This window comes from Coregonus clupeaformis, chromosome 8, assembly GCF_020615455.1.
Source record: "Coregonus clupeaformis isolate EN_2021a chromosome 8, ASM2061545v1, whole genome shotgun sequence".
In the NCBI taxonomy this organism is placed as follows: domain Eukaryota; kingdom Metazoa; phylum Chordata; class Actinopteri; order Salmoniformes; family Salmonidae; genus Coregonus; species Coregonus clupeaformis.
Genome location: NC_059199.1, coordinates 35,595,181 through 35,656,128, shown reverse-complemented (window position 1 = coordinate 35,656,128; position 60,948 = coordinate 35,595,181). Strand labels below are relative to the sequence as shown.

General features: G+C 43.9%; 2 protein-coding genes across 2 annotated transcripts in view; both read right to left on the bottom strand.

Moving 5' to 3' along the window:
* Positions 1-11,660: 11,660 nt before the first annotated feature.
* On the bottom strand, positions 11,661-28,643 carry LOC121572929 (alpha-N-acetylgalactosaminide alpha-2,6-sialyltransferase 1-like). The gene is made up of 8 exons (XM_041884968.1): positions 28,490-28,643; positions 28,119-28,284; positions 17,985-18,144; positions 16,663-16,801; positions 15,890-15,993; positions 15,627-15,710; positions 12,499-12,598; positions 11,661-12,130 (listed from the first exon to the last, which is right to left on the bottom strand). Exons 1-8 carry the CDS (start codon positions 28,613-28,615, stop codon positions 11,918-11,920), a joined length of 1,092 nt encoding a protein of 363 aa, XP_041740902.1. The 5' UTR covers positions 28,616-28,643; the 3' UTR covers positions 11,661-11,917.
* A 31,774-nt stretch (positions 28,644-60,417) lies between these two features.
* The window catches only part of LOC121572930 (septin-8-B-like), an 821-nt gene continuing 290 nt past the window's right edge, over positions 60,418-60,948 (bottom strand). Inside the window, exons 2-3 of the mRNA XM_041884970.1 lie at positions 60,910-60,948; positions 60,418-60,793 (exon numbers count right to left, since the gene is read on the bottom strand). The exon at positions 60,910-60,948 is cut by the window's right edge and continues 58 nt beyond it. Coding sequence (XP_041740904.1) covers positions 60,660-60,793; positions 60,910-60,948 — 173 coding nt within the window. The 3' untranslated portion in view covers positions 60,418-60,659. The remainder of the gene's footprint in view (positions 60,794-60,909) is intronic.

Below are 60,948 nucleotides of genomic sequence, written 5' to 3'. Positions count from 1 at the left end.
ACCCTTGAATGAGTAGGTGTGTCCAAACCTTTGACTGGTAGTGTAAATTAATCACAATAATGATGATCATAACCCCAAAATTATGAATAAAGATCATATCCCCCAAAAATGCTAACTTCTCACATTACCAATAACAGGGGAGGTTAGCATTTTTTGGAGGGTATGATCTTTATTCATAGTGTTCCTCTTCACAGAAACATAGCGTTCCTCTCCAAGGAAATCTTAAGTAAAAGGTTATTTTATTTGGTTCTTTATAAGTTATTACAAGGTTCAATGTTCAATCAAGTTAAAAAGTCAAGATCAAATCAAAATAGGCTAATCAAATCAAATAGTCATCAAAAAGGAAGGAAAAAATGTATTCATCATCAACAAAGATTGAAAAAAACAAAGTTTTAGTGTCCTTTCACACTTTTTTTTGTTTGTTTTTCTTTTCACATGGTCTTCATTGTTTGAGTTTGGAGTCTTGGTCTCGTGAAGTGGTCGATGGTGAAATCTTAAATATTAAGTAAAAAGGCGAAATATTTATGCAATCTTTAGAGAAATCAGTGTACTGAAACCCAGCCAAGGACCGGGTTGGCAGCCCTAGGACTCCCAGTAGTTTCTAAAAAAAACTGTGATCTCAAACTGGGATATGCAGTATATACAGGGCAATATCAATCCACACAATATGGTTAGCCACTTATAGAAGAATACATTTTAGTGGAATGCTTGGTAGAATAAAACAGAATAGAACTTCACTAGTAGTTGAATGCATACCCGACGAATAGAATGACGGGACATTTGTGGAGGGCGTGAGAGAGCTCATTTTGCCCTGATTATGATGTCTTTGTGTCAACTGGAAAGGGCGGGTGAGGCTACGTTGTTCCATACTGTTGTGGTTTGATCAGTGGTCACCCACTGGGCACGACTTCAATTACACGTCTATTCCACATTGGTTCAGCATAACTTCAATGAAATGACATGGAAACAATGTTGATTCAACCAGTGTATGGCCAGTGGGCAGTGAGGGGATGATGGTGACTGTGTCTGTCTGTGACATACTTTCTGAGGGCTTTGAATGACCAGTTCTGGCTTCTGTATGTCTGGGGCTGTTGGGTGGTGATTACTTTTCTAAGGTTTTTGTGCTGTTTCGGGGGGGTCCCATGAGTAAGAGGTCCTATGGTCAAGGGTGCAGAGCCCTAGTGGTCTGATTCCCCCTCAGGAGACTGAAAAGATTTGGCATGGGTCCTCAGATCCTCAAAAAATTATACAGCTGCACCATCGAGAGCATCCTGACTGGTTGCATCACCGCCTGGTATGGCAACTGCTTGGCCTCCGACCGCAAGGCACTACAGAGGGTAGTGCGTACGGCCCAGTACATCACTGGGGCCAAGCTTCCTGCCATCCAGGACCTCTATACCAGGCGGTGTCAGAGGAAGGCCCTCAAAATTGTCAAAGACTCCAGCCACCCTAGTCATAGACTGTTCTCTCTGCTACCGCACGGCAAGCGGTACCGGAGTGCCAAGTCTAGGTCCAAAAGACTTCTCAACAGCTTCTACCCCCAAGCCATAAGACTCCTGAACAGCTAATCATGGCTACCCGGACTATTTGCACTGCCCCCCCACCCCATCCTTTTTACGCTGCTGCTACTCTGTTAATTATTTATGCATAGTCACTTTAACTCTACCCACATGTACATATTACTTCAACTACCTCAACTAGCCGGTGCCCCCGCACATTGACTCTGCACCGGTACCCCCCTGTATATATAGCCTCCCTACTGTTATTTTATTTTACTTCTGCTCATTTTTTCTCAACACTTTTTTTGTTGTTGTTTTATTTTTACTTTCTTTGTTAAAAATAAATGCACTGTTGGTTAAGGGCTGTAAGTAAGCATTTCACTATAATGTCTGCACCTGTTGTATTCGGCGCATGTGACCAATACAATTTGATTTGATTTGATTTGATCATGGTAGAGAAGTATAAACTGTTGAAGATGCTGGTCTTATTGTGCCTTTTCTGTGTGTTGGAGATGGTGTAGTTAAGGCCCTTTACTGTTACCATGAGTGGGATGTCGGGGATCCCCTTACTCCCCTTGTCTCGTGTCTTCCACATAGTCAGTCTTTTTACCCGCTCCAGGCCGCTGCCCCAAAGGAAGTGGAAGATGACCTGGTTGCTGCGTCTGGCTGTATGTGTACATGGTGGGAAAACCTTACCTATGTTGCCTTCAGAAAGTATTTATAACCCCTTGACTTATTCCACATTTTGTTGCATTACAGCCTGAATTCAAAATGGATTAAAACAAATAATAATCTCACCCATCTACTCACAATACTCCATAATGACAAAGTGAAAACATGTTTTTATAAATGTTTGCAAATGTATTGAAAATTAAATTCAAAAATATAAAATGTACTTAAGTATTCACATCCCTGAGTCACTAAATGTTAGAATCACCTTTGGCAGCGATTAAAGCTGTGTCTTTCTGGGTAAGTCTCGAAGAGTCATACTCAATCGATCAATAATATAATAATAATTTTAGCAAAACATTTTATCTTTAATTTACAATCTGTAAAAACTATGAGAATAGAAAGGTTCGGAATTTTTGTGAAACATCACAGCACAGTTGGAAAATATATGGCAAATAAAAATCTAAAATGGATGGTGTTAAGAGACAGATGGGAGGGGATGAGTGGAGCTGAAGGGTGGGACTAATAACAACAAGATAACTAATGTAAAATATACTGTGTCCGTGAAATGTATATAGCTTCAGAACTTTTGTGAAACAGCACAGTTAAAAATATATGGCAAATAGAAATCAAACTGGATGGTCTTCAGAAATAGATGGGATGGGTTGAGTGTAGTGGAAGGATAGTTGTAAAAACAGATTGTGTCCGTAAAATGTATATAGTACGTATAAGCTGGAAGTAGAAGCCCAAGTGTTGTTGTTCATTAGTTTACTCCAATTAGGGGAGGGGAGGTAGGGTTAGTGGAAAAGAATAAAGGAAAATATATTTTTTAAAGATGTATATATATAATATATACAGTACCAGTCAAAAGTTTGGACACACCTACTCATTCAAGGGTTTTTCTTTATTTTTACTATTTTCTACATTGTAGAATAATAATGAAGACATCAAAACTATGAAATAACACATATGGAATCATGTAGTAACCAAAAAAGTGTTAAACATATACAAATATATTTTATATTTAAGATTCTTCAAAGTAGCCACCCTTTGCCTTGATGATAGCTTTGCACATTCTTGGCATTCTCTCAACCAGCTTCATGAGGTAGTCACCTGGAATGCATTTCAATTAACAGGTGTGCCTTGTTAAAAGTTAATTTGTGGAATTTCTTTCCTTCTTAATGCGTTTGAGCCAATCAGTTGTGTTGTGACAAGGTAGGGGTGCTATACAGAAGATAACCCTATTTGGTGAAAGACCAGAACAGCTTGCCATTCACTGCTTGACTGAGAGACCTTACAGCTAATTTTATGTGTGAGGTGGAGCGATGAGGTAGTCATTCAAAAATCATGTTAAACACTATTATTGCACACAGAGTAAGTCCATGCAACTTATTTACGCTTGCCATAACAAAGGGGTTGAATACTTATTTGACTCAAGTCATTTCAGGTTTTCATTTTTAATTAATTTGTAAACATTTTGAAAAACATCATTCCACTTTGACATTATGGGGTATTGTGTGTAGGCCCGTGACAATAACATCTCTATTTAATACATTTTATTCGGTCTGTAACACAACAGAATGTGGAAAAGGTCAAAGGGTGTGAATAACTTCTGAAGTCACTTAGGCCATGATTGGGTAAATGATGGCTTTGATCACTAATCCCTTCCCTTCTTTAGTAAAGGGCAAAAGATTTATGCGATCTGAAGAGAAACAAGAGAGTACTAACTACTTGTTGACACAGCCAAGGACTAGGTTGGCAGCACTGGGATTCACAGCAATGGTTCCCAACACATTTCTGCAATTAAATATATATATATATATATATATATATATATATATATATATATATATATATATACACCTTTATTTAACCAGGTAAGCCAGTTGAGAACAAGTTCTCATTTACAACTGCGACCTGGCCAAGATAAAGCAAAGCAGTGCGATAAAAACAACAACAACACAGAGTTACACATGGGATAAACAAAACATACAGTCAATAACACAATAGAAAATCTATATACAGTGTGTGCTAATGTAGTAAGTTATGGAGGTAAGGCATTAAATAGGCCATAGTGCAAAATAATTACAATTTAGTATTAACACTGGAATGATAGATGTGCAGAAGATGATGTGCAAATAGAGATACTGGGGTGCAAATGAGCAAAATAAATAACAATATGGGGATGAGGTAGTTGGGTGGGCTAATTACAGATGGGCTGTGTACAGGTGCAGTGATCGGTAAGCTGCTCTGACAACTGATGCTTAAAGTTAGTGAGGGAGATAAGAGTCTCCAGCTTCAGAGATTTTTACAGTTCGTTCCAGTCATTGGCAGCAGATAACTGGATGGAATGGCGGCCAAAGGAGGTGTTAGCTTTGGGGATGACCAGTGAGATATACCTGCTGGAGCGCATACTACGGGTGGGTGTTGCTATGGTGACCAATGTGCTATGATAAGGTGGGGATTTGCCTAGCAGTGATTTATAGATGACCTGGAGCCAGTGGATTTGGCGACGAATATGTAGTGAGGGCCAGCCAACGAGAGCATACAGGTCACAATGGTGGGTAGTATATGGGGCTTTGGTGACAAAACGGATGGCACTGTGATAGACTACATCCAATTTGCTGAGTAGAGTGTTGGAAGTTATTTTGTAAATTACATCGCCGAAGTCAAGGATCGGTAGGATAGTCAGTTTTACGAGGGCATGTTTGGCAGCATGAGTGAAGGAGGCTTTGTTTTGCGAAATAGGAAGCCGATTCTAGATTTAACTTTGGATTGGAGATGTTTAATGTGAGACTGGAAGGAGAGTTTACAGTCTAACCAGACACCTAGGTATTTGTAGTTGTCCACATATTCTAAGTCAGACCCGCTGAATGTAGTGATTCTAGTCGGGCGGGCGGGTGCAAGCAGCGTTCGATTGAAGGGCATGCATTTAGTTTTACTAGCGTTTAAGAGCAGTTGGAGGCTACGGAAGGAGTGCTGTATGGCATTGAAGCTCGTTTGGAGGTTTGTTAACACAGTGTCCAATGAAGGGCCAGATGTATACAAAATGGTGTCGTCTACGTAGAGGTGGATCTGAGAGTCACCAGCAGCAAGAGCGACATCATTGATATACACAGAGAATAGAGTCGGCCTGAGAATTGAACCCTGTGGCACCCCCATAGAGACTGCCAGAGGTCCAGACAACAGGCCCTCCGATTTGACACATTGAACTCTATCTGAGAAGTAGTTGGTGAACCAGGCGAGGCAGTCATTTGAGAAACCAAGGCTATTTAGTCTGCCAATAAGAATGCTGTGATTGACGGAGTCGAAAGCCTTGGCCAGGTCGATGAAGATGGCTGTCTTTTATTGATCGCGGTTATAATATCGTTTAGGACCTTGAGCGTGGCTGAGGTGCACCCATGACCAGCTCAGAAACCAGATTGCATAGCGGAGAAGATACGGTGGGATTCGAAATGGTTGGTGATCTGTTTGTTAACTTGGCTTTCAAATACTTTCGAAAGGCAGGGCAGGATGGATATAGGTTGGATCTAGAGTGTCACCCCCTTTGAAGAGTTGGATGACCGCGGCAGCTTTCCAATCTCTGGGGATCTCAGACGATACGAAAGAGAGGTTGAACAGGCTGGTAATAGGGGTTGCGACAATTTCGGCGGCTAATTTTAGAAACGAAGGGTCCAGATTGTCTAGCCCAGCTGATTTGTAGGGGTCCAGATTTTGCAGCTCTTTCAGAACATCAGCTATCTGAATTTGGGTGAAGGAGAAGTCCAAAATAGTAAGAACAGTAGCCTATTATTGGTAATCCACAATTACTGTCTATAACTAAACGACAATACAATGGAAATAAAACAACAGCAAATTATGAACACTACTGTAAATCATATTAAAAATAAGTATGCAAACAGACAGTATTCTCGGGATGAATAGGACTGTAGTGCAATTCATCACACGGCCACGCGGTGGCCCTCTAATGTCATGGATGGGATACACGCCTGAACATCTAGAGCAACGCAGCGAGACAACATGCTCAATAAAGTGGGATGGCATTACTGTCTCAACTTTTATACTTTCACAGAACAAAATACACTGAGATGAAAACGCTGTGTGCCAACCAAGAAAGACAATAGCAGCTCTGAAGCAGCACACAAACACAGAAGCCTATAGTGGGCCCAGCAAATAGCAAGACATCACTTTCAGCAACTCAATGGCTCTATCGCTACTCATCAAGTGGTCAAAATGACGTCTTTCTTTAGGTAGACAAAGCTTATAAATGAAACTGCATGTTGGGTAAATCTACAATACAAAGTATTGCATGTAGTGTCCAAAGTCTGAAATTCCATGCATGATACATACAAAATACATACAATCAGTTTGTCTTTTTTTGTTTTGTTTTTGTTTCTGAGCGTTTGAAATGTGAGTCTTGGTGTGTAGTAGGTTGTGTTTGGCAGCTGCTGTGTCCAGGTCTGGTGAAGGTGTTGGTACCGTGGCTTGGTGGGAGTTGGCCTGGGAACCGGGTTGGTGCTCGATGGTGCTTGTGTTGGGGCTGGAGCTGGAAACCGTGCTGGTGCTGGTGTCGGGACTGGGAACCGTGCAGGTGCTGGGGCCAGGACTGGAAACCAGGGGTTGGTGCTGGGTCTGGTGCTGGGACAGGAAAACAGGAAACGGGAACCAGGAATAGGGAACTGGGGTTGGTAGTAAAAGGCGAAAGATTTATATCTCAAAAGAAACCAGCAAGTACTACCAATCAAAGGGTGCGAAAACGACTAGATTCGCAGCGCTGTCATTCTCGGTAACAGTTAAATATTGTTGTGCACAACAATATGGTGCAGTCACAGACACATAAATAAGTTATCCACCACCATGTTCATGTAACTTTATTTGTTAGTGCAGGGTTCCCCAACTGGCAGCCCGCGGGGGATTTTATTTGTCCCCCCCACAAGTTTTCCGAGCACATTTTTAAATTAAATTTGATTTATTTTTTATTGTTGGACATAAAATACTGTAAAAACACCAGCAAATCAGCTCCAAGTGATGTTCATTTTGGAACTCTGTTCCAAAGTATTCCAACATTTTATAGAGAGATATATGTGATCGTTTACAAACGTAAGCAAGGTTTGAAAGAATTATGTTTTAGTAAAATATATCTGTTTGGGCTTCTTGTGGTCAATTTGCAGTCTACAAATTAGTTGTAATTATGTTCTGGCCCCCTGACCATGTTCTGGCCCCCTGACCATCCACTCAAGAACACTAGGTAGATGATCCCTGTGTTAGTGTTTTTGGTGGAATTGTGGCAAATAATCAAATATCGGTTCCATATACACACACGAAGTATCCACTTCCTGAGTGTTTTCATTCATTGTGAAAAGCTGCTTCATTCCGCCGTTAAGATGTCTGGAATGGCACGATACAAATGATGAGTCGAAGAGCTGCTAAACGAATTTAAATGTTTCTTAAACTTTAGAAGAATAGTCTGGTTTTCGCCAAAACAGAGATCCGATTTGGGCAAATACACACGCACAGTTAAGACCTACAGCTCTTACATCACTCCGAGTACAAGCAACACCTTTTTCTTCATCAGCTTGAGAACGATTACTTTGCCAATGAGAAATGCACAATTTACAGTACAGTGCAATCATGGAGGAATGTATGGTGGTGTACTAGGAATAGGGTAGAAAAAGACACGGTATAATAATTCAGTAGTTTAGTCAGAGCATTGTAGCTAGATGACACTCCCGATATGGCTCTGACTGGCTGCAAGAGCAAGGGAACTGAACTATACAAAACAGAACGTTCATGCAGTCAGACACTACTGTTATTATACGAATAATCTATTTACATTTACATTATTTAGCAGACGCTCTTATCCAGAGCGACTTACAGTTAGTGCATACATTAATCATTTTTATTTGTTTTTTTATCTTAATTTTTTGTTTATTTATTTTTTCATACTGGCCCCCCGTGGGAATTGAACCCACAACCCTGGCATTGCAAACGCCATGCTCTACCAACTGTAGAGCATGGCTACCTCCCTGCCGGCCATTCCCTCCCCTACCCTGGGCCAATTGTGCACCGCCCCATTGGTCTCCCGGTTGCGGCCGGCTACAGCAGAGCCTGGATTCAAACCAGGATCTCTAGTGGCACAGCTAGCACTGCGATGCAGTGCCTTAGACCACTGCGCCACTCGGGAGGTGATACATTGCATAATCTATATACGTTATTATACATTACGTCATCTGTACACATGTATGCATAAACAAAAACGAAGTCCAGTAGATAAAATGACATTTAGGCACTTATAAAGAAACGTCTCGGCTGAAGGATAAGGTGGCAGGCTTTGGCACAGGCATTTACATTATTGCTATCTGATAAGATTTCACACAATTTCTTATTTTAATCTAGAACGTTAACATTTTCATTAAGGCTGGACAGTTGATGAAACAGATCATCCCTAATGTCGTTGTATAACCCACTGTAAAGCAAGGCATAAGCTTTTGTTTCAATGGATCCACCGTTACAAAAAGAACAGAGTGTTTGTGTATCAGAGGTTGTGCGTAGCTTCCTCTTTGAAGAGTTCGAAGAGTGATAAAAGTCTGAAGGGTCTCATCCTCTAAGGTCTAATATCCCATCAACCAGCCCCCATCCTCATCCACACACACCCCATCCTCCATCCTCCACCCCCATCCTCCAGTCTAGTCCATCGGCCAAGTCTAGTCCACTATCTGCTGCCAAGTTGACAATTAGCTAGGTTTTAAAGGCGTGATGTTCTTTGTTTATGTCTTCTGTGTTGCACTGTCTTGGAGGGGGGAGGGAAACAGCCAGTGTTTCCTATGGATACCTGCAGAAATCTCTCCCCTTCTCTTTCCCCTATCAATAGTTTGAAAGTATTCAAAAGTAGGCCTATTTAACATGTTTTTTTAAATGTTATCGATGAACTTGTTCCAATGCGTTTGTCAAGTTAAACTTTCAAATGTTTATATTTGATTCCTTTAGCAGACATTTAAGACACACTCATACTCTCAGATATAATCCCAGAAAGAATTAGGATGAGTGCAAATTAAATCAAATGAATCTTTATTTATTTCTGTGAACATATCTACACGCTAAAAAGAAGAAGAAAAAAACGAGGGTGAAAGAAAAAATTGAACATAGAATTTGAAGTAAAAAATGAAAGAACAATAAAACCATAAAAGGAACAAGACAATTTTTTAAGGAAATAAAAACATAAATAACTTGATTGTGAAAAACATTTGATCACAAAAGCAAACTGAAATAAAAAGTGTATTCCAATTAGGAGAATAAGACCACCTTCAAGTAAAACATTAATTAACAGTTTCTGTGAAGTAAAATCCTTGACCCATAAAAAGTATAAGTACCTTAAATCCCCGCGCTGTACTGACACAGAATACATCCATGGCATGATTTCCATCAAACTCATGATAAAAGGCACTTCATTTGCAAACTGACATCAAACCAACAACCTTTACAGTCATCATGATTATTCCCTCCACAAGTTTACAATCAGACCGAGAGCATATAAATGACACAACACAAGCAAAGTTACCACACAGGGTTACAAAGTTACCACACAGGGTTACAAAGTTACCACACAGGGTTACAAAGTTACCACACATGGTTACAAAGTTACCACACGGGGTTACAAAGTTACCACACAGGGTTACAAAGTTACCACACAGCGCTACAAAGTTACCACACAGGGTTACAAATTATTCTGGTTTTCTACAAGGGTTGCTGACCTGTAATTACCACAACCACAACCACATCCACCACTTCCACAGCAGCTGTCATGCTCCTTCCATCTATCTATTAATCCACCAATCCACGACACAGGAGAGAACATAATGTACATATGCAAATACATCAAACCTAGAATCCTTAGTTGCTACATCCATTTTTGGACTTAAAAATTTATCATATATACCCATTGATTCTTAAAGAAAATAACTTATAAATGCCTCACAAGCTTACTGTCATACCCCATCAGAACCTGAAATATAAACTTGTTTTACTCCAACAGAGATGGGCAGTATAGACCCATTTTCTAGCCACGTCATGAAAAGTTGTGTGCGCAGCAGAAAGGGGTTTGTTTACATTGAAGTCACATGCAACTTCAAATGCAGCTTGCGCAAGTTAACATACACATAATCAGATGGTTATCGTCTACAACATCGCAGATGTCATCGGAGGGTTGATTACCTAGCAAGTTAGCAAGCCAGTGAGGCAAGGTAAAATATCACAAATAAAACTAGATAAACCCCGAAGAATAATATACTTGTTGACCATAGCTACAGCCATCAATCTTGTGTTTTCATGATGTTCACATACTCACTGCAAAATTTGTCAAGGTACCGACATCAGCGTTTAGCTACCTACTACAGGGCTTTTAGCTGTGAGCGTGCGTGCGCACCACTCAAACATGACGTTTCCCATTGGGCACCTCATGTAATTTCAACGTGGATAATTGGATAATATTTGGTTGAGATGTTGATCAATGAGATTACAACCTATATTCACCCGCTCAAAAAGACACTATGCTTTCAACCATTTAAAAGCACAGCAATGTTCAAATGTGAATACAATGTCAGATATTTTGTTTATTTTATACAACATATTAATATGTTATCACTGTGCTTCATCTAATAGCACAACCAAATTACCTGGATTGCAGTTGAGATTATATCATTATGTGAGCCTCTGGCTTAATCGCATTCATTAATTTTTATTTTAGGTTGAGCTGGAAATGTGAATCCAAAATATCATTTGTTAACTTGTCGACAAGTTAATAGGCTATTTATTGTATTTCAAAAGTGCTATTGAATCATTTGATGGTCAACGCAACCAAATATCAACATTTGAAGGAGATGTATCTTCTGCTTGGATAGTTCCATCTGTGCCATTGACTTAGTCTGGCTTTAATGCCAGCTTGTCTAAAAATTAATCATTGATAATGGATGTTGGATTCACGTCTCCATCACATCCAAAAATCTAAGTTTAAGAATATAACTAAACAAATCAGACTTTATTTAAAGTGCATTTAAAGTTTGATTTGATTTATTTGAATTAAATACATTACTTTGCACCAATATTATAAGCTATTTGTCAACTAGCTCTCACAGTCTCAAGTCAGAATTAGACGTTCATCCATGTTTCTCAAACATCAAATTTCAAAGTTGTTGCAAACGTCAAATTTTGAAGTATTTAAGGTTAAGTTTAGACATTAAATCTAAATAGTAAAGGTTAGAGTTATGTTTAGGCATTAACTCTGAAATCTTAAGGTTAGGCATTAACTCCAAATGGTTAAGGTAAGGGTGAAGGTATGGGATAGGTTTAAAACAGAAATCTCAAAACAACTTTCTATCGCTGGATTCGAGCGTGCTACCTTTGGCACCATAGGCAGATACCTATCCGCCATCCCCGTCCACAACACCCTAGCAAAACTGAAACCTACTTGAAGGTAACAGCTCTCACTGTTGCCTCTAGTGGCCGGTTTCCACGTCATCAGACATGGATGGACGTCAAATACTGACTTGTATCACAGGTGACCTGGCTGTAATTGTAATATGACTGAAAAGCCACATGGCATGGGATGAATAATACATGCATTTTAATTAAATACATTACTTGGCACCCGTATTTTCTAATTTATTCTGATATAAATGCATTGGTCTTTACGTTATTTTGTAACAAGATGCATGTTGATGTATCTTTGCTCATCTCTGCAGACAGACAGGGTTTTATCGTTGTGTTGCCTTGCCTGTCTTTCTCTCTGGGTTCTCCTGTCTCTGGTAAAGCCTGATGATCTTGGTGTCATGTAGTTTCTTCCAAGTCTTGATCTCTAGGTTGTAATCGTGATTAGCGTAGAAGATTACTCTGGTTTTAGAGTGCCTCTCAGCATAGTAGTTGGGATATTTACTGTGGTCCTCAGTGATGAATCCATACGCATCCACCTGAGAGAGGGCAGAGGGAGAGATAGAGGATCTCAGATGCCACCATGTTCCCCTTACACTGCTGTGCACCACTTTAAACTAGATCCCCCAATTTCAATAAAGAGCATCATAAGGTCATCAAGTAATTCAATGGTGATCATCTTACTTTACATAGTCATGGTGCCAAGCCAGCTACTTAGAACAATGTAATCACATTCAGTGGATGCAGTGCGGTACAGCAATCGCTTCTAAGTTACTTCTGTAATGAAATTGCTTGTGTGTGTGTGTGTGTGTGTGTGTGTGTGTGTGTGTGTGTGTGTGTGTGTGTGTGTGTGTGTGTGTGTGTGTGTGTGTGTGTGTGTGTGTGTGTGCATGGAGTACAGACTAACCACGTCACAGGTGTGCAGGGCCAGGAAGAGTGTGAATGCTCCGTTAGTAGGTCTGCAAATAGCCCAATAAGAACCTTTCAGCGCCTGGGACCACATGAACCTACGGATGAGGAGCACACATACATACACAGTTTCATTTCAGAAGTAACATTGAAGTGAGTGCTGTCCTGCACTGCATGCACTATGTGATCACATGGTTCTACCTACAGTACCTTCAGAAAGTATTCACAACCCTTGATTTATTCCACATTTGTTGTGTTACAGCCTGAATTCAAAATGGATTAAAAGTATAACAATACACACTATACACCATGGTGAAAACATAATTTTAGAAATTGTAGCAAATGTATTGAAAATGAAATACAGAAATATCTAATTTGCATAAGTGTTCACACCCCTGAGTCAATACATGTTAGAATCACCTTTGGCAGCGATTACAGCTGTGAGTCTTTCTGGGTAAGTCTCTAAGAGCTTTGCATACCTGGATTGTTTAATATTTTCCCATCACTATTTTAAAAAAATGTCAAGCCCTGTCAAATTGGAGGTTGATCATTGCTAGACAACCATTTTAAAGTCGCATTGCGAGGCATTGGAAAGCCTCCCTGGTCTTTGTGGTTGAATATGTGTTTGAAATTCACTGCTCGATTGAGGGACCTTACAGATACAGTTGAAGTCGGAACTTTACATACACTTAGGTTGAGTCATTAAAACTCGTTTTTCAACCACTCCACAAATTTCTTGTTAATAAACTATAGTTTTGGCAAGTCGGTTAGGACATCTACTTTGTGCATGACACAAGTCATTTTTCCAACAATTGTTTACAGACAGATTATTTCACTTATAATTCACTGTATCACAATTCCAGTGGGTCAGAAGTACACTAAGTTGACAGTGCCTTTAAACAGCTTGAAAAATAACAGAAAATGATGTCATGGCTTTAGAAGCTTCTGACATCATTTGAGTCAATTGGAGGTGTACCTGTGGATGTATTTCAAGGCCAACCTTCAAACTCAGTGCCTCTTTGCTTGACATCATGGGAAAATCAAAAGAAATCAGCCAAGACCTCAGAACATTTTTTTTAGACCTCCACAAGTCTGGTTCATCCTTGGGAGCAATTACCAAACACCTGAAGGTACCACGTTCATCTGTACAAACAATAGTACGCAAGTATAAACACCATGGGACCACGCAGCCTTCATACTGCTCAGGAAGGAGACGCGTTCTGTCTCCTAGAGATTAGCGTACTTTGTTGCGAAAAGTGCAAATCAATCCCAGAACAACAGCAAAGGACCTTGTGAAGATGCTGGAGGCAACAGGTACAAAAGTACCTATATCCACAGTAAAACAAGTCCTATATCGACATAACCTGAAAGGCCGCTCAGCAAGGAAGAAGCCACTGCTCCAAAACCACCATAAAAAAGCCTGACAACGGTTTGCAACTGCACATGGGGACAAAGATCGTACTTTTTGGATAAATGTCCTCTGGTCTGATGAAACAAAAATATAACTGTTTGGCCATAAAGACCATCGTTTGGAGGAAAAGGGGGGACGTTTGCAAGCCGAAGAACACCATCCCAACCGTGAAGCACGGGGGTGCCAGCATCATGCTGTGGGGGTACTTTGCTGCAGGAGGGACTGGTGCACTTCACAAAATAGATGGCATCATGAGGAAGGAAAATTATGTGGATATATTGAAGCAAAATCTCAAGACATCAGTCAGGAAGTTAAAGCTTGGTCGCAAATGGGTCTTCCAAATGGACAAGCATACTTCCAAAGTTGTGGCAAAATGGCTCAAGGACAATAAAGTCAAGGTATTGGAGTGGCCATCACAAAGCCCTGACCTCAATCCTATTGAATATTTGTGGTCAGAACTGAAAAAGTGTGTGCGAGCAAGGAGGCCTACAAACCTGACTCAGTTACACCAGCTTTGTCAGGCGGAATGGTCCAAAATTCACCCAACTTATTGTGGGAAGCTTGTGGAAGGCTACCCGAAACGTTTGACCCAAGTTAAACAATTTAAAGGCAATGCTACCAAATGCTAATTGAGTGTATGTAAACTTCTGACCCACTGGGAGTGTGATGAAAGAAATAAAAGCTGAAATAAATCATTCTCTCTACTATTATTCTGACATTTCACATTCTTAAAGTAAAGTGGTGATCCTAACTGACCTAAACAGGGAATTTTTACTAGGATTAAATGTCAGGAATTGTTTAAAACTGAGTTTAAATGTATTTGGCTAAGGTGTATGTAAACTTCCGACTTCAACTGTAATTGTATGTGTGGAGTACAGAGAGGAGGTCATCATAAAAAAAAAAAAATGTTAAGCACTATTATGGCACACAGAGTCCATGCTACTTATTATGTGACTTGTAGAGCATTGTTACTCCTGAACTTATTTAGGCTTGCCATAACAAAGGGGTTGAATACTTATTGACTCAAGACATTTCAGCTTTTCATTTTTTATTAATTTTTAAACATTTTCGAAAAGCACAATTCCACTTTGACATTATAGGCTATTGTGTGTAGGCCAGTGACACAAAATCTCAATTTAATACATTTTAAATTCAGGGTGTAGCACAGCAAAATGTGGAGAAAGTCAAGGGGTGTGAATAGTTTCTGAAGGCACCGTAGCTGGCTTGGCGCCATGACTATACTAGTCATTTCTATGGGAACTGCCCCATGTTGTGTGTCTTCTTAAAAAGAATATATGCCATTTAGCAGACACTTTTATCCATAGCGATTTAGAGTAATGCGTGCATACAGTTTCACTTGGGTGGTCCCAGTGGGAATCAAATCCACAATCATGGGATTGCTGGCACCGTGCTTGACCACTGAGCCAGAAAGGACTACATTGAATATGCCACGAAGTAGGTGTCAATGCCTTAACCATATGTGTGTTGAAGGCCACTAGGACTAGTCTGGGTACTAGTCTGTTTAGCTACCATTTCACTCCTTGTACACCATGTCATTGCTAAACAATTCATGTTTGGAATGACAATTCCATATGGAGTTGGCAAGAGAGCTGAAACAGACTGGCACCCAGGCTACACTAGGGCCTCTTCCATCGTCAAGCAGTGCTAACCTTCTCTCCTTTCACACAGCAGTTATTGGACACTCTTTGTTATACCTGTTACGGGCGTATCTGAGGAAGTCAGGGTGAAGAACATAGAAGCGGTTCTCATCAAACTCTCCTGAGTATTGCATCCACGGCCTGCAGATAAGACAGCAGAGACAACACTGAGCAGTGAGCGTGTGTGTGTGTGTCAGAACTGGGTTAAAAAACTATTCAAAATCTAAATTACTTTAGCTGAGCTTGCCTGGCACAATGGACCAATAGAATAGTCGAGAGAGCAAAGAGTGTCAGTGTGTGAGACCACGTCACAGGCTTACCGTCTGTTCCTGTAGGGTCCATCAGAGACAGTTGTCCTCCCCAATAGACCATGTAACCACTGGAAATCCCTCTGTCCCTCTGGAATCAGCACATACTTTATACCCTGCACAGAACAGGCACACTCAGCACTGTGTATGCGCGTGTGTGTGCATGCCTGTGTGTGTGAGTGTAATTTCCATGTGAACAAAAGAGAAGAGCAGTCGCAGATAAAATCAATAAAAAATGAATCTGGTTTATTACAAGTTGCAACATTGAGACACTTACACCAGAGAAGCAGAGAAAATGTCTAACTGAAGGCCCTTATACCCTAATCAGCAGACAACTGTTCTGTAAACACCAGCCCGACAGGCTTGTAGGAAGTCAAAACAAAAGGAAGGGACTTTGTCATTTGCTACAGAACCACACAGTGTTCCACAGAATACAAACCAACAGTGAATGATCAGTATGTCCTTGGTCCTTGAACTTGGACCTCCAGTCTGGCGTCAATCGCTATCAACAGATATGAGAACAATCCACAACATTCAGCTTCAAGTCTAGTGACCATCAACCCGCACCCAGTGTCACAAACAGAACACTGGAAATCATGCGTAAAACAGAAAGGGAAAATATATAAATATGCTCAACATTGTGTTAAGCACTCTAAACTGAATATGAACTTTATTGATCTAAAATGTCTCTATTACAGTGAAAACACAATACCATCTCAGTAAGGAACCTTAAAAAGGTCACTGTGGTCTCATGTCAGTACAGCAGCAGGATTTTTGTTACCTACCTTGTCATGAGGCGCGCAGTTGTAGCCGTATTTCTTGAATATGAGAGGAGACTGGGTGATGGAGTGGGCGGTGTGAACGTAGACCGAAGTTCTGTTGCCTACATCGTCCTCGTAACCCTTGGTTACGGCACCATTCATCCTGACAGAGACAGGAACAGGGACAGAGACAGGCAAGGTTAGTCATCACTCATCAGGCAAATGTGGACCACCTCCATTACATTGACATGATCATGATAACTGATAGGTACGTTGCACACATAACAGTTATGTAGTTTATATTGTAACATGTCTAATCCGAATTGGCAACTTCTGACTGTGTCTGTATCATTCTAATGTGATTCAACCTACTAATCTACGTATGAGCTCATAGTCATTAATTCAGCCCTGTTTGAACTGGACTTTCCACAGGCTCCACAGGCCTAAATCCTGCAATAACCCCTACAAAGTCAGACCAGGTGAACCAGTGGAGCAGCCCAGCTACCATGGCGACCATTCTGCTCCTTAAAAGTTTACATCAGCCCTTTCATTCACCCACAATGCTTCAGGCTAAGCAAGCAGACGTTTGTAGCTGGTCAGTCCCCATCATCATCCCCACAAATCCCACAATGCACTTAAAAAGGTGTGTGTCTCGTCCCTGACACAAATGGACCCTGTCAGATAAAAAAAAAAAAGTGGCTCCAGGGCGGAGAGAGTGACAACGTCCAGATAGCAACAATGTAAACTAAACGCTTGAGATGTGTGTGTGTTATGTGTCTGTATGTGTTGCTGAATAAATCCCATTCCAATCATACTGTAACCACACCTTAATAAAACATTGTACAACAAATATATGATGTAGAGATCATACTGGAGGACTGTGTAGAAAATAAAGTTATATGGACTATCCTGTTGGTGTTATAGTAATTCACCCTGCTTGGACTAAAGCCCTACTGTGATAAACACCTCCAGTGCTTGCCAGGAGTATGGCCAGGAGTTAAACTCACAGCCCTTTTTATTCTCATGGGAGTCTATCTCCTGACTTCAAACACAAAGTCATTAACCAGAACCAAAAATAGTTTATAGCTGAAACTTTAATGTTTGTTTTAATTAGCTTAGCTTTTTATCCTCCCTGATTGGTGCATTTTGTTTCTATTGTACATTGCCCAATCATTGTAATGTGCTGATGCATGCAGTCACAGCAACACACACACTTGCCACACACACACACACTTGCCACACACACACACACACACACACACACACACACACACACACACACACACACACACACACACACACACACACACACACACACACACACACATCACAATTGTCTCACTGACCGGAACACGTAGTCGTGAGCATCTATCTCCTTGCCCATCCCAGAACCGTTGAGTATTCCTCCGGCTGCCACCACAGCACAGCGTATACACCCAGGGTTTCCCCGCGGCAAGAGCAGGGGCTCTCTGGGCTTGGGGATCAGATCCACCACTTCCTTTATCTCTGTAAACACACAGACACAGACATAGAAACAGACACACACACACACATACACACACACACACACACAACCTATGCATAAATTGTTTATTTATTTGGGATTCAATAAAGCACCACTTTGGAAATACTTTGTTACCACACCATTCACAATTTCTTATTAATAAAGAGCAAGTAGATCTAAATACCAGGAGAAACAGTAAATAAATGAAAATAAACTCTGACACTTTATGATGCATAGGCTGCAGTACAAATCTGGAAAAGGTTTAAGCCCGGTACAGATACAATAGCCGAGTCAAGACGAGACGGTTTTATGCAGTTTTAGAATGAAGTTTGCTTGATCTGAACGGTCTAGTTATAAAACGTCTCATGTCGCTTCTGGAGTTTCCAAGATTCATGGAATTAAAACACTCTGTAAAATATTCACTGCAGATCCAGTCAAACTGGTCCAGCATGCATTCAAGGCACTATGACATTGACCAGAAGGGCCTTTAGGGTAGAGATTCCAAATGTGTCAAACATTGCTCAAATAGTGGTACGTACTACAGCTAATTGTTAAAATGCGCAATTTTAATTTTAAAAGGTGCAATATGCAGAAATCGCTCCACCATTTCCTGGCTGCAAAAATTCTAATAGTTTGCCTAATTTCAGTTTATGTGACAAAACAAGCAAGTATAGTATAGAGAATCATTGTACCATCTAAACCGCTGTGAAATATATTTTCCATAAGCAAAAATATTGTATTTTCAGCTGTTTGAATATATTGTACAAAACCAGTAGTGGTGTGTGGGTAAAATCACTGGGGAAGCCAAGCCAGGAAAAAAATGCCATATTACAACCTATTTGTTGTGATAATTGCATTGTTTGCTTTATAACCTGTTAGTTCATATGCCTTGCGACCTTGATATATAGGTCTAAGGCCAAGACAATAAGAAGACACAGTGGCAGAATAAATTCAACCACACCTTTGTTTCATCACAAAACCAGAGAGCAACCTATGTCCGGTGAAGTCCACAAAGCACATTGCATGTAACAAACAGTTACAGTGAGGGAAAAAAGTATTTTATCCCCTGCTGATTTTGTACGTTTGCCCACTGACAAAGAAATGATCAGTCTATAATTTTAATGGTAGGTTTATTTGAACAGTGAGAGACAGAATAACAACAAAAAAATCCAGAAAAACGCATGTCAAAAAATGTTATAAATTGATTTGCATTTTAATGAAGGAAATAAGTATTTGACCCCCTCTCAAACAGAAAGATTTCTGGCTCCCAGGTGTCTTTTATACAGGTAACGAGCTGAGATTAGGAGCACACTCTTAAAGGGAGTGCTCCTAATCTCAGCTTGTTACCTGTATAAAAGACACCTGTCCACAGAAGCAATCAATCAATCAGATTCCAAACTCTCCACCATGGCCAAGACCAAAGAGCTCTCCAAGGATGTCAGGGACAAGATTGTAGACCTACACAAGGCTGGAATGGGCTACAAGACCATCGCCAAGCAGCTTGGTGAGAAGGTGACTCCAGTTGGTGCGATTATTCGCAAATGGAAGAAACACAAAATAACTGTCAATCTCCCTCGGCCTGGGGCTCCATGTAAGATCTCACCTCGTGGAGTTGCAATGATCATGAGAACGGTGAGGAATCAGCCCAGAACTACACGGGAGGATCTTGTCAATGATCTCAAGGCAGCTGGGACCATAGTCACCAAGAAAACAATTGGTAACACACTACGCCGTGAAGGACTGAAATCCTGCAGCGCCCGCAAGGTCCCCCTGCTCAATAAAGCACATATACAGGGCCGTCTGAAGTTTGCCAATGAACATCTGATTGATTCAGAGGAGAACTGGGTGAAAGTGTTGTGGTCAGATGAGACCAAAATCGAGCTCTTTGGCATCAACTCAACTCGCCGTGTTTGGAGGAGGAGGAATGCTGCCTATGACCCCAAGAACACCATCCCCACCGTCAAACATGGAGGTGGAAACATTATGCTTTGGGGGTGTTTTTCTGCTAAGGGGACAGGACAACTTCACCGCATCAAAGGGACGATGGAAGGGGCCATGTACCGTCAAATCTTGGGTGAGAACCTCCTTCCCTCAGCCAGGGCATTGAAAATGGGTCGTGGATGGATATTCCAGCATGACAATGACCCAAAACCTACGGAGCTGTGAGGGGAATGGCACCTCCTTACCTTCTGACTCTGATCAGTCCCTACACCCAAACGAGGGCATTGCATTCTTCCACCACTGGCCTGCTGGTCCCCCTACCTCTGGGGAAGCACAGTACCCGCTCAGCCCAGTCAAAACTGTTCGCTGCCCAGCCAAAAAAATAAAACTAAAAATAATAATAATAATAATAATAATAATAATAATAATAAGAAAGAAAGAAAGAAAGAAAGAAAGAAAGAAAGAAAGAAAGAAAGAAAGAAAGAAAGAAAGAAAGAAAGAAAGAAAGAAAGAAAGGATTAGGAAACATTTATAAATATAATCTACAAATTAAGATTAAAAAAATTAGAAAATATATATTTTTTTAATTGTAAAGTGGTTGTCCCACTGGCTATCATAAGGTGAATGCACCAATTTGTAAGTCGCTTTGGATAAGAGCGTCTGCTAAATGACGTAAATGTAAATGTAAAACACATGGCCAAGGCAACAAAGGAGTGGCTCAAGAAGAGGCACATTAAGGTCCTGCAGTGGCCTAGCCAGTCTCCAGACCTTAATCCCATAGAAAATGTGTGGAGGGAGCTGAAGGTTCGAGTTTCCAAACGTCAGCCTCGAAACCTTAATGACTTGGAGAAGATCTGCAAAGAGGAGTGGAACAAAATCCCTCCTGAGATGTGTGCAAACCTGGTGGCCAACTACAAGAAACGTCTGACCTCTGTGATTGCCAACAAGGGTTTTGCCACCAAGTACTAAGTAATGTTTTGCAGAGGGGTCAAATACTTATTTCCCTCATTAAAATGCAAATCAATTTATAAAATTTTTACATGCGTTTTTTATGATTTTTTTGTTGTTATTCTGTCTCTCACTGTTCAAATAAGCCTACCATTAAAATTATAGACTGATCATGTCTTTGTCAGTGGGCAAACGTACAAAATCATTAGGGGATCAAATACTTTTTTCCCTCACTGTAAATGACCTACTGCATGGTCAAGCAAGTTAATGTTTCCGACATTTTCGGACTACTAAACAACCATTGATTTAGAACCAAGTCGCAAAGAAAACAGGAGCTGCCTTTACTATTCCAGCACCCTTTCAACTTCAACATTTCATCATCATCAAATCACTTATGATTAGTCTAATACAGTGACAATTAAAAGATCCCCAAAACGATTTAGTCCTATCAACGTAAGCTAAATATGATGTGGTTGTCCATGGTTCTGATTTCTGTGTGTGTGTGTGTGTGTGTGCATTCGCGCAAGTTGAAAAAACATCTTGACTCACCCCTACTTATGGAGAAACGCCAATGCCATCCTCTTCTCTTTCATGTTGACGAAACGGTCTCTGACTCTGCCATACAGTACACGCTTTTATTTGTTGTTGTCGTTGGCTACCTGACTAAAATGCTTGCTCGCTAGCCTAACTTCCTTTCATGGGCAATGGTAGCTTGTTAACATTAGCTTTCTACATCTAGCTACATATTGAACTTCTATCCTCTCAGGCCAGAGCACAATGTATGAATTTATGGTTGGATCAGAATCGCCATTGTAATCATTTGGCCAGTACGGAGAATTAAGTAAAACCACAAATCCAAATCCCTATCTCCATCCATGGCTAATTTAGGAAAGGGCAATTTTAGATAGCTACAGCAGCTAGCCATTGGAGAACAGCAAGACAACGAGTTGCAACAATTCAAGTTGTTTCTGTCAATGACTATTGCTCTTGATGTGATGTGATAGAAGGGAAGCCAAATCCAAACTGGCTTCGCTTTACACTTTTTTTTGATGTGCCAGGACAATTCACAGTTGAGCTCACTCAGTTTACCTCAACGATGTTTGGCTATTATTTTATACTTTTTTATCAAAGGAGGCCAAATGCTCGCTGGCTTCGCTGGCAACAACGTCATACTGTTTTTGACCAGACAGCATCAGATAGATGGCCTACACAGAGACAGAGGGGCGCTGTTTCACTCACTTGGATGCTCTCTCCGATGAGATACATTCAGCCTCTTGCGAATTGAAGGGAAATTATGAAACACAGAGACGAAAGATAAATTATTTTATATATTTTTTCTTATTTTCTTGGCCACTTAGAACAGATCTACTGCTTCTTAGACTTGCTTTCAATGAGAATGACAGATTTATAACTCACAATTCTATGTGAATTTGGTGGGGTCACCTAAAAAGTTACATATTGCAGCTTTAAGCAAAAGGCTTCCTTTGGGCAATCAAATGCATATGCCAATTGCTTTCTCCCTTTTTGTCTTGCTTTTTCTTGATTTATGTCATGTTCCTGAGGCTGCACACCTAGGGCTGTGCCGGTTATTGTCATGCAAAAGACTGCCGGTCTCACGGTAATTTACCTTTAATTAATATAAACAAGTTTAGCATCGCCAGGCCTCCATGCATACAAGCACCTGATGCGAGCCTTTGGAACATCTACATTTAAAAAAGTCTAATAAATCTATTTAATATACACAACAATAAATCCATTATTTATTTTAGGCAGGTCTAAAGAAACATGATATGAAGAAAATGTATTTCAGAAGAACAGATTATGAGTTGGCCTGCTGTATGTTATCTGGCTATGTGCCATGCCATAGGCTGTAGGCTTGTTCATTTAGCAGACAATATATGCTTGTAAATCCCATGCCATTATTTTATATGATTTTATAGAAAGAAGAATATAATTGAACTTAGCTGAATAAAATATAAATAATATTTTTCCCATTCCGGAGCAAGTGTGCATATGTGGCTATGTTGAGCATAAAAGTGATTATTTGAAACAGGTCCTATGCTAGATTTAGAGTTATTTGGCAACTTTAGTTGTGAATGAGATACAAACCTTAAAATGTCTTAGAAATCAAAACATACAGTGGGGAGAACAAGTATTTGATACACTGCCGATTTTGCAGGTTTTCCTACTTACAAAGCATGTAGAGGTCTGTACTTTTTATCATAGGTACACTTCAACTGTGAGAGACGGAATCTAAAACAAAAATCCAAAAAATCACATTGTATGATTTTTAAGTATTTCATTTGCATTTTATTGCATGACATAAGTATTTGATCACCTACCAACCAGTAAGAATTCCGGCTCTCACAGACCTGTTCGTTTTTCTTTAAGAAGCCCTCCTGTTCTCCACTCATTACCTGTACTAACTGCACCTGTTTAAACTCGTTACCTGTATAAAAGACACCTGTCCACACACTCAATCAAACAGACTCCAACCTCTCCACAATGGCCAAGACCAGAGAGCTGTGTAAGGACATCAGGGATAAAATTGTAGACCTGCACAAGGCTGGGATGGGCTACAGGACAATAGGCAAGCAGCTTGGTGAGAAGGCAACAACTGTTGGCGCTATTATTAGAAAATGGAAGAAGTTCAAGATGACGGTCAATCACCCTCGGTCTGGGGCTCCATGCAAGATCTCACCTCGTGGGGCATCAATGATCATGAGGAAGGTGAGGGATCAGCCCAGAACTACACGGCAGGACCTGGTCAATGACCTGAAGAGAGCTGGGACCACAGTCTCAAAGAAAACCATTAGTAACACACTACGCCATCATGGATTAAAATCCTGCAGCGCACGCAAGGTCCCCCCTGCTCAAGCCAGCGCATGTCCAGGCCTGTCTGAAGTTTTCCAATGACCATCTGGATGATCCAGAGGAGGAATGGGAGAAGGTCATGTGGTCTGATGAGACAAAAATAGAGCTTTTTGGTCTAAACTCCACTCGCCGTGTTTGGAGGAAGAAGAAGGATGAGTACAACCCCAAGAACACCATCCCAACCGTGAAGCATGGAGGTGGAAACATCATTCTTTGGGGATGCTTTTCTGCAAAGGGGACAGGACGACTGCACCGTATTGAGGGGAGGATGGATGGGGCCATGTATCGCGAGATCTTGGCCAACAACCTCCTTCCCTCAGTAAGAGCATTGAAGATGGGTCGTGGCTGGGTCTTCCAGCATGACAACGACCCGAAACACACAGCCAGGGCAACTAAGGAGTGGCTCCGTAAGAAGCATCTCAAGGTCCTGGAGTGGCCTAGCCAGTCTCCAGACCTGAACCCAATAGAAAATCTTTGGAGGGAGCTGAAAGTCCGTATTGCCCAGCGACAGCCTCGAAACCTGAAGGATCTGGAGAAGGTCTGTATGGAGGAGTGGGCCAAAATCCCTGCTGCAGTGTGTGCAAACCTGGTCAAGACCTACAGGAAATGTATGATCTCTGTAATTGCAAACAAAGGTTTCTGTACCAAATATTAAGTTCTGCTTTTCTGATGTATCAAATACTTATGTCATGCAATAAAATGCAAATTAATTACTTAAAAGTCATACAATGTGATTTTCTGGATTTTTGTTTTAGATTCCATCTCTCACAGTTGAAGTGTACCTATGATAAAAATGACAGACCTCTACATGCTTTGTAAGTAGGAAAACCTGCAAAATCGGCAGTGTATCAAATACTTGTTCTCCCCACTGTATATGGGCTGCATGATGTAACTATAGGCTAATGAGGATTTGAGAATGTCGCAAAAAAAGCTTGCGCTCTGTTCCTTGCCTCAGGCTGCACACACTGTTCTCTCATCAAGTGATCATATTTTCACCCATCAGACTATTCTCAATTTAATCTTGTCTTTATTAATATGTAAAATGAGTTTTGATTTAGAATGGCCCATTATTAAATGGACAGGAACAGGGGCAGGGGAAAAAAGACATGTCATCCATATGCACTGGAGTAGCAAATGGAGGCACTTACTCACTGGTTTGTTTTTCACTAGTGCCCAGTAGGCTACTCCAGTTATTTCACTCCACACATCAATCACTGTTTGAGGAGCATGCAGCCTCTCGCTGCGTGACAGGGAATATTCCGCCAAAACTCTGTATGCCATGGGCTCTCCAACCCTGTTCCTGCAGCTACCCAGATTTGTATTTGAAGTCTGTTCCCGAACATCAATAGTAACATGTTTTCACAACTAAACATATTTAATTACACTGTTGACAGGCCCTCTCTTTGTGCAATCGAGAAAGGAATTAAGGAGAGCGGAGGAGATGGAAATGCAAGGTGGTGAGATATTTTGGCGCTAAAGGTAATGCCCTATTACTAGGCTATTAAAAATAAAATACAAATTCACTATAATTGTAGGCTAACTCTGTAAGCCGCCCTGCACAATCAATGAACGGACCAACAGCATCGCCTAGACAGAACGTTTGTAGTGTAGCATTAAGGTAACTAGTCCATCTAGTAACAATAATAATAATACTGATTATTATAATACTGCGATTACAAGAAGTTGTATAATTCTGGAGTATAGGCTAGATCAATGAAGTACCAAAGAAATCTTAAATCTGTTTTTTAAATGTTTTTCTGCCATGTGTAATATGCAGGAGGCTATGTTTTGTATAACGGCACAATCACTATTTTAATTCCGTTTTTTGGGGGGAGCTTGGGCTCATATATAGGCCTTCGCATATGCATAAGCTCTAATATGGGTATGGGTGTTTTGAATAAATCATCACCTTAGAAAGCTCTGTCCATTTCCTTGTGTTAGGCTTTGAAACAACATCCACAACTACCATGTTTTCCACTAAATTTCAACTTGATGTTGAACTTCTTTCTTCAAATTGATCAATCACAGTGAGGTGAGTTTTAAAAGCACATACTGTTTTGATAATAAATGTTTGGTGTGATTTCCGATTGCATTTGAATTGATGTTAGAGTGGTTAGAGGGACAATAGAGCCCTGAGTACCAGGCCACTAGCGACCTGATGATTGTTTAGCGAGTTGAGTACTACCAACACATGTCCAGAGTGCATAAAAGGAGATTACCATGACTCAACGGTCACATGGAATTTTAATGCTGGGCAGTAATAAGGTCACTGCAGCAGCCCAATACACGCCCTTATCCAATGTAGACCTGCCCTCTTTAACACTGTATGATTGTGTGATCTAGCCAGGTATGATAAGTACTAAAGGATACAGTGCCTTTGGAAAGTATTCAGACCCCTTGACTTTTTCCACATTTTGTTAGGTTACAGCCTTATTCTAAAATTGTTTTTTTCCTCATCAATCTACACACAGTACCCCATAATGACAAAGCAAAAAAAGGTTTTTAGAAAATTTTGCTAATCAAAACAATTAATAAAACGGAAATATCACATTTACATAAGTATTCAGACCCTTTACTCAGTACTTTGTTAAAGCACCTTTGGCAGCGATTACAACCTCAAGTCTTCTTGGGTGTGACGCTACAAGCTTGGCACCCCTGTATTTGGAGAGTTTCTCCCATTCTTCTCTGCAGATCCTCTCAAGCTCTGTCAGGTTGGATGGGGAGCATTGCTGCACAGCTATTTTCAGGTCTCTCCAGATATGTTCGATGGGGTTCAAGTCCGGGCTCTGGCTGGGACACTCAAGGACATTCAGAGACTTGTCCCGAAGCCACTCCTGCGTTGTCTTGGCTGTGTGCTTAGGATCATTGTCCTGTTGGAAGGTGAACCTTCGCCCCAGTCTGAGGTCCTGAGCGCTCTGGGACAGGTTTTCATCAAGGATCTCTCCGTGCTTTGCTCCGTTCATCTTTGCCTCGATCCTGACTAGTCTCCCAGTCCCTGCCGCTGAAAAACATCCCCACAGCATGATGCTGCCACCACCATGCTTCACCGTAGGGATGGTGCCAGGTTTCCTCCAGACGTGACGCTTGGCATTCAGGCCAAAGAGTTTAGTCTTGGTTTCATCAGACCAGAGAATCTTGTTTCTCATGGTCTGAGAGTCTTTAGGTGCCTTTTGGCAAATTCCAAGCTGGCTGTCATGTGCCTTTTACTGAGAAGTGGCTTCTGTCTGGCCACTCTACCATAAAGGCCTGATTGGTGGAGTGCTGCAGAGAGAGTTGTCCTTCTGGAAGGTTCTCCCATCTCCACAGAGGAACTCTAGAGCTCTGTCAGAGGGACCATCGGGTTCTTGGTCACCTCCCTGACCCAAGGCCCTTCTCCCCCGATTGCTCAGTTTGGCCGGGCAGCCAGATCTAGGTAGATTTTTGGTGGTTCCAAACTTCTTCCATTTAAGAATGATGGAGGCCACTGTGTTCTTGGGGACCTTCAATGCTGCAGAAATGTTTTAGTACCCTTCCCCAGATCTGCGCCTCGATACAATCCTGTCTCGGAGCTCTACGGACAATTACTTTGACCTCATGGCTTGGTTTTTGCTCTCACATGCACTGGGACCTTATATAGACAGGTGCGTGCCTCTCCAAATCATGTCCAATCAATTGAATTTACCACAGGTTGACTCCAATCAAGTTGCAGAAACATCTCAAGGATGATCAATGGAAACAGGATGCATCTGAGCTCAATTTTGAGTCTCATAGCAAAGGGTCTGAATACTTATGTAAATAAGGTATTTCTGTTTTTTTTGTTTTTAATACATTTCAAAAAAATCATAAAACCTGTTTTCACTTTGTCGTTAAGGGGTATTAATAACATAATAATATGCCATTTAGCAGACGCTTTTATCCAAAGCGACTTACAGTCATGTGTGCATACATTTTTACGTATTGGTGGTCCCGGGGATCGAACTCACTACCCTGGCGTTACAAGCGCAATGCTCCTTGCTAAGGACTTTTTTTTATCCAATCCATTTTAGTTTAAGGCTGTAACGCAACAAAATGTGGAAAGGTAAAGGGGTCTGAACACTTTCCGAAGGCACTGTAAATATTGAAAGTAGCCGTGTCGTTATATCTCGTTATCATAAGTCTACACAGCTGCAGAGTGAGTTGGCCTTATGAGCTGAGCTGCTTGCCAAAGGATAGTTCTACTCCTGGACCCACACACCTGTGTAGTTTGTGTAGTCCATAAAGCCAAAGGGGTTATTGAAGTAGGCAAGTCTGTTCCACTCTGACACGTTGAGTAGTTCGCTGTGGAGGTACAACTGGATGTCTGGTATAAAGGCCTGCTTGAAGCCTGGGTTCTGGGAGTTCCTCAGAGACTGGGGACAGGTCTGGCACACACACACACACACACACACACACACACACACACACACACACACACACACACACACACACACACACACACACACACACACACACACACACACACACACACACACACACACACACACACAAACAGTTTATCTAGGATGTTTGTGAATTATTTGCATATCCTTGACCAGTGACTGTCTTCTCTAAAACACACAGGCTTACCATCTGCCTCTGTTGCTTGTCCCGAACATAAACATCCTCAGAAGCCCAGATGGGATATTGCTTGAAGTCCTTTTTTTGCAGACGGAGCATGGGGGTCTCCTTGTGTGCAGATCCGGGTCCACCCATAAAAACATCTCTTGTTGTATTTTTGCAATAACAATTCGTTTCGCGGAGACGCCCTCCCCGAGGAACTAGTTGTAGTTTTTGAAAATTGCTATTAAAAAAAAGATATAAAAAAGATGCCATCATAGGGGGTTTCCTCATGATATTTTCTTCTTATCTTATTGAATACAGTACATCTTTGTTTTTTCATTTATACAGATTTAGATTCAGATTCAGATTTATAGGTTCTATTGAGACATTATTATGGTGCTGAAAATAATGAATATGATGTGAAAAAGTGGTGAAATGTCCCTTTAGCTGGCCAATTTTAACAGCATACAGACTATTGGGTAAATCCTAACTTCCACTGAAGTCGAATTTTCACTTAGTCATGCACTGATGTCATGCACATCTAGGATTCTATCTATGGATCTATAGGATCCATACACACAATAATGACAATATTTTACTAGCACTTCAATGTTTTTTAAAATATATTTTCAGATAAAACCGTTACAAAAGTATTTTGAAAGTATCAGAAAACATCAGTTTCACCTCTCCTTCATCATTTCACCACTCTTTAATAATCTGAACTTTTGGGACATTATGATCAAATCAAACAGTTAATAATTATTATCCATTATTACATGCCGTTATTACTATGTAAGTAATAATGCAAGTACAGTTTAACATGTATTGTAATCAATCATTTGTACACTGTAAGTACACTGCAGGGTTAGGGTTACTGCTGTACAGTGCAATTACAGTGTAAGAATTAATATACTTAATTACACAGTAAAACGTGCATTGTAATTAACTCATTTTCATTAACATTTATGTGGTCAAATGGCTCAAATAGGCATCAAATACAACAATTGGAACAATCAAAAAATATTATTGAGTTTGAGTACTATTTGTGAGTTTTTATTCTTATTGTGAATGTCTAATCTTGTCTAATATTCAGAGTCTAATGTCTAATCTTAAAGGCTAAATACCGTCCGTTGACTAATTAAACAAGTCAGATATATTGCTATTTGTTGGTGCAGAACACATACCGGATGCTGTGATCAGAGATTTGTCCATGCAGAAGCACATAGAGCAATGCACACACGGCGACCACCAGCCCCAAGGTGAGAACTCTCTGGAATCGGGCTCTCATGTTCAAGATAGAGATAGAGAGAGGATCTGCCTAGGTATAGTTGAGACAGAGACTATAAACATCTTCTTAAGAAGTGTAATGTCATGGTGGGATGCAGTGATCTTTTTTTTTTTTTACCTCTCTCCTGCCCCTTTTGGGCACGTGCCTGGTTTCACAGTTGTGCCAGCCAACACTGAAATAAATAAAGGTTCTTAAATGGTTCTTCCTCTGTGCTTAAGGTCCATGGAGAACTCTTGCTCGATAAAGAACCTTTGAATTAAAGGACAAGTTCCCTTTTTAAACATATCTCTATTTGTAAGGTAAATGGCATGTTATAGAAGTGTCCAGACACTTTTTTTGCGATTTCACTTGGTTTTGAGAAACGTATCCATCAGCGATAGACTTCCTCATGCTTGTTCTGCAGTTGCAGGGGCACAGATAAGGCTCCAAAAACACCCAAATACGTACATTTTGAAATGGCAACACTCTTAGTATAGTGATGAAGGTCTTTAGATGTTGTACACATGAAATTGTGTCATTCTGAACTTTATCTGGAACATTATATTCCCTTTTTTTTAAAGGCCAACTCTACTAATCCCCATTTATAATTTACAGAAGAGCATTGTATTTTGTCTGTAAATATCCTTAACCTTACAATTTTTTTAAAGCGATGGTGATGCGCTTGAAACTACTATTTTTTGCAAACCTCTCAGTAGGAACACACTCATAAGGTATCATATTAATCATCCTAAACCTCTAAAATGCAGTGCTCCCGAATAAGTGCTCCGGAATCCTGCACCTTCACCCTCTACCTGGCTTTCAGGTCTCCCCAACGGTTTCTACCGCAGCGGTCACTGTACACAATGCTCTAAATCAAGTGACGCAAAGGATACAAGATAGCTCCCGAGTGGCGCAGTGGTCTAAGGCCACTAGAGATCCTGGTTCGAATCCAGGCTCTGTCGTAGCCGGCCGTGACCGGGAGACCCATGGGGCGGCGCACAATTGGCCCAGCGTCGTCTAGGGTAGGGGAGGGAATGGCCGGCAGGGATGTAGCTCAGTTGGTAGAGCATGGCGTTTGCAACGCCAGGGTTGTGGGTTCGATTCACACCGGGGTATGAAAAATAGTATGAAAAAAAAAAAATCATGTATGCACTCACTAACTGTAAGTCGCTCTGGATAAGAGCGTCTGCTAAAATGTAAATGTAAATACTTTATAAACTGTAGTACAACATACTCGTGAACTTTTGCTCAGACCTGAGGTTTATACCTGTGGTCTAAAATGGCTAGCTTTCAGCTTTTCTCATAGGCCAACCCGGCACAACTAGCCACTATGCTGAGGACGACCAGCTGAGCACATAATTATATCCAGTAACAGAATAACGAATCAACCTACCAGAAACCTTACACGGTAGAGCCACCATCCAATCACATTTGTTAAACAGGTCAACTTGGCCACCAGAGGGAGATTCTAAAACCTCCAACTTCAAGGTATCTTGTTCCCCGTGCCTCGGTCTAAAATGCAGTGTGCCAATAATGCATGTTGCTTCCTTGACTAGGCTACTGACGTTACCCAACATATTAAAGCTGTGTTTTCGCATATATTATCCCCCCAAAAATGTTTGCTTACCGCTTCAAACACATCCACGTGCTTTTACGCAAAAATACATCTAGGAGAATTATACATTTATATTCGTAGCCACATTGTAAAAAAAGTAGAAGACGGTGGTCTTGTCAAATAACTGTATTTTATTTCTGCCACGGCCGGCCCGCTCATTAGGCAGGATGATGGGGCCGCCGATGGCAGCTGATTGACGAGGGCGGCATTTTCTGAGCTAAACTCACCAAGACGCACCTCCAGCAACAACACATAAAACCTCACATAATTCTGCCCCAAAACAATCACAATTTCTCTCAACCAGTGGCATAAGAGCTTTTTAGGTGAGCATTGATGCCTCCCTGTGATAAGCAGTGGCACTTTGTCAAAGGCAGGGGCGCAAAATATTTTGCTTGTCCATTCCCAGCGCGCCTCTCCAGGGTGCTGTTGGAGAGACGCATCTCTGCAGCGCTCCACCAACGTTCCGTCACAAAAATTATCTAACACAAATCATGTAGCAGATATAGGATATGGTAGAAATAATATGTGGCATTTTCTGTAGGCTACAGGCTGGAGATAAAATGTATGATAATGTAATGAGACAGACAATGTTTACATCATGCAGGTTTCTCCAATCAAATAGCCTAACCTAAATGGTGCCCAATCAAATAAAAAATGTGCTGTCATGTTAACAAACAACATATCCTAAAAACAGGACAGGTCAAAGTAAAATGGACAATATGGAATGGACAATCACAACTGTTGTCCAGGAGTTTCACCCCATTGTTATGATCAGTGGTTTCAAGTTTCTATATGTCAATGTTTGTCACCTTGATCATAGCTAAAAATAAAAATACTTCTGCATTTCCAGCTGCATTTCCATTGCCAATAGGCTCACGATAACTTCTGATAAAGTTGGGTAGCTAATATTCTGAGCTTAATTAGCCAAATGGATTAGTCACAGGAATCAGGACTAATAAAGCCAATGCAACAACCTGTTTTACAAATGGTGGGTCTACCACATGGATGGGCATTAATAAAATGCCATTGTGGGCCGACATGGTAGGCTACACCCCAGTAAGTACGAGCCAATGCTTTTTGGACGTCTTTTTTAGGTGCAGTCCGGACCGGCATTAGATGTCTATGTTTGGTTCAGATTTTGTCCATGTCTTTTCAACTTTCATTCAGAACCAAAAATGAGCTTGATTTCAACTTCCCGAAAATACATATTTTCAATGTATGGAAAATACGTATTTTCAACGTCCGGAAATTATTCCTTTTCAACCTCATGGAAAATATGTATTTTAAACGTACGGAAAATGTGTCTTTTCACCTTTCATTCAGAACCTAAATTGAACCTGATTTCAACGTCCAGAAAATACATATTTTTCAACGTGCGGAAAATATTCATTTTCAATGTCCTGGAAATTATGTATTTTAAACGTACGGAAAATAAGTATTTTCACCTTTCATTCAGAACCTAAATTGAACCTGATTTCAACGTCCAGAAAATACGTATTTTTCAACGTCCGGAAAATATTCATTTTCAATGACCAGGAAAATATGTATTTTACATGTACTGAAAATACGTATTTTCACCTTTCATTCAGAACCCAAATTGAACCGATTTCAACGTCCAGAAAATACAAATTTTTCAACATCCGGAAAAGATTCCTTTTCAATGTCTTGGAAAATATGTATTTCACCTTTCATTCAGAACCTAACTTGAACCTAACTTCAACATCTGGAAAATATGTATTTTAGAAGTCTTTTCAACATCATTTTGCTTACTAGGACTATTCTAGTTTTGCAGCTGCATTTTTTGGTCTCGCCTAGGGCGGCAGAACGGCAAGGACCGGCCCTGATTCCTGCTATTATAACTAACTGGTGGTGCAATCAGTAAGGCAGTTAGATTTAAGTTTGAAGGATAGCCTACATCAGCTAAGGTTCAAATAATACTTGGAGCAATGTATTTTATTAAAGGAAATGATGCTCCACTGCTGGTCCTCAAGTCAAATAATGCATACAGTTGAAGTTGGAAGTTTACATACACTTAGGTTGAAGTCATTAAAACTCGTTTTTCAACCACTCCACACATTTCTTGTTAACGAAGTATAGTTTTGGCAAGTCGGTTAGGACATATACTTTGTGCATGACACAAGTAATTATTCCAACAATTGTTTACAGACAGATTATTTCACTTATAATTCACTGTATCACAATTCCAGTGGGTCAGAAGTTTACATACACTAAGTTGGAAAATTCCAGAAAATGATGTCATGGCTTTAGAAGCTTCTGATAGGCTAATTGACATAATTTGAGTCAATTGGAGGTGTACCTGTGGATGTATTTCAAGGCCTACATTCAAACTCAGTGCCTCTTTGCTTGACATCATGGGAAAATCAGAAGAAATCAGCCAAGACCTCAGAAAAAAAGTTGTAGAACTCCACAAGTCTGGATCATCCTTGGGATAAATTTTTAAATGCCTGAAGGTACCACATTCATCTGTACAAACAATAGTACGCAAGCATAAACAACATGGGACCACGCAGCCGTCATACCGCTCAGGAAGGAGAAGCGTTCTGTCTCCTAGAGATGAACGTACTTTGGTGCGAAAGTGCAAATCAATCCCAGAACAACAGCAAAGGACCTTGTGAAGATGCTGGAGGAAACAGGTACAAAAGTATCTATATCCACAGTAAAACGAGTCCTATATCAACATAACCTGAAAGGCCGCTCAGCAAGGAAGAAGCCACTGCTCCAAAACCACCATAAAAAAACCAGACTACGGTTTGCAACTGCACATGGGGACAAAGATCGTACTTTTTGGAGAAATGTCCTCTGGTCTGATGAAACAAAAATAGAACTGTTTGGCCATAATGACCATTGTTATATTTGGAGGAAAATGGGGGAACTTGCACGCCGAAGAACACCATCCCAACCGTGAAGCACGGGGGTGGCAGCATCATGCTGTCGGGGTGCTTTGTTGCAGGAGGGACTGGTGCACTTCACAAAATAGATGGCACCATGACGAAGGAAAATTATGTGGATATATTGAAGCAACATCTCAAGACATCAGTCAGGAAGCTAAAGCTTGGTCGCAAATGGGTCTTCCTAATGGACAATGACCCCAAGCATACTTCCAGAGTTGTGGCAAAATGCCTTTAGGACAACAAAGTTAAGGTATTGGACTGGCCACCACAAAGCCCTGATCTCAATCCTATAGAAAATCTGTGGGCAGAACTGAAAAAGCGTGTGCGAGCAAGGAGGCCTACAATCCTGACTCATTTACACCAGCTCTGTCAGGAGGAATGGGCCAAAATGTATTGTGGGAAGCTTGTGGAAGGCTACCCGAAACATTTGACCCAAGTTAAACAATTTAAAGGCAATGCTACCAAATACTAATTGAGTGAATGTAAACTTCTGACCCACTGGGAATGTGATGAAATAAATAAAAGCTTAAATAAATCATTCTCTCTACTATTTGTCACGGATTCTGCCGAGGCTGCTCCTCCTCCTTGTTCGGGCAGGCTTCGGCGTTCGTCGTCCCCGGAGTACTAGCTGCCACCGTTGAATGTTTCTTTGTTTGATTGCTTTTGTCTGTCTATTGCACCTGTGTCCGTTTGTGTCTGATTATGTGTTCTATAAGTTGCCTGTTTTGTATTGGTTAGGTTGTGTGTTGTTTTTCGCCTGTCAGTTAGTGCTGCGTGTTTGCTCTGTTTGTTGTTTTGGAGTTTACGCACAGTTTGCGTAATCGCTCGCCTCTGTGTGTTTTTGAGGCCGTTTATTGTATTTTGCCTAGTGGTTATCTAGTAAACTTTGTTGGACTAAGCTTCGGTATCCTGCGCCTGACTTCCACACCACACTTACATCAGCCCTTGACAGAACAACACACCCTTATGGAGTCAGCAGGAGCAGCGGCGGCACCCAAGTCGCTGGAGGATCGGATCAGCGACCAAGACACCATGATCCGGCAACTTGGGGCCGCCATGAACGAGGTGTCCAACACTCTACGCCGGTTGGTTACGGGAGAGGTGCCCACGCCTTCGCACACCTTACCATCACCATCGGCCAGTCCTCCTCTCCCAGCAACGGAACCCAGTGGCATTCGGCTCTCGCTCCCGAGGGCATATGATGGTTCTGCAGCCGGGTGTCAGGGGTTCCTCCTGCAGGTGGAACTATACCTGGCCACCATACACCCGGTGCCCTCGGGATACGAGCGTCTCCGCCCTCATCTCCTGTCTATCCGGCAAGGCGTTGGAGTGGGCCAACGCCGAATGGAGGGGAATAGACGCCGCTACCATCACCTACGCGGAGTTCTCCCGCCGCTTCAGGGCTGTGTTCGATCATCCACCTGAGGGGAAGGTGGCGGGGGAGCGTCTGTTCCACCTCCGACAGGGGAAGAAGAGTGCACAGGAGTTCGCCCTGGAGTTCCGGACTCTAGCGGCGGATGCGGGGTGGAATGAGAGGGCCCTCATCGACCATTACCGGTGTAGCCTACGAGAGGACGTTCGTCGTGAGCTGGCCTGCAGGGACACCAACCTATCCTTCGACCAGTTGGTGGACATTTCCATCCGTCTCGACACCCTGCTGGCTACCCGTGGACGTCCCGAGTGGGGGTCGTCCATTCCACCCTCCAGCACCTCCGAGCCGATTCCCATGGAGCTCGGGGGTGCTGGCGCTAGGGAGAGGAGGAGAGAGAACCCGAGGGGGGCCGTCCCCTGCACCAACTGTGGCCGTGGAGGACACACTGCGGCTAGGTGCTGGGGAGGGTCTCCTGGGAGAGGGGACAACAGGTCACGCACCGGGGAGTCATTTCAGGTGAGTAGGCGCCCCACTTACCCAGAGCTCTCTGTTGGTCACATGAGTATACCTGTGAGATTTCCACAGGTGGCACCTCATTCCCAGCATAAGGCGCTAGTAGATTCAGGCTCAGCTGGGAATTTTGTTGATCGTGAATTTTGTTATAGGCTAGGAATTCCCCTTCGGCCGGTAGAAGCCCCTTTTCCTGTTCATGCCCTAGACAGCCGGCCGCTGGGGTCGGGGTTGATCAGAGAAGTCACAGCACCACTTAAGATGACGACGCAGGGGGGTCATGAGGAGATCATTCAGTTTTATCTGATCGACTCTCCTGTGTATCCCGTGGTGCTGGGGCTTCCCTGGTTAAGCGCCCATGATCCTACCATTGCGTGGCAACAGAGGGCTGTTATGGAGTGGTCTGCCCAGTGTGTAGGGAAATGTCTAGGTGTTTCCTTAGGGGCGACCTCGGTGGAGAGTCCGAACCAAGTGCCCGCAATGCGCATTCCCCCTGAATATGAGGATTTAGCACTTGTGTTCAGCAAAACTAGGGCAACACGGCTACCACCTCATAGACAGGGGGATTGTGCGATAGATCTCCAAACAGGAGCGGCACTTCCGCGGAGCCGTGTGTATCCCGTCTCAAGAAGAGACAGCGGCTATGGAGACTTACATAGCCGAGTCCTTGGTACAGGGATACATCCGGTCCTCCACTTCCCCGGTTTCCTCAAGTTTCTTCTTTGTGAAGAAGAAGGACGGGGGTTTGCGCCCGTGTATTGATTACCGTAGTCTCAATCAGATCACGGTTAAGTACAGTTACCCTCTTCCTCTGATTGCGACTATGACGGAGTCATTACGCGGAGCGCGGTTCTTCACAAAGTTGGATCTCAGGAGCGCGTACAATCTGGTGCGCATTAGGGAGGGGGATGAATGGAAAACAGCATTTAGCACCACCTCGGGTCATTACGAGTATCTCGTCATGCCATACGGGTTAATGAATGTTCCTTCAGTCTTCCAATCCTTTGTTGACGAGATTTTCCGGGACATGCATGGGCAGGGTGTGGTAGTATACATTGACGACATCCTAGTGTACTCTTCTACCCGAGCCGAGCATGTAGCCCTGGTGCGCCGAGTATTGAGGAAGCTGTTGGAGCATGACTTGTATGTTAAGGCAGAGAAATGCCTGTTTTTCCAGGAGTCCATCTCCTTTTTGGGTTATCGATTGTCCGCGTCTGGTGTGAAGATAGAGGTTGACCGTGTGTCGGCCGTGCGTAATTGGCAAACTCCAACCACTGTAAAAGAGGTGCAGCAGTTTTTGGGTTTTGCTAATTACTACCGGAGGTTTATCCGGGGCTTTGGACAGGTGTCAGCTCCCATTACGTCCCTGCTAAAGGGGGGTCCGGTGCGTCTGCAGTGGTCAGCTGAAGCGGACAGGGCATTTGTTAGACTGAAGAACCTGTTCACTTCGGCTCCGGTGCTGGCGCATCCGGACCCCGCTTTACCATTTCAAGTTGAGGTAGACGCGTCCGAGGCCGGTATTGGGGCAATCCTGTCGCAACGGTCCGGCACGCCACCCAAGCTCCGCCCCTGTGCGTTCTACTCTAAGAAACTCAGCTCGGCGGAGCGTAATTATGACGTAGGGGACAGGGAGCTGTTGGCTGTAGTCCAGGCCCTAAAGGTGTGGAGGCATTGGCTTGAGGGGGCTCAACACCCTTTCCTCATTCTGACTAACCACCGTAACCTGGAGTACATCCGGGCAGCTAGGAGATTGAACCCTCGTCAGGCTAGGTGGAACATGTTCCTGACCCGGTTTGTTTTTAAGATCACATACATCCCAGGGTCCCAGAACGGTAAGGCAGACGCCCTGTCCCGGCGGTATGACACAGAGGAGAGGTCCATTGAGCCTACTCCCCATACTGCCGGAGTCTTGTCTGGTGGCTCCGGTGGTGTGGGAGGTCGATGCAGAGATCGAGCGGGCACTGCGTACCGACCCTACTCCCCCGAGTGTCCTGTGGGGCGGACGTACGTTCCGCTCGAGGTTCGTGACCGCCTTATTTATTGGGCTCATACATCACCCTCCTCTGGACATCCAGGTATTGGCCGGACAGTGCACTGCCTTAGCGTGAAATACTGGTGGCCAACGTTAGCTAGGGATGTGAGGGTTTATGTCTCCTCCTGCTCGGTGTGCGCCCAGTGTAAGGCGCCTAGACATTTGCCCAGGGGAAAGTTACATCCCCTGCCCGTTCCACAACAACCATGGTCCCACCTCTTGGTGGATTTTGTGACCGACCTTCCCCCCTCCCAGGGGAATACCACCATTTTGGTCGTTGTGGATCGGTTTTCCAAGGCCTGTCATCTCCTCCCAATGCCGGGTCTCCCTACTGCCCTACAGACCGCTGAGGCCCTATTTACCCACGTGTTCCGGCACTATGGGGTCCCCGAGGATATTGTGTCTGACCGAGGTCCCCAGTTCACCTCCAGAATCTGGGGGGCGTTCATGGAACGCTTGGGGGTCTCGGTGAGCCTTACCTCGGGGTACCACCCAGAGAGCAATGGGCAGGTTGAACGAGTCAACCAGGATGTGGGTAGGTTTCTGAGGTCCTATTGCCAGGGCCGGCCGGAGGATTGGTCTAGGTATATCCCCTGGGCAGAGATGGCCCAGAACTCTCTCCGCCACTCCTCCACCAATTTAACACCTTTCCAGTGTGTTTTAGGGTATCAGCCGGTCCTGGCACCATGGCATGAGAGCCAGATCGAGGCCCCTGCGGTGGATGAGTGGATTCGGCGCTCGGAGGAGACGTGGGACGCTGCACATGTCCATCTGCAGCGGGCCATCCGTCGACAGAAGGCGAGCGCCGATCGCCACAGCAGTAAGGGACCGGTATACGCACCGGGAGATCGAGTCTGGCTCTCGACTCGAAACCTGCCCCTCTGCCTGCCCTGCCGGAAGCTGGGTCGGCGGTTTGTGGGGCCCTTTAAAGTCCTGAGAAGATTGAACGAGGTGTGTTACAGGTTACAACTGCCTATTGATTACAAGAATATTAACCCCTCGTTCCATGTGTCTCTTCTCAGGCTGGTGGTAGCTGGCCCACTCCAAGAAGATGAGATAGGAGAGACCCCTCCGCCCCCATTGGACATCAAGGGGGCCCCGGCGTACAGGGTCCGGACCATCTTGGACTCGAGGCGCCGGATGAGTGGTCTCCAGTATCTCGTGGAGTGGGAGGGGTACGGTCCGGAGGAACGGTGCTGGGTGCCTAGGAGGGACATCCTAGATCCATCCCTCCTGACTGAGTTCCACCGTGGGCATCCCACGCGCCCGGGTCCGCGTCCTCCTGGCCGTCCCCGAGGCCGGGGTCGGCGTCAAGGGGGGGGTACTGTCACGGATTCTGCCGAGGCTGCTCCTCCTCCTTGTTCGGGCAGGCTTCGGCGTTCGTCGTCCCCGGAGTACTAGCTGCCACCGTTGAATGTTTCTTTGTTTGATTGCTTTTGTCTGTCTATTGCACCTGTGTCCGTTTGTGTCTGATTATGTGTTCTATAAGTTGCCTGTTTTGTATTGGTTAGGTTGTGTGTTGTTTTTCGCCTGTCAGTTAGTGCTGCGTGTTTGCTCTGTTTGTTGTTTTGGAGTTTACGCACAGTTTGCGTAATCGCTCGCCTCTGTGTGTTTTTGAGGCCGTTTATTGTATTTTGCCTAAACTTTGTTGGACTAAGCTTCGGTGACCTGCGCCTGACTTCCACACCACACTTACATCAGCCCTTGACACTATTATTCTGACATTTCACATTCTTAAAATAAAGTGGTGATCCTAACTGACCTAAGACAGGGAATTTTTACTAGGATTAAATGTCAGGAATTGTGAAAAACTGAGTTTAAATGTATTGGCTAAGGTGTATGTAAACTTCCAACTTCAACTGTATGTGATGAAGTAGATCATTATAAAAATGCCTATAAAACGATGTAGGCCTACAATTAGGCGTACACAACTATGTAATATAGGGGAGACCGGGGATGGTTGTAACACGGGACAGTTGTAACACTTGCAATTCCTCCAATTAGGAGTGAGGTAGAATCATGTGATTCACTGTGCACATGCTTAGTTTAGTCCTGAACCCCCATGTGAAAAAGCAAGTGCCTGTTACTCTGCAGATTCTATTGACAGAAATCTGATTTTGAGGTAAATTTGTTTTTGTGATGGCATCAACTGCTTTGTAGTTCCATTCACCAAACTTATATCAGGTTTATAACCAGTCTGTGTAGAGATATTTGATACAAGTTAGCAATGCTAAAGTTGTAACATTTAGCTAAAATGGAAGCTAGCTAATGGCTGCAAGGGTCAGGGTTAGTTGTAACATGTTTTGGTACATGTTTTCTTTTACTATCAGCAGGCCTAGATCATGGAAAAGAAAGACAGACAGGGGAGTACCTCTCCACACATTGAAAAGAGCGTCAAATGAATAACACATTTGGAATCATGTAGTAACCAAAAAAGTGTTAAACATATCAAAATGTATTTCATATTTGAGATTCTTCAAATAGCCACCCTTTGCCTTGATGACAGCTTTGCACACTCTTGGCATTCTGTCAACCAGCTTCACCTGGAATGCTTTTCCAACAGTCTTGAAGGAGTTCCAACATTTGCTTAGCACTTGTTGTCTGCTTTTTCTTCACTCTGCCGTCCGACTCATCCCAAACCATCTCAATTTGGTTGAGATCAGGGGATTGTGGAGGCCAGGTCATCTGATGCAGCACTCCATCACTCTCCTTCTTGGTCAAATAACCCTTACACAGCCTGGAGGTGTGTTGGGTCATTGTGCTGTTGCAAAACAAATGATAGTCCCACTAAGCCCAAACCAGATGGGATGGCGTATTGCTGCAGAATGCTGAAGTAGCCATGCTGGTTAAGTGTGCCTTGAATTCTAAAAAGATCACTGAGTGTCACCAGCAAAGCACCCCAACACAATAACAACTCCTCTTCCATGCTTTACGGTGGGAACTACACATGCAGAGATCATCCGTTCACCCACATCGTGTCTCACAAAGATACGGCGGTTGGAACCAAAAATCTCCAATTTGGACTCCAGACCAAAGGACAAATTCCCACCGGTTTAATGTCCATTGCTCATGTTCCTTGGCCCAAGCAGGTCTCTTCTTATTATTGGTGTCCTTAGTAGTGGTTTCTCTGCAGCAATTCGACCATGGCCTGATTCACACAGTCTCCTCTGAACAGTTGATGTTGAGATGTGGCAGATCAGGGGGTTGGGTCACAACGTTTACACAGATCAGACACGGACAGAGTATGAGTAGCTCGGTTTCAAGTGTGTTTATTAATAGTGCTCAAAAGAAAAGGATTGTTCTCTCCAGGATACTGTCTCCAACTACACAGAAGTTACCTTCCTTCCCCCCAGTCCTCTCCGTGTGCTGCCCTCCTGGCAGCTTTATGGGCCTTCCACAGCAAGTGAGCAATCCGCCCTTAATTACTCACCAGCTCCCAATCAGCTCCAATTAGTCCTGTCCGGGGAGCCCGTCGAGACCTGGCACGTCCAGCAGATGGAGCCACCGCCTCACGATGTATACTCCATCTTTTACCAGGCCTTGACAAGTCTCCCCCTGGTGGCTGACCTGCTGTACGCCACAGTCTGTTGAACTCTGTGAAGCATTTATTTGGGCTGCAATTTCTGAGGTGCAGTTAACTCTAATGAACTTTCCTCCGTAGCAGAGGTAACTCTGGGTCTTCCATTCCTGTGGTGGTCCTCATGAGAGCCAGTTTCACCATAGCGCTTGATGGTTTTTGCGACTGCACTTGAAGAAAATGTCTAAGTTCTTGAAATGTTCCGTATTGACTGAACTTCATGTCTTAAAATAATAATGGACTGTCATTTCTCTTTGCTTATTTGAGCTGTTCTTGCCATAATATGGACTTGGTCTTTTACCAAATAGGGCTATCTTCTGTATAGCACCCCTACCTTGTCACAACACAACTGATTGGCTCAAACGCATTAAGAAGGAAAGCAATCACACACATTCACTTTTAAGAAGGCACACCTGTTAATTGAAATGCATTCCAGGTGACTACCTCATGAAGCTGGTTGAGAGAATGCCAAGAGTGTGCAAAGCTGTCATCAAGGCAAAGGGTGGCTATTTGAAGAATCTCAAAAATATAATATATTTTGATTTGTTTAACACTTGGTTATTACATGATTCCATATGTGTTATTTCATAGTTTTTATGTCTTCACTATTATTCTACAATGTAAAAAATAGTAAAAATAAAGAAAACTCTTGAATGAGTAGGTGTGGCCAATTTTTTTCATGTGATGCTGTACAGATTCTGCAAAGCGAGAAAGAAGCTACTGGAGAAGAGGTCGAGAGAGCTTCCTCATGTAGGCTACCGTAGTGGAAACAGGGCCTTCATGGATGAGCAGGAGCAGGAGCAGAAGTTGTCAGAGTATTTCTTTAGGGCAGCTGATTTATGCCAACTGTGCCCACTGCTATCCAGGCCACCTCTCCAGATGCCTCCCAGCCCACCTCTCCAGCTGCCTCCCAGCCCACCTCTCCAGCTGCCTCCTAGGCCACCTCTCCAGCTGCCTCCCAGGCCACCTTTCCAGCTGCCTCCCAGGCCACCTCTCCAGCTGTCTTCCAGGCCACCTCTCCAGCTGCCTCCCAGGCCACCTCTCCAGCTGTCTTCCAAGCCACCTTTCCAACTTCTTTCCAGGCCATCTCTCCAACTGCTGACCAGGCCACCTCTCCAGCTGTCTTCCAGGCCACCTCTCCAGCTGCCTTCCAAGCCACCTTTCCAACTTCCTTCCAGGCCACCTCTCCAACTGCTGACCAGGCCACCTCTCCAGCTGCCTCCCAGGCCACTTTTCCAGCTGCCTCCCAGGCCACCTCTCCAGCTGCCTCCCAGGCCACCTCTCCTGCTGCCTTCCAGGCCACCTCTCCAGCTGCCTCCCAGGCCACCTTTCCAGCTGCCTCCCAGGCCACCTCTCCTGCTGCCTTCCAGGCCACCTCTCCAGCTGCCTCCCAGGCCACCTTTCCAGCTGCCTCCCAGGCCAACTCTCCTGCTGCCTTCCAGGCCACCTCTCTAGCCACTTCACAGAGCACTTACCCACATGTATCAGGCTGTGGCTGGGAAATGCCTGATTACTCTTCTGATTTCAATCCAGTTGATGTACGCCCATTCAAGCACTCAGATGGCCCAAAAAAAGTGCCCTGCCTAAAAAAACAGCTGGAAAGAAGCAAGACAAATCAAACCACACTAAACAACAACAAAAAACTGTCCTGCTTAAGAAAAAAGCCAAAACAAAGCAGATTGAACCAGAAGATTCAGATTCCTCCAACTAGGAAAACCTCTGCATTATGTGCATGGAGCACTTCAACAATTCCAAGTCCAAGCAGGTCTAGTTGCAGTGCTGGGAACATAAATTATGGGCCCACCAAGCCTGTACCCCAGGACAGCCATACCACTGTCACAACTGTGACTCTGATTAAGTGAACATGTCCAACATTCAGTCACACACACAGACACACACACAGACACACACACCAGAAATGTTCAGGTGTTTAGTTTAGCCTAGTTATTGTTTGGTCGAGAAAGACCATTTAGTGGAGGGTTAAATAATAAACATTGTATTATTTATATTTCTTATTATTTCTGCCAAACAAAATGTTAAACATGGCCATGTTGCTCTCATGGTCTCAATAAAGGCATTCAATAATGAGTTGCATGTCATGGTTTATGCACTTTTTCAATTGGTTACAATTCACCCCAAGCACTGTCACAACTAACCCAGACCATGGGGTAAATTGTAACACTTCACTCCTTGTATTTAAGACAACACCATGCATTTGCAGTTTGATTTACATATATAATAACCACACCAATTTGTAAAGGACATATGTAGGTTGATTGTATCAAGCTCTGAATACACTACCATAAACTATCTCTGAGAAACTGATGAAAAGGTGAAAAGTGTTGCAACCATCCCCGTTCTCTCCTACTGAATGTAATATAATATTATTAGGCCCTAGCAGTGCGTTTGTCTACAAGGTTGAAGACAGACAAAGGTCCTTATTAAATTCCTTACTAATCTTCATTTTCAAGGTGTTCACTGCACTTCCCTTCTCAACACACTAACACAATAAATGTAAATTTCAAAGAAGAAGAAAAAAATCCCATGGGAATTCAAACCCACACCGCAATCTGCGTGTATGTAGAGTTTAGCGCTCTATTACATTTTAGTCATTTAGCAGACGTTCTTATCCAGAGCGACTTACAGGAGCAATTAGGGTTAAGTGCCTTGCTCAAGGGCACATCGACAGATTTTTCACCTAGTCAGCTTGGGGATTAGAACCAGCAACCTTTCGGTTACTAACACACCGCTCTTAACCACTAAACTACCTGCCGCCCTATGCTATGAACTATTTGTCCAGTCACATACCTCTTGTGATCTACGCAGTTTGATTATCAGAATGCGGTGGTGGACTTCTAGATGCTTTCGTGAAAAAGTGTTGAATCAAGTCCAACTACGCTGCCAATTTTCTGTTGCCGGATATCATTTTGTGCTGAGCTGGTCGTACTTAGCATAGTGGCTAATTATACCAGGTCTGCCGGGTCTAAGCAAAAGTATGGCCCCATGTTGTCTACATAGTCTACATTGGAAAGACGAAATGTGTGCTCAAATTAAGAATAGCTGAACAAAAAAACAGATAAAGGCTTTTAGGATAGACTGCTTTGATGCAGTCGAGCCAAAAGGTTTGAATGAACAGCTCTTTCTCATCTTTTTAAAGTTTATTTCTCTTTCTTTTGTTATTATTTAAGTGGAATGTATGTGTAGGAATCTATAATACTTTTCATGCACTTGTTTGAATAGCCAACACAATCTCACACTCAATTCGTGCAAATCTGTACAAAATGTATTTCAGAAAAAACCAAGCCATGAGGTCGAAGTAATTGTCCATAGAGCTCCGAGACAGGATTGTATAGAGGCACAGTTCTAGGGAAGAGTACCAGAAAATGTATTCAGCATTAAAGGTCCCCATGAACACAGTGACCTCCATTATTCTTAAATGGAAGAAGTTTGGAACCACCAAGACTCTTCCTAGAGTTGGCCACCCGGCCAAACTGAGCAATCGGGGGAGAAGGGCCTTGGTCAGGGAGGTGACCAAGAACCCGATTGTCACGGTTTCGGCCGAGGCTGCTCCTCCTCCTTGCTCGGGCAGGCTTCGGCGGTCGTCGTCCCCGGAGTACTAGCTGCCACCGTTGTATGTTATCGATGTTCGTTTGGTTTTGTCTTTATTGTACACCTGTTTTCCATTTGGGTTGATTATGTCCCCTATAAGTTTCTCGTTTTGTTAGTCATGTATTGTGTGTTATTGTTCGCCTGTCATCAGGTGCGGCTCGTCTTTTGTATTTTGTATTTCCTGTCGTCGCACTGTACTGTTTTCGTGCACTTTGGATTACTTGTGTTTTGCGCATTGTTGCGCATAGTCCGCCTCCTATTTTGTTGAGGCCAGTGTCTCTATATTATTGTGTTCAGTAAAGTCGGTTGGACTTAGCTTCTGTGTCCTGCGTGTGACTCCTCCACCACATCCACATCAGCCACTGTGACAGAATAACACACCATATGGAGTCAGCAGGAGCAGCAGCAGCACCCGAGTCTCTGGAGGAGCGCGTCCGCGGGCAGGACGATCGGATCCATCAACTCGGGACTGCCCTGCAGGACGTAATTACCACTCTGCACCGATGGGAGACCAGAGGGGTACCCACGCCTCCGCCTACCCTACCATCACCATCGGTCAGTCCTCCCATCGGTGCTCCGGAACCCAGTGGGATTCGGCTCTCGCTCCCGAGGGCGTATGATGGCACCGCTGCCGGGTGTCAGGGGTTCCTCCTGCAGGTGGAACTCTACCTGGCCACTGTACACCCGGCGCCCTCGGGACACGAGAGCGTCTCCGCCCTCATCTCCTGTCTCACCGGCAAGGCGTTGGAGTGGGCCAACGCCGAATGGAGGAGGATAGACGCTGCTACCATCACCTACGCAGAGGTCTCTCGCCGCTTCAGGGCCGTGTTCGACCATCCACCTGAGGGGAAAGCGGCGGGGGAGCGTCTATTCTACCTCCGACAGGGGAAGAGGAGCGCACAGGAGTTCGCCCTGGAGTTCCGGACTCTAGCGGCGGATGCAGGGTGGAATGAGCGGGCCCTCATCGACCACTACCGTTGTAGTCTACGGGAGGACGTCCGTCGAGAGCTGGCCTGCAGGGATACCCACCTCACCTTCGACCAGCTGGTGGACATGTCCATCCGGCTGGACACCCTGCTGGCCACCCGCGGACGTTCCGAGTGGGGGTCGTCCATTCCACCCTCCAGCACCTCCGAGCCGAGCCCTATGGAGCTCGGAGGTGCTGGCGCTAGAGAGAGGAGGAGGAGGAGCCCGAGGGGGGCTGTCCCCTGCACCAACTGTCGTCGTGGAGGGCACACTGCGGCTAGGTGCTGGGGAGGGTTTCCTAGGGGAGAGGACAACAGGCCACGCACTGGGGAGTCATTCCAGGTGAGTAGGCGTCCCACTTACCCAGAGCTCTCTGTTGTGCACGTCTGTTTACCTGTACATTTTCCTCAGGTAGCACCTCATTCCCAGCATAAGGCGCTAGTAGATTCAGGCGCAGCTGGGAATTTTGTTGATCGAAATTTTTGTTTAAAACTAGGAATTCCCCTTCTTCCTGTCGACGCCCCATTTCCTGTCCATGCTTTAGACAGCCGTCCATTGGGATCGGGGTTGATTAGGGAGGTCACAGCGCCACTTAGGATGAGGACGCAGGGGGGTCATGAGGAAACTATTCAGCTATATCTGATTGACTCTCCTGCGTATCCGGTGGTGTTGGGGCTTCCCTGGTTGATTACCCATAATCCTTCTATTTCGTGGCAACAGAGGGCTCTTAAGGAGTGGTCTGCCCAGTGTGTGGGGCGATGTCTAGGTGTTTCCGTGGGGGCGACCTCGGTGGAGAGTCCAAACCAGGTGCCCGCACTGCACATTCCCCCTGAGTATGAGGATTTGGCAATCGTGTTCAGTAAATCGAGGGCGACGCAGTTGCCTCCTCATAGGCAGGGAGATTGTGCGATAGACCTCCAGGCAGGAGCAGCGCTTCCACGGAGCCATGTGTATCCTCTGTCTCAAGAGGAGAAGAGAGCTATGGAGACTTACATAGCCGAATCTCTGAGACAAGGATACATACGGCCATCCACTTCCCCTGCGTCCTCAAGCTTCATTTTTGTGAAGAAGAAGGATGGAGGTTTGCGCCCGTGCATTGATTACCGTAGTCTCAATCAGAGCACTGTGAAATACAGTTATCCACTCCCTCTGATTGCGACTATGACGGAGTCATTGCACGGGGCGCGTGTCTTCACAAAACTAGATCTCAGGAGCGCATACAACTTGGTGCGCATTAGAGAGGGCGATGAATGGAATACAGCATTTAGTACCGCCTCAGGTCATTACGAGTATCTCGTCATGCCATACGGGTTGATGAACGCTCCTTCAGTCTTCCAATCCTTCGTGGATGGGATCTTCAGGGACATGCAGGGGCAGGGTGTGGTCGTGTACATTGATGACATTCTTGTGTACTCTCCTACCCGAGCCGAGCATGTAGCCCTGGTGCGCCGAGTGTTGAGGAGGCTGTTGGAGCACGACCTGTATGTCAAGGCAGAGAAATGTCTGTTTTTCCAGGAGTCTATCTCCTTTTTGGGTTATCAGTTGTCTGCGTCAGGGGTGAAGATGGAGGTTGACCGGGTGTCAGCCGTGCGTAATTGGCTAACTCCAACCACTGTTAAAGAGGTGCAGCAGTTTTTGGGGTTTGCAAATTACTACCGGAGGTTTATCCGGGGTTTTGGACAGGTGGCAGTTCCCATAACGTCTCTGTTGAAGGGGGGTCCGGTGCGTTTGCAGTGGTCAGCCGAGGCGGACAGGGCTTTTGGGAGACTGAAGGACCTGTTTACTTCGGCTCCGGTGCTGGCGCATCCGGATCCCACTTTACCATTTCAGGTAGAGGTTGACGCGTCAGAGGCCGGTATTGGGGCCGTACTTTCGCAACGGTCCGGCACGCCACCTAAACTCCGCCCCTGTGCTTTTTACTCCAAAAAGCTCAGCCGGGCGGAGCGAAATTATGACGTTGGGGACAGGGAGATGTTAGCCGTGGTACAGGCCCTAAAGGTGTGGAGGCATTGGCTTGAGGGGGCTCAACACCCTTTTCTCATTTTGACTGACCACCGTAACCTGGAGTACATCCGGGCAGCTAGGAGATTGAACCCTCGCCAGGCGCGGTGGAACATGTTTTTAGCCCGGTTCGTATTTAAGATCACGTACAACCCTGTGTCCCAGAACAGTAAGGCAGACGCACTGTCTCGGCGGTATGACACGGAGGAGAGGTCCGTTGAGCCCACTCCCATACTGCCGGAGTCTTGTCTGGTGGCACCGGTAGTGTGGGAGGTCGATGCTGAAATCGAGCGGGCGTTGCGTACCGACCCTAGTCCTCCACAGTGCCCGGTGGGTCGGACGTACGTTCCGCTCGAGGTTCGGGATCGACTGATATATTGGGCTCACACGTCACCCTCCTCTGGACATCCTGGTATTGGCCGGACTGTGCACTGCCTTAGCGCTAAGTACTGGTGGCCAACATTAGCCAGGGATGTGAGGGTTTATGTCTCCTCCTGCTCGGTGTGCGCCCAGTGTAAGGCACCTAGACACCTGCCCAGAGGTAAGTTAAAACCCCTGCCCGTTCCACAACGACCATGGTCTCACCTCTCGGTGGATTTCGTCACAGACCTTCCCCCCTCGCAGGGGAATACTACTATACTGGTCGTTGTGGATCGGTTCTCTAAGGCCTGTCGTCTGCTCCCAATGCCGGGTCTTCCTACTGCCCTACAGACCGCCGACGCACTATTCACCCACGTTTTTCGGCACTACGGGGTACCCAAGGATATAGTGTCTGATCGAGGTCCCCAGTTCACCTCCAGAGTCTGGAGAGCGTTTATGGAGCGTTTGGGGGTCTCGGTGAGCCTGACCTCGGGTTACCACCCGGAGAGTAATGGGCAGGTGGAACGTGTGAACCAGGATGTGGGTAGGTTTCTTAGATCTTATTGCCAGGGCCGGCCGGAGGAGTGGGCGAGGTATGTTCCCTGGGCAGAGATGGCCCAGAACTCTCTCCGCCACTCCTCAACCAATCTAACCCCTTTCCAATGTGTGTTAGGTTACCAGCCGGTTCTGGCACCGTGGCAGCAGAGCCAGATCGAGGCTCCTGCGGTGGATGAGTGGGTGCGGCGCTCGGAGGAGACGTGGAATGCTGCACACGTCCACCTGCAGCGGGCCATCCGTCGTCAGAAAGCGAGCGCCGATCTCCACCGCAGTGAGGGGCCGGTGTACGCACCTGGTGATCGAGTCTGGCTCTCTACCAGAAACCTACCCCTCCGCCTGCCCTGCCGGAAACTGGGTCGGCGGTTTGTGGGGCCTTTTAAAGTCCTGAGAAGATTGAACGAGGTGTGTTACAGGTTACAACTGCCTGGTGATTATCGTATTAACCCCTCGTTCCATGTGTCTCTTCTCAGGCCAGTGGTAGCTGGTCCACTCCAGGACGATGAGATCAGAGAGACTCCTCCGCCCCCACTGGACATCGAGGGGGCTCCGGCGTACACAGTTCGGTCCATCTTGGATTCGAGACGTCGGATGGGGGGTCTCCAATATCTCGTGGAGTGAGAGGGGTACGGCCCGGAGGAACGGTGCTGGGTGCCGAGGAGGGACATCCTAGACCCGTCTCTCCTGACAGAGTTCCACCGTGGTCAACCCACGCGCCCTGCTCCGCGTCCTCCTGGTCGTCCCCGAGGCCGGGGTCGGCGCACGGCTGGAGCCGCGCGTCAAGGGGGGGGTACTGTCACGGTTTCAGCCGAGGCTGCTCCTCCTCCTTGCTCGGGCAGGCTTCGGCGGTCGTCGTCCCCGGAGTACCAGCTGCCACCGTTATATGTTATCGATGTTCGTTTGGTTTTGTCTTTATTGTACACCTGTTTTCCATTTGGGTTGATTATGTCCCCTATAAGTTTCTCGTTTTGTTAGTCATGTATTGTGTGTTATTGTTCGCCTGTCATCAGGTGCGGCTCGTCTTTTGTATTTTGTATTTCCTGTCATCGCACTGTACTGTTTTCATGCGCTTTGGATTACTTGTGTTTTGCGCATTGTTGCGCATAGTCCGCCTCCTATTTTGTTGAGGCCAGTGTCTCTATATTATTGTGTTCAGTAAAGTCGGTTGGACTTAGCTTCTGTGTCCTGCGTGTGACTCCTCCACCACATCCACATCAGCCACTGTGACACCGATGGTCACTCTGACAGAGCTCTAGAGGTCCTCTGTGGAGATGGGAGAACCTTCCAGAAGGACAACCCTCTCTGCAGAACTCCACCAATCAGGCCTTTGTGGTAGAGTGACCAGACGGAAGCAACTCCTCAGTAAAAGGCATATGACAGCCCGCTTGGAGTTTGCCAAAAGGCACCTAAAGGACTCTCAGCCCATGAGAAATAAGATTATCTGGTCTGATGAAACCAAGATTGAACTCTTTGGCCTGAATTCCAAGCATCACGTCTGGAGGAAACCTGGCACCATCCCTACGGTGAAGCATGGTGGTGGCAGTATCATGCTGTGGGGATGTTTTTCAGCGGCAGGGACTGGGAGTCTAGTTAGGATAGAGGAAAAGATGAACAGAGCAAAGTACAGAGAGTTCCTTGATGAAAACCTGCTCCAGAGCGCTCAAGACCTCAGACTGGGGCAAAGGTTCACCTTCCAACAGGACAATGACCCTGAGCACACAGCCAAGACAATGCAGGAGAGGCTTCGGGACAAGTCTCTGAATTTCCTTGAGTGGCCCAGCCAGAGCCCGTACTTGAACCCAATCTAACATCTCTGGAGAGACCTGAAAATAGCTGTGCAGCAAGGCTCCCCATCCAACCTGACAGAACTTGAGAGGATCTGCAGAGAAGAATAGGATAAACTCCCCAAATACAGGTGTGCCAAGCTTGTAGCATCATATCCAAGAAGACTCGAGGCTGTAATTGCTGCCAAAGGTGCTTCAACAAAGTACTGAGTGAAGGGTCTGAATACTTATATAAATGTGATATTTCTGTTTTTTATGTAATACATTTGCAAAAATGTCTAAAAACCTGTTTTTAATTTGCCATTATGGGGTATTGTGTGTAGATTGATGAGGGAAAAAAACAATTTAATCAATTTTAGAATAAGGCTGTAACATAACAAAAATGTGGAAAAAGTAAATGGGTCTGAATACCTTCCGAATGGACTGTAAATCTAGGAAAACCAAAGTTCCAAAGGCTAGGCCTAATATAGTGTATAAGAGGTCATACAATACGTTTTGCTGGTCTGTGGTGTGTAATGAGGAGCAACCAGATGCTGCACTTGACACATTTATGAAATTGCTTATTCCAGTTACTAATAAGCATGCACCCATTAAGAAAATGACTGTAAAAAACTGTTGAATCCCCTTGGATTGATGAGGAATTGAAATTTTTTATGGGTGAGATGAATGAGGCAAAAGGTATGGCAAATAAGTCTGGTAGCACAACAGATTGGCAAACGCACTGCAAATTGAGAAATCATTTGACTAAAATGAATAAAAAGAAGAAGAAACTATACCATGACACAAATATAAATGATATAAAGAATGATAGTAAAAAACTTTTGAGCACCTTAAATGACATTTTGTGCAAAAAGGCAAACTCAGCTCCATCATTCATTGAATCACGTGGCTCATTCATCACAAAACCCACTGATATTGCCAACTACTTTAATGCCAACTTTTTCATTGGCAAGATTAGCAAACGTAGGCATGACATGCCAGCAACAAATGATGACACTACACATCCAAGTATATCGGACCAAATTATGAAGGACAATTGTAATTTTGAATTCCATAAAGTGAGTGTGGAAGAGGTGAAAAAAGTATTGTTGTCTATCAACAATGACAAGCCACTGGAGACTGACAACTTGGAAGGAAAATTACTGAGGATAATAGCGGACGATTTTGCCACATCTTCAATTTAAACCTACTAGAAAGTGTGTGCCCTCAGGCCTGGAGGGAAGCAAAGGTCATTCCACTACCTAAGAATAGTAAAGCCCCCTTTACTGGCTCAAATATCCGACCAATCAGCCTGTTACCAACCCTTAGTAAACGTTTGGAAAAAATGGTGTTTGACCAGATACAATGCTATTTTACACTTAACAAATTGACAACAGACTTTCAGCACGCGTGTAGGATAGGACATTCAACAAGCACATCACTTACACAAATGACTGATGATTGGCTGAGAGAAATTGATGATAAAAAGATTGTGGGGACTGTTTTGTTAGACTTTAGTGCTGCTTTTGACATTATCTATCATAGTCTGCTGCTGGAAAAACGTATGCCTTTTGGCTTTACACCCCCCGCTATATTGTGGATGAAGAGTGACCTGTCTAACAGAACATAGAGGGTGTTCTTTAATGGAAGCCTCTCCAACATAATCCAGGTAGAATCAGGAATTCCCAAGGGCAGCTGTCTAGGCCCCTTACTTTTTTAAAAATCTTAACTAACAACATGCCACAGGTTTGAATAAGGCAGTGTGTCTATGTATGCAGATGACTCAACACTATACAAGTCAGCTACTACAGCGACTGAAATGACTGCAATACTTAACAAAGAGCTCCAGTTAGTTTCAGAATGGGTGGCAAGTAATAAGTTAGTCCTAAATATTTCAAAAACTAAAAGCATTGCATGGGACAAATCATTCACTAAACCCTAAACCTCAACTAAGTATTTTAATGAATAATGTGGAAATTGTTGATAGTGTCTAAACTGCTTGGAGAAACCCTGGATTGTAAACTGTCATGGGCAAAACATATTGATACAATAGTAGCTAAGATGGGGAGAAGTCTGTCCATAATAAAACTCTGCTCTGCATTCTTAACAGCACTATCAACAAGGTTGGTTCTACAGGCCCTAGTTTTGTCACACTTGGACTACTGTTCAGTCATGTGGACAGGTGCCACAAAGAGGGACTTAGGAAAATTGCAATTGGCTCAGAACGGGGCAGCACGGCGGGCCCTTGGATGTACACAGCTCAGACACCCATGCATATCCCACAAGACATGCCACCAGAGGTTCCTTCACAATCCCCAAGTCCAGAACAGACTAAGGGAGGCGCACAGTACTACATAGAGCCATGACTACATAGAACTCTATTCCATATCAAGTAACTCATGCAAGCAGTAAAATTAGATTGAAAAAAAAAGATAAAAATACACCTTATGGAACAGCGGGGACTATGAAGAGACAGAAACACAGGCACAGACACACACGATAACATACGCACTATACACACACGTACACACAGATCTTGTGTTGTAGATATGTGGTAGTAGAGTAGTGGCCTGAGGGCACACACTTAATGGGTTGTGATATCTGTTCTGAATGTATTGTATTTTTTTTTTTAATGGTATAATTGCCTTAATTTTGCTAGACTCCAGGAAGAGTAGCTGCAGCCTTGGCAGCAGCTAATGGGAATCCATAATACATACAAATACAAATACAAACCCATAGCCGAATTCCTTCAGACTGAGCATTTCTCACCATTTATTTACGGAGAGCAATTTCCGTTTTATAACAGGTAGTGCATTATGTTGTGTATTATAATATCCCATCATAAAAATGTATCCCCATTCCCCAATCAAATACCTTCATCGATACCACAAAAACAAAACCCAGAAAACGTAGTTTTATTTCCACCAATCTGGCAAACCTCATAAAATTTGACTTAGCTTTGTATAAAATGCATTATGAAAGAAATGGTGTAACATGCACAAAAAAGTGGAGCATTGCATAGAATGCATTGTGAAAGAAATGGTGTAATGTACACGAAAAAGTGGAACCTTGTATTAACCTCTTCAGGATCTGACCTTTTTTTTAATTTTCGCCCCAAAATGACATTCCCAAATCTAACTGCCTGTAGCTCAGGACCTGAAGCAAGGATATGCATATTCTTGATACCATTTGAAAGGAAACACTTTGAAGTTTGTGGAGATGTGAAATTAATGTAGGAGAATATAACACATTAGATCTGGTAAAAGATAATACAAACAAAAAAACATGTGTTTTCTATTTATTTTTTTGTTCCATCATCTTTGAAATGCAAGAGAAAGGCCACAATATAATATTGCAGTTTACGCGCAATTTAGATTTAGGCCACTAGATGGCAGCAGTGTGCGTGCAAAGTTTCAGATTGATCCAGTGAAGTGTTGCAATACTGGACTATTTTGTATCTTGTCTGCCCGAATTGGTCAATTGATACATTTTCAAGTACATAACTAAAGAGAACATACAAAAATGATATGGTAATACAAAATGTAAGTTTACACACTCCCAGGAATGTCATACATGATGGATCATTAGCTTATACACTAACTTTCACACATCTAGATGGCCGGACGGGGTGGGTGTGGAGCCAGAGACAGCAGGGGTTCAAACTGTAGAACCCAGTTCCTCCATTTGAATATACAAATTGATTTTATCAAACAAAACTATGCAACATTTTATCTCTGGGACCCTCAGGATGACAAATCAGAGCAAGATTACTGAATGTAAGTCCATTATTTACCTTCCGAGGTGAATGCATCAAACCAGTTGCCATGATACGTATTTTGTTGTTGTGCACTCTCCTCAAACAATAGCATTGTATTTTGTCACTGTAATAGCTACTGTAAATTGGACAGTGCAGTTAGATTAACAAGAATTTAAGCTTTCTGCCCATATAAGACATGTCAATGTCCTGGAAAGTTTGCTGTTACTTACAACAGTCATGCTAATCACATTATATATATATATATCTATGTGTGTGTGTGGGACAAAAGAAAAGGCAGTGTAGAACCCCATTGCCCATCATGCATTGCTCTAATAAGTTTCAAAATATTGTTCTCCGAAGTTTGCCCCCCAAAATGTATTTTCCTAAGAATTAAGTCGCACAAAAATGTGTATTTTCACATGAATTAAGCTACACAAAATGGCATTAATGCACACGAAATACTTTTTGTACATATTTTTGCTGAAATACTTTTTGTACATATTTGCACGAATTGAGTGTGAGATTGTGTTGCCAATGCGGAGTTGAACATCCGCAGCCGCTCTACAGGAATACTTTCAGGCGAGCGGGGTAAGGTGACTGGATTCAGATGTGCTGCTCCTTCCGCTGCTTCTTGATTTCAGCATATTCTCTCTGTTTTCTTTGGATGTCCACCGAGTAGTCCTCGTCAAATGACATCAGCTTTTCCTGGAACATCAGCTCTTTAGCTTGCCATGCTGTGTGTAGGACAGTTGTTTGGTTTGATAGCTCAGGAATCGTAGGACGATGGACCTCGGTGGCGTGCAGGGGTCGGTGGGTGGTTAACCTAGCTCCCTGTGGCTGCGCTGAACTCCCAGGTCCATCTCGGGTGGGAGATGCAATAGTTATTTTATAAAGGGCTCAATGAACTTCTGCATATCTCCTTTGGGCTCAATGAACTTCTGCATATCTCCTTTTACCGTGCTTTCTGGTACTCCATATATTCTCACAATTTCTCTTTACTCTCGATTCTAAATCTTCACATTTGTCATGACTCATGAAGATATTGTTGGTTTTTGAGAGTGAAAGAGAGAAGTCTTTCGAGAGTACCACACCTGTCTTCCAGCTCACCCACTCGGCCCTCCGCTGTCTTGAGTGTGATGTCCAGGTTCTGGATGGTAGTACTCGCGTCTTCTATTTTCTTTCCCACTGTTTCAAACTGTTTGTCCACCTTTTCAAAAGCACAATTTCTGTGCAGATAAGCAATTCCGGGCATTTTTTGTTTGTCGCTCACCGGCTTGTTGTCTTGTTTCTTATATTTACTTGCGGGTCTTGTGGTCAAACCGTTTGCATAATCGAAAAAGTATTTATTATAACACCCATTAACAAAATTCATGGTCCTGTGAAAAAAAACGGGCCCGCCTATAGAAATGTGCGGTAGATAGCCATAGGTGTCACGCCCTGGCTCTGGGGACTCTAATATGTTGAGCCAGGGTGTGTATAGTCTATGTGTGTTCTAGGTTTCACTTTCTGGTTTTGTAATTCTATGTTGGCCAGGGTGGCTCCCAATCAGAGACGGCTGTAGCTCGTTGTCTCTGATTGGGAGTCATACTTAGGTAGCCGTTAGGCATTCATTTGGTGTGGTTTCTTGTTCGTATTTGGTTTGTGTATTACCATTGACTGTCACGTCATCGTTTTGTTGTTTTGATCGTGTGATCATTCTATAAATAAATATGTTCGCCTTCAACGCTGCGCCTTGGTCCTCCTCTATGTATGACGATCGTGACAGAAGAAACCACCAAGACTTGACCAAGCAGCGTGTCCAGGAGCCATCGCCAGGGAGATCTCTAGCAGATCTCCTTCGCCTCCTCGACTGGGTCAAGCCCGAGTGAGGAAGAGAAGGGCTTGACATTGAGGCAGAAGGGCGAAAGGCTGGCGAGGGACATGGAGACCTGGTCCACGGGTAGGAGAGACGCCCAGAAATTTTTTAGGGGGGGGCTAACGCCATGGACGACGGGCCAGCAGGAGACCGCGGCAGAGCGGCCCAGCGGATTGGCAGAGGAGGCCGCCAGGTTACGGGGGCCACTGGTCGAAGAGGGGGTGGAAGGTGTAGAGGCACGGCGAGAGGTACTGGAGTGTGTTACCAGTCCGGTCCGGCCCATTCCAGATCCCTGCGTAGGACCAGTGGTGTGTGTCCCCAGTACGGTCCGGCCTGTTCCTGCTCCCCGCACCAAGTCAGTGTTGCGCTTCGTCAGCCCGGCTCGGCCCGTTCCTGCTCCCCGCACCAAGTCAGTGGTGCGCCCGTCAGGCCGGCTCGGCCCGTTCCTGCTCCCCGCACCAAGTCAGTGGTGCGCTCCGTCAGCCCGGCTCGGCCCGTTCCTGCTCCCGCACCAAGTCAGTGGTGCGCTCGTCAGCCGGCTTGGCCCGTTCCTGCTCCCCGCACCAAGTCAGTGGTGCGCGCCGACAGCCCGGCTCGGCCCGCTCCTGCTCCCCACACCAAGCCAGTGGTGGGCGTCGTCAGTCCGGCACGGCCCGTGCCTGTTCCACCGGTGGCTGGTCCGGCACCGGTCAGATGCTTCACGCCAGAGCTAGAGCAATCTGCTCCACCAGTGTGCAGTCCAGCTCCGGCCAGCGGGCCAGACCCGGACCAGGGGTACTTTGGGGGGTTGGAGAGGGAGCGGGGATCAGGCCCGGGCCGGATCCGCCGCCTAAGCAGAGTGCCCACCCGGTCCCTCCCCTGTAGTATTTGGTGGGCGCGGTCGGAGTCCGCGCCTTTAGGGGGGTACTGTCACGCCCTGGCTCTGGGGACTCTAATATGTTGAGCCAGGGTGTGTATAGTCTATGTGTGTTCTAGGTTTCACTTTCTGGTTTTGTAATTCTATGTTGGCCAGGGTGGCTCCCAATCAGAGACGGCTGTAGCTCGTTGTGTCTGATTGGGAGTCATACTTAGGTAGCCGTTAGGCATTCATTTGGTGTGGTTTCTTGTTCGTATTTGGTTTGTGTATTACCATTGACTTTCACGTCATCGTTTTGTTGTTTTGATCGTGTGATCATTCTATAAATAAATATGTTCGCCTTCAACGCTGCGCCTTGGTCCTCCTCTATGTATGACGATCGTGACAATAGGCTTATCTGCAGAAAATACTGTAGCCTAATGTGGAAAGGCTGCCGATTTATTGATTATGTTATATCAGGACAACTTCTCTCCAATTATTAATATTTTATTTAACTCTTTGTACGGTAGGCCAACACAGCCGTGGCATGGATTACTTTTCTACCAAGCCCGCATCCAAACCAATCTCAGGCTGTATAGGCTAATTCTATAGGCCTAAAGAATATATATACATTTTCTTAGAACAAAAAAATATTAGTCTATTATATTTAGTTAGAAATTATAGAAATAGCCTACCAAAATATGTCTAACACACAGCACTCTCTAGCGTCTTAAAATCACCACACACAAAAATCCTCTAATCTAAAAAAATGTGGTCAACAGAAACAAAATGAACAGATCGCTGAAAACCTAAAAAAATATTGTACATCCAATTATAGCGTTGTCATTGCGGGAATGCTAACCTCGTATAGACCTACAGTACAAATCCCAATTGTTGGAAATGACACGGGAATGCAAATATGCGACTAACCTTCTGTATCCTATTCAAAATTGATTCTGAAGCTTGCTGGTCAAACAGGCTATATATAGCCACCCTTTAGTCTAAATCAATGTTTGGTCAACAGAAATACATTTCTGAAAACCCCATAATGTTCTCCATCTAACTATAGGGATGTCATTATGAAAATACTAAGCTCAATTATTTTAGATAGGCCTACAACCGAAAATGCTCGTTAAAGTTCACTGTCAGACAAGTCTAAACAATTTCGCTGGCTTGGGCAGCAATAAAGCTGCATGTTTAATCTTTCGGATTTATAGAGACCAGGCCCAATTTGGATACGATTCTCCCTCAGCTCGGACATGTTTTGGGTCGGATCCACCTCGGATCCACCTCGGATCCCAATCAGATATTGATTTCCCCTAAAAAATGACCGGATCCTGTCGGGGTCAGGTAGGAATTTGACGGATCGAATTAGGTTCGGATCAACATTTTTGAATGCGAGAAGAGGTCTAGATCAGGGTAAATAAATGGCTTCAAGAAGAGAACACTGCAGATATTACCTCAGTCAGTAGGGCAGAAAACACTTTTTAAATAGTCTAGACACATCAACATAAATTAAAAAGTTTTATTAACTCCTTTTATATGAGGATGAGAAATACATTTGGAGAGAGAAATATATAATATTGCGGGTAAGTTTTTCACCATATATACAATAAATTATCAGAACAACTGAGATCAAAATTGCACACACTGCAGGACACTGGTTTGAAAGATAAGACAGAGATCTTATCATGAAAAATACTAAATGTTTATTTAGATATTAAAATCTTTCCCCAATAACACTGTTTATCAAATACATGCCAAATGAGTGAAGGGGGAGTTGAATGAGGAGTCTGAATGGGGGTATATCAATTATGTAAACATGACATTACTTGTGTAAACAGTACCCTGGTCTGAGCTGGTCTATAGTGAGTCCATATAAATGTCACATGTAAGGCACACATACGCTTTAAACCACATGTGTCAAACTCATTCCACGAAGGGCCGAGTGTCTGCGGGTTTTCGATCCACCCTTGTACTTGATTGATGAATTAAGGTCACTAATTAGTAAGGAACTCCCCTCACCTGGTTGTCTAGGTCTTAATTGAAAGGAAAAAACAAAAACCTGCAGACACTCGGCCCTCCGTGGAATGAGTTTGACACCCCTGCTTTAAACACTCTAGTGTTTCAGTTTGGCATAGCATTATGTTTCACTGGAATCATTGGTTAAACTCTCCCTAAGAAGGACAATTAATATACATAACGAATGTAAATTAACAGATAAATCACATCCAATTAGGAAATAAATTACAACCCAATGAATCCATTTTTACTGATTACTGGTTGTGGGGAGTGAAACAGTGTCAGTGGATTGTGAGGCAGGTAAAAATAAGGGAATTCCTTGGTAAAACAAGTAGGCTGCTGGTGTCCTATAGTGACAGAGGTTAACAGAGTGGGAGATATAAAATAGAGATGTAAAATGGAGGATATAAAACAAAATGCCACTGAAAGGAGGTATAAAATAACAGAGAAATGCAAACATTCAGACTTTTGGCACTGGACATCATAAAGCAATGTTTCCCTATATGCATTTAACAGCGGCGCACCGGGATGGTAAACCGTTCAGTGTACGGACAGTGTCGTTGCATTTTTGGTGCACCAGAAGTACATTCATTTCCAATGGAACGCTACGTTTGCCTTGCAGCATTGCGTTGCAGAGGCAGTTGCAGTGCGTTCTGTGTGGTGCATATGTTGGATTTATCGAACATATGCGTCAAACTGTATACGTAGACGGCTTAACAGAAATGGTAGCAGAAGGTGAATGTTGAACTTTTGTTGCACACATATCCAGATGATTCTGCGTACTATGCAGAAATCGCTCCGCCATTTCCTGGTTGCTAAAATTCTAATAGTTTGCCTATTTTCAGTTTGTGACAAAACAAGCAAGTATAGTGTAGAGAATCATTGTACCATCTAAAACGCTGTGAAATATATTTTCCATATCCAAAAAATTGTATTTTCAGCTGGTGTACAAAACCGAAAGTAAAAGATTCCAAAACTAAACTTAAGAACGGGACACATAGAAATAGTGCACATTGAACAGATCTAATGCTTCTTAGACCTGCTTTAAATGCGAATTACAGATCTATAACTCACATTTCTATGTGAATTTGGTCGAGTCCCCCAAAAAGTTACATATTGCAGCTTTAAACAACACAAACTAGTTTATAATAGCAGCAGCTATTAGCAAGATATATATGTTTTAAAAAGATCATATCTCCTCTAGCTTGCAGCGGCAGTACAGTTCATAGTGACGTGTGTGAGTCTGCTCCCTCAGATCCTCCATGTTCACACAGATCAGCATCTCACGCAGCTTCACAATGTCACTGTGACTCTCATTCTCCACTGGAACACAGTCAGCACAGTTGATTTGTACCATCTTCTCCTTCTCCCCCAAACAGAGGGTCCCTAACACACACACTCTCTCTCTCTCTCTCTCTCTCTCTCCCGCTCTCTCTCACCTTGCACTATGCCCCAGGGGTACTGGCAAGCCTTCACCA

Excerpts from the sequence above, each read along its gene's own strand:
- LOC121572929 (XM_041884968.1), bottom strand. The coding sequence starts at position 28,615 with ATGGGTGGACCCGGATCTGCACACAAGGAGACCCCCATGCTCCGTCTG. Across the intron at positions 18,145-28,118 it reads GGACTACACAAACTACACAG|AGATAAAGGAAGTGGTGGAT; the intron begins GTGTGTGGGTCC and ends GTGTGTTTACAG. Across the intron at positions 12,131-12,498 it reads CCCTGCACACCTGTGACGTG|GTGGATGCGTATGGATTCAT; the intron begins GTTAGTCTGTAC and ends GCCCTCTCTCAG.